This window comes from Photinus pyralis, unplaced genomic scaffold (assembly GCF_008802855.1).
Source record: "Photinus pyralis isolate 1611_PpyrPB1 unplaced genomic scaffold, Ppyr1.3 Ppyr1.4_LG7, whole genome shotgun sequence".
NCBI lineage: Eukaryota > Metazoa > Arthropoda > Insecta > Coleoptera > Lampyridae > Photinus > Photinus pyralis.
Window position 1 is genome coordinate 18722090 of NW_022170738.1, and position 70995 is coordinate 18793084.

Sequence of the window (70995 nt, forward strand, 5' to 3'; positions counted from 1 at the left end):
TTGCGGAACAACACCGCACTAATGGTGACCGACTATTAGTCGAATACAATCCGATCAGTTACCTTTTGGTTTTTGGTGATATTTTAAAAGTGAAATTTGAAGACTACGGTGATATTAACATTCCAGAACAAAATGTGCATTTTTGGGGAACAATTTAAATACTGGTAAAGATTGTAGTGCCTTACTCCACCAACCAAGTACACCTAACTACTAATGAAATAATTTTATGCCATTTCCGAGCATATTCTGCCAAAAAATTGTGCAAATCATGAGGCGTTTCCAATTCTCTAAGTAAAGTCATATGAAGAGTACTTTTTCGATTCAAGAACCACTGTTTTGACCACAGTCTCTTCTGTTTCCTATCTTCAAATAAAACCATATATCCTGCAATTATTGTCAGTTTCTTCTTATGATCCATAGCAATTACCACAGCACTCAAAACCACACAACCCAGGGGCTAGCACTACAGAACTGAAATAGTGAGAGAACGCCGCCTGCTCGTCTATTAAGATTTGTCCGTGAACTGTGTACAGACATATCCGCCTGTGTGTAGCTCAAGGCGGATCTGTCCGCCGTACAGATCCGCCGTAGATATCCGCATGTGAATGGGGCCCTTTAAGTACTTATTAATATTGACACAACAAATGCGATCGCGTGGCATTTGACGTCACTTTCATTCGTCCAATAGTGAAGCGTTTCGCAAATTTGAATTTCGTTCGCTTATTTTGCACTTTTGAATTAACATTTTTTGATTTTTAGCAATTAAAAACAAACTAAATAAGAAACTAATGGTTTAAGTATAATGTCAGGGCAATAAATATTTGCTGGAGAAAGAATCAAGTAAATTTAAACTACATGCATATTCCCTATTAGAGCGAGTTTGTCTCAGTAACTTAATTTACGATTTACTTGTTAGAATATTTTCTAAAGTAGCCCAAATCGCCTTAGTTTAGTCGTATTATTTGGGCCGCTAATTTCATCTACGGGAAGTAATCTCATTCACTCATTAGCAAGGACCCGGACCCAAATGAAATATCGGTTCCGGTTTTGTTTATATTTAAGCAAGTATTTAAGCGAAAATATTTATAACGGTTTCGGTTCTAAAAAGAAATAACGGTTCGGTTCTGCGCATTTTTTTGGGTCCATAACGGTTATTTGCAGTTCTAGTATAGTCTTTTAGAAAGTATGGCATTCAAAAAATTCATTATAACAACGTGATTTGTTTATTAATGCGAAAAAGAAGTCATGAATACCAAAACGTGACCTATCGTCAGTGTAGCTAATTTATAACGACAAGGAGAATAAAGGAGGAAGAGGGAAATATGTATTTAAACTTAATTTATTACTAAAAAACAGAAACTTCGCCCCTCCTTTTATTATTTACATTTACAATAGTTGCTAAATTAGCGCCACCGCCACCCGCAATACCTTCAATTCCGACACCTTATTAAAAATTTATAATCCACCGATGGCAATCACGTTTCCATTTCTGAAGGAATAACGGCTTCGGTTCGGTTTTCGGTCCAGAAAAATACCGGTTTCGGTCCGGTCCGGGTCCCTGCTCATTAGCAATTGCAAAATATTTGTAAATGCACCTTTTTCGTATAATAAGGCTAACTTAACTATCTTATCGGATATAACAATTTATCTATTACTATCAATACACCCCCGTAAACTTTTTCGCGCAGATTATCTTATGAATATTCGAGAAACAGTTACTGGAAAGTTATGATTTGACAGATTTGACAAAGTTATTATATGTGGTTACCTCAAACCGCGATCAAAATCAATTACATGCACGTTACGAAAGGAAAGTTATTTAAAGTAGGTACAGCAAAGTTGAGTTGTTGAATTTGCGAGTTTACAACACGGCTACCCCACCACGCGGGTACCCCCTAGCAACAAGAAAATTAAACGCAAAAGTTCAAATAGGGATCACAACCCCTTTGCAAAATCATCGAGATCTTCTTCAAAGCATCCACACGCAAGTGCGTGAAATTAATTTATTAATGTAGGAAGTAGACGTCACGTCGTCACGCTTTTATTTAAGTCCTTTGTTATCTGTTAGATGTGGGCTATTTGAAGTTTGCACAATCGATAATCGATTGATAAAAATATAAATAACACATAAGCCCATATTTAAACGAATGGGGGACATCTGGTCTCTGGGGATGGATTCTTCGGTTACCTACCCTGCGGAAATTAAAACTTTTCAGTTTCAGAGTCAACTGAATGCTGATTTTTCACTCTTGTTGTACTGCAGGTTTCTCTTAGTCAACAAGGATTTTTATTTAGTTGTAGTTCTTGAGTAATTGTATTTAACCCTAGAGAACCTCTGCTGGACGATACGACCTTAGAAATGAAAGTAAACAACGCACATATAGCACTATGGGGGGAAAACATGAAAAGCCATATTTATCGTTTCTGGCATACCTACCTACGTCACACACTGTTTCATTGAAAATGAAGTGTGTATCTAAATGTGTTTCAAGAGTACGGACGCGCGGAATAAAGAAAGAGGATCGCCCCCAATACTACATTTTCAGCTTTTTAGTTCGTCAAATGAAATAAGGTTAATTAACTAACAGACCCCTTCTTTGTTTGGAAACAGTTCTTGTTTAGCGTCTTGCAGAAAGAAGTTTCGTTTATAGCCACCGTTCGTACAATACGGTGATGAATTCAGCTTTTAAGGCACGACATCAACGAAAGACGTAACCTGTTGAAGTTCTTGTAATCGATTGCAGCCCTAAAACCTTTGTTTGTCGTAAATGACACTTTCTTAAAGGAATTTTCCGTACGAAGCCCTCACTTATGGTTCGTTTACACCAATGAATTTTATGATATTCAAATTTAGAAGAGATACACTACCTCTTAGCCCCATTTTATAAAGGGATCACATTCAATGAAATATTTACCTGAAGGAAAAAAATAACGAATTTGCCGGAATGCCCTATTTTGGGTAGATATTAATGTAAAACAGCTGGAATTCTTTGAAGATAGTTTCGTCCTTGATTAAAAATAGTGGAGCCCAGATGGACGCGCAAAATGATTGCTTTGTTGAATTTGATAAGACATTCAAATTGAATTAGATTCGCAGGTGCGTTTTTTTTTATTCAAACATTCTTATGTAAAGTTGTTCAAGTGTGATGTTCCGTAATACTACAATTGATAACATGTGTAACGGTTTAAGATTCGGACTCTAACGCGACAGGTGGTGAGTTCAAATCCCACAACTTGCAAATGATACACATAGGAATGTAAATTCTACTTCATTTCTTCGACATTTTGCGTACGGAAACAACATATCTACCATTTCATAGTAATGTAACACATTTTAAATTAGGTTTTGATATTTAGGTAAGTAACGTTTATAAAAGACAGCATCGCCACATTTAAAAAACACACAAACAAATACAGTGCCACTGCCAAATTAGCGGAACATTGGGCCCTGGGTTATGATGATTGACACTTGAGGTTTATTTATAAGACGCAATAGCAATAGGTCATAAATATAGAACCCCAAATTATGGGACCCTATGTGATGCCATATGGTGATGGAACATATGGTAGCTGATACCCATCACACCACAATTAGCAGTAAAATCAACACGGCGGCGCGGCGGCGCAGTGTGAATTTCAATTAAATCAACACGGCGTTTTCCCCTACGCTACTGTGCGAAAAATCGCAATTGAGAGCGGTTTACATAGAAATCTAGCTGGGAGCAGAAGGGAATGTAAGGAAAACTTGATTTGGAATCTGAAAACATTTTTAAAAAACTTAAAGGGAAGTAGTAGAAAACGCGTAGAGAACGCGAGTAACTTGAGATAACACTTGATAAAAAGAATGAATTTTAGAGAAACGCGATAGAAACTCGAGACGAACTAGTTAATGCGTACTTGACGGTTGGGAAGGTGAAAGCAATTTTAAGACGACTTGAAGAACACTTGAAGATAACTTTAGAGGAATTTGAGAAGAATTTTATATGTGAGAGAAATTTGAGGAGCTTAAGGTGACCTTGGGAAGGATTTAATGGAAACCTTAGGAGTGTGTGAGGTGAACCCGCGAGAAGCTTGGAAAGAATTTAATGAAAGCAAGCGACGTTTTTTTCTTAACAATTTTTATATTCCATTTAAGTAACATTCGATTCTAACCCTCATTTCAATATTTTTACTCCATCTATATTTATATTTACATTTATTTTTTTAAGTTATTTTTATATTGTCACATTTAACAAATATATTGGGTATATTCTTTCAAAAAAAATTTGTTTAACTTAACTTGTTATTACCTTAGTTCTTTATTTTACCGCTGGAGGTTACGCTATGTACCATTCTACACATAACTGTATCCCGCTTTGTGTAATTTTGTCTTTCTCACAAGCTGTAGTTGTTCCTTTAGAGAAAATTATGCTTTCATAGTGGTTGCTAGTAGCTTTTTTTAGTACGCCATTATTTGACGTATGTCTACATAAAAAGGGCTCTTTGTAGTTCGTTGGGGTTTTTCTCTCTGTGATGGCTACTCCATTGCATACGCTTAGCGGATTTTTTTGGTATGTCCAGATTTCACTCAGCTTTATCCTTAATACGTAATTGATTTAAGGCTTTGTCTTCTCTGATCGTTGTTTCTTAATTTTCTCTTCTGTTTTACTTTTTCGTTATTATCTACCCGAGTATTTCGACCTGGATGACATCGCCCATGCTATTTTGTTAGATTGATATTGGAGACGTCACGTGATGCAGACATTACCTGGAGACCTAGTTACATCGTAGTTGATCCTTAATTATTGTTTAACTGGTAGTATTAACCCCTGTTGAGGGCCCAGAACAAGAGAGGGATAATAAATAAATAAATAAAGCTTTTGGAGATTATTGCTCTTGTGAATTGCTTCGATATTTGCTTTCGAATGATCCCCGAGAGTACATTTTTTGATGCAAATTTTCTGTGTATTTTCCGTGAGAAAATATTACAGGGGCGAACACTTCGCGGTAAGTATCCTAGAAGCGAATTTACCGGGGACTATTTTTTCTGTCCGAGGAAACAATCGAGTTGAATCAATGGAGTGCGTTGAAACAAAGAAATAAGAAAGTCGCAGAAATTAATGTTCAAAGTAACACGAATAAAGACAAAGATATTCAATAAGAACAAGATTAAGTATAGAGTGGTCCAAATTGAACACTTTCTTACAGAAACGCCCTTTACTTTAAGAAATAGAAAAAGTGAACCTAGGTGCCTCGAGCTCAATTTTAAATAGAGAAAATCACTGGCGCAAACAAATTTCAGCTCTCTAGTCGTATCGCCACTAGGGGGCGTTTCTCGAATTTAGTCGATTTCTTTAATGCCCCATAAAGATATTTGGTTGTGGCAAAAACAATCTCAGAGCACTTTTTCTCATATAGAATCCATCGCGATACACAGCTTTTATACAGGGTGTTTAATTTTTTATGCGACCCTAAACTACATTTTTCATACGGACCACCCTATATATTTTAGAGTTTTTGAAAAGAACGTAAAATTTCTTAACTTTTGGTGTATCAATATGCCAATTTATCAGGCCCAAACACTTTTCAACAGTATTCCGTTCTGTATTAGGCACTTAAGTCTAAAATGGTATAAAAAAAAAGTTAGTTAAAACATTCTTATTGGCAAATGCCTTTTATTGCTACGAGGAGTATTTTAGTGCAGTTGGGAATTGGAATTTGGAAGTTTAAGTGTTGTTTGTTTTATAATTATATCGTTTGTAATTTATATTTTATACTATCTATTATTTATTGTGTTATGTTAGATTTTTTGCTATGGTTTATATATTATTAATAATGACAACTTTAAATGCCTGTTTATGCATACTACAGGAAACTATTAAGCTATTAAATATTATTTGCAGACATTAAGGTTGCCATGGCGAACTAAGGGTGACAGGGTTGTTTAAAACGACCATTCTTGGTTATCTGGAAATTTTGATTAATTTTATTATTTTAAATTTCAAAAAACACACAAAAAAACAAAGAACGTGAAAACAGATGCGAATAAAATAAATAAGTAATATCATATATAAATAGTTAATACGGATAACCAAGAAATTGTCGTTTTAAATAATTCTGCCATCTTTTGTACGCTATGGAAACCTAGATGTCCGCAATAAAAATATTTTAATGTATAAAATTCAATATTACAAATAATATAAAATATACATGTACAAGTGATACATCAAAAGTTAAGAATTTTTGCGCTCTTTTCAAAAACTACAAAATATATGGGTGGTCCGGATGAAAAATGTATAGAAACTGTGTATCGCAATAGAAAGGGTTTGCAAAAATCAATTATAGTTCGTTTCACCAATAATTTAACATTTCTCATTAGGTCGTTAAGTAGCGGGAATTCCCACTGCGACATTTAAAACAATAGGACAATAGCTCCCATTTAACTACAAGTCAGCGGTTCTCAATAAAATGTTAATGTTTCAAACGCTAAATTGTAGTGCTCGTATAAATCGGCCCATTTCCTTAATAATCGATATATTTAAAATATAGGTAGTTCCTTAAGGAATGCGTCGATAGGACATTAACGGCAATAATCGTGTTGATACCATATTAATGTATTAATTAAATAGGTAGACACATTCCAAGTAATTTCCCCAATTACAATTTGGCGTTGTTCGAATAAGCTTCGGCTGATGAAGTAGATATGGTTTTTAGGTTAAAAAATGACCCAGGCGGACAGACCAAAATTTGTTCGGGAATCGGGATCATGGAAAATTACTTTGAATGGGAAAAGTAAAGAAAGGTTTTTAAAGGGAATCGTGACAATGATGTGAAAACCAGGAAGATCTTATAATATAAAAAGTTAAAATTTTAAAAATTTAATATTTGAGGATTGTGCATCGTCTATTATGACTTTTCATTTTCGTATAAGCGATGATTGCCACGCGCCGATTTCGAGGGAAAAATAAAAATTTACCGCTTCACTTCATCTTTCTCTGAAGTAAAAAGGTTAAGTAAGGACTCTTTTAGACTGTTCAACCCCTAATTACCTCCAGCACATGTCTAAATGTTCGCGAACTCTCTGCACGCATCCTACGGGCATGAATTGATTGGCGATATTGGAGTTCATGTCAAACACTAGAACCATCTTCTACATTAACGTTACTTTTACATTTAAAGATTTGTATTTTTTTAAGCATTAAGGGAGTATGGATATTCAATTTTTAATGGAATTTCATTAAATCAACTTTTCAAGAAATTTGATATCTTGATGGTACGTCGTTCATCTCTCACATCTCCAAAGGTATGGAACACTGCCTTTTTATCGAACATACTGTCAATATCAGACAGACAGAATAAGTAGGTAAATAATATACCCTTTTTATCCAACGGCATTGATTGCTCATGTCACCGCGGAGGAATTAAAAAACTCCCAATTTCCTTAAAAGCCTACTAAATTTGAGATATAGAGATTGATTACATTAATTCAAGTTTTGGTAGAAATAATATATTCGCAATAGGTACACGAATCAACATATCAAATTCCCTAATTAGTGTTTACAGAGATTATAACTAATGCAGGCGCGCGAGTATTAAAAAACACCTAAACCAAATTAATTGAATCGGCCATTAAAATTTGCATGTCGAAAAAAAACTTCTAATGGATCCATTTGTGTTTTAATAAAACTTAAATTAAAAACGCGTACACTTTTTTAAATTAGGTAAGGTGGGTATATCAGGCGAAAACAAACAAAATTGTGTTCATGACTAACCTTACTTTGCATTAAAGTTGGAAAAAGTTTGCAAAACGGAAAGTTTAAAATTACCTGTTGTTCCTATATTAAATCACTCGCGATTTTCTTCGGAAACCGAAACTGCCGATGCTCACACAAACGCGCGGAAAACACGACTACCCATTAGTACGGGGGTTGGCCACATCGCCCTCTGAGCGCATTCGTACTGAGGAAAAACTGTTAAAAGTGTAAGAGGCAAAAAATTATGTAGGATTTTAAGATGTACAAAAGGTAATCCGCTTTCGCGAGACTTCCAAATGTTATGATTGTATTACTAGCGGTGTCGGGAAAAGGGTTTTCATTACTTTGTGTTAGGAAAAGTTGCCATTACAAAATCGGCTCCCTCTTTGTAGCTATTTCACCATGAATTGTTTGCGAATAGATGCTTGTACAAGCAATCCAATTCGAACGCTTTTGCGGTTTTGTTTGAAACGTGTATTGTTTTCTACGCTTTTAATCCGGACGTTCATTTTGGATCGTGGAGCTTTCAAACTTAGTTCTTGGGCAAATTCATTAATTATATAGTGTATTATGCGGTTCATCTCTTAATCTGGAACGTGAAGTACATCTGCCACAAGTTTATTAACTGCAATACTCTTATCGTACTTAGCTTTTACATCAAGCTTATTGATTTTCATGCTCTTAACGATAAGTACTTCATCAAAACTTGAAATTCAATATTAATGTAAAAAACCGCATTGCATTTGACGTGTATATACATTTAGGTGGAATAAAACGTTTCCACTTAGGGTATTAGTTATCACTAGCAGTAGTAAGTTTATGATATTTGACGCTATTTAAACAAATACATAGTAGGGAGACCGGCCCTTTCACCGTATCAACTACTAGAATTGATTTCGTGGCTGTTAAGAAGAAGATACCTTTGGTTACGCATGTTATTAGAGCAGATTGTCTACTATCATCTACTACACTCACGTGTACGTACTTACATTAACTAATTAATGTAGGCCTGTCTCTTACTTAATTCATACAAGGTGTCAAAAGTAAACTATTAGTGATGTTCTCTGCTAAATACGTAATTGTAAAGTTTATAGCTATTATATACAGTGATATTTATTTAGAAGCAGACATAGGGATTTACGTGTATTGTTTTTACCTATGTCTACTTATAAATGACAAACACTCTTTTGAAGGGCGCCTAATGCAACCAAAATATTAGTTATATTATAATATTAATTTGAATATTGTTGCTTTGGCTTCTCAGAAAATAAATCTCTTACGTTCCTAAAACTATTACCGGCACTACAGCAATTTACAATATCAACCTTTTCTACAGTTCACATACGAGCGAAAATAAAAATACGGAAGCCAAAGCAACCATATTCAAATTAATTAATGTGACAGCCACATCTTTATTTATTTTTAAAAGTTATTTTGGTTGCATAAAATTAGGCACCGTTCAGAAGAAATTTGGTTATTTAAAAGTAGACATAGGGAAAATAATACAAAATCCCTATGTCTACTTCTTAATAAATAGCACTGTATACCACAGCTGACTCGTCCATAAGCCTAGTCCGTAAGCTCGTCCCCCATTTTGGAGCCCACTGACCATTAACGCTTGCGAAACGTTGCATGTCCTGCATTTATTTTATCTATCATTTAAAGAAGAACTATTGATTTTTTTTAACGTTTATTAATGCATAGGGTAAGATTTTACACATTAAACAGTTTTTTTGTACACAGATTTGGACTGTCAGTGGGCTCCAAAAAAATTAAAATAAAAAATTAGCATGTTGAACCAAAATGAGTCGATGTATCGAGTTCAAGGAATGAGTATGTCTGTGTCGTGTCCGATACAAAATTTATTATTTAATCATTTTGTGTTAATCAAATGGCCACGTTTCGTTTGGTCTATTAGATCATAATAATATCATATACGTGTTAGCATCCCTTTAAAGAAACTAGGATCTAGAATTAGCCATAAACTCTGTTACTTCATAATTATTCAATTAAAAATTCAGATTCACCTCAAGCACGAATACACGCCACCACTTCTCGGTCGTCCATTCTAGAATATTAAGCTTCGAATCCTCGGTGAAAGTTCGCCCTATTAGCACCTCTATGGGTTGCGCATCATCGGGTACTGCAAATACATCCACGTCATGGACTCGTGCGCCATCAATATCTATGGTAGTTTTTGACATTCTCGTACAGCTGAGAATCATTACCAAACCGTATACTTTCTGGTTAATCGACCTCTGTTACTTCAACACCCTGAATATTGGTGTGTTGCTTTTTTAATTGAATTTTCTTTGGGCGGGGTAAAGTACCTACCGTAATGCTCCGGAGTACTACAGCTCTGCACGAGCGGATATCTCCTTCTCTCAGGACCAGTGGGTATTTTGTATTTTGACAGGGTGTACTCGTTACCAATCGGTTCCCTGTCGTGCAATTGTCCTTTGTATGACCCGGTTGTTTACATTTAGAACACGCATTATAATCTTTCGGATGTGGACATTCATTGGCATAGTGTCTCTCGGACGCACAATTAAAACATCACACTGCTTGTTTCAATTTGTCACCTGCGCTTTCTCACATCGTGTCTCGCATTTTCTCTATTGAATAATTTGTCTCGTCACGATTTTTGTGAAGTATCAGACCTGCGGGGCCGTATCTAGGCGGTGGCAAGATGGGCGCCGCTACCGGGAGCCGCAAAATTGGCTATGAAAAATATTTTTTTAGGGTAGTGTATTTTTTAAGAAGAAAAATTTCACGTTATAGAATTAAATGTTATTCCATATTGTGAAAGGTTACTGCACCGGATGGTGAAAATTCGAGGTTCACCATTTTTTTTACTCACATTCGAACTGACTTTCTCTGAATATAGAGAGGCCGTTTTAAAAACTTAAGACAAGCTTTTACTACTTCACTTGACGATAATTTAAGTTTATTAAGATTGCTTAACTTCTTCTGTATACTTCAATTGGAAACTGGTAAACTGTGTCATCAACAATACAACTAGGGTTGAACACCCGAGACTTAGCGTAAACAAATTTACACGCTCTTTTTACCTTCGCGAAAAACTAAAAGGTAGCAGTCACCTCGTTTCTTGTTGATTCCGGTATTTAAAAAAACACTACTTCTGCCATAAGATAATCACTTTCTTGGAGATCTGTCACATCAACCGTCAATCACAATTCGACTTGATAACGCCAGCGTCGAAGGAACTTCCCCTTAGACCATATAGTACATGGACTGCTATTATCCCTATGCTTTCAATACAAAATGGGTGGTCACGGATAGAGGGCACTGTAGTCGTGGGTATGTGAATCTCAGGGTAAACTAAAGTCGTATGAACACCACTCGGATCGCGTAAAGAGTAGCTTTTAGGGAACCTCGTAGTACGGGAAGCTTTAAATACTCTTGATTGTGTTCTATACGTCCACAAATACGGATAGGTTTGCTTTTTTGGCATATCTAGGCGATTAATTAATTGACGTTTGTTAATTTATAGGTTGACAGTCTCAAATCGTGTCTAATCGCACAACTTCGGACAGACTCGTTTACCCTGAAACTCACATACCCAGGCGATGTCCTTGACCATATTTTAGTTACAATTAGCAGTCCATGTACTATATGGTCTAAGAACTTCCCACCTACGTCGAACTAAAGGGGTATTTACATGAGTCAATTTTTGCCGTGCGACTAATCGGTTCACAAATTTCCTCACAAAGCCACATCGCCACCCCATTTACACAGTTCACTAAAATCGCAAGCGACTAGGCCAAAGCGGCGGGCGATCGTCTGCAACTGACCATTTTCACTGTCGATTTTATATAACGCATAACGTAACTACTGGATCTCCTTTATCTCCTCTAACAGCGATAAGAACACGTGCGTTCATTAAATTCTGTTCGATAACAAAACGTGTTATGACAAACGACCCTACTCCCTAGCCTCAACACGAAATTTTACGTTTTACAATTAAATACACAAAGCTAAATAAACAATCTATAAAAGCGATAAACTTGAAACAAGAAAATAATGCACAATTACATGCAATTCTAAAAGGAAGAAACACTGAGATAACAAATTCAAGTACAACAAACCAACTTTGGCCTTAGTCATAAATTATCCCCCAGATTTGCACTTAATAAATTAAAATGTTCTTATGTACAGGGTGTCCCGTCATTATTTTTGGTGTTTAGACCAAAATAGCGTTTACATGACATTGTTTACACAACAATAGATGTATGTATTTCTATTGAGCAGAGTTAGATGAACAGAAATTAGCTTTTAATTTACATTTTGTTCTAAAAAAATGTTAAACGTGGCCCAGTTATGTTTTAGTAACGAAGATTACATCATTTCAATAGCAATCTGTCAATTGCACTTTTGAGGGTTTTCTTTTTATACCATAGTTAAACAGTTGGACATCAAATTGAATTGTGTTTTGTTTGCTATAACATCACTTGTTTCGTGGCGGTTCTCCTTCTCTTAGATCATTATAAATATTACAATAGCTGCGCAAATTTTCATTTTGTTTCTCTTTATTTTGGATAAACTCTTATTTTTCAGTGTAGAATGTATTAGTGAACTTGTTCCGTAATTACATTAATATGCCTCGGCTGCTCGTCAGTTAATAACCCTCTTTTGATCTTAAGGGTAAGAGTTAAAGGATATGTAATAAGTCAATACTCTTTATTAATGTTTGAATTGGTTCTTATTTTTTTCTTAAAATATTCGCCTTTGCTGTAAGGGAACACATTTTACTAAATGGGGTTGAGGCGAAACGATCGTGTAGGTAAGGTAAATGGTTAAACCACAATAATTCGCAAAATCATTGGTAGGAAATATTCAAACTTTATTTATAATCGTAAATGAAACTAACTCAATGACACATGAATCACCGCCAGGTGCTAAAAGAAAATTACTTATATTATTCCAATCACCATGTACAATGAAAATAAAGCGAACTGCGTTGTGTAAATAATTTAAGAATGTCCAGACAGGAGCCGAAAATCTCACGAACAATTGGTGTCCGCAAAACACCGTCTTGATGCAACTCGCAAGTAGAGAGTAAAAATTGCCTTTACATAATATACAGTGAGTTTTTTTTTAATGCGAACATAGGAGTTTGCATGCAATGTAATTTCCCTATGTTCGATTTAAAAAAAACACATCAATCTATGAGGTGTGCGCGGTTCACATTCCCAAAACGCGCAACTTGTGTGACTATGAACAGCAACTCATAGTCTTTATGATGAAGAGCACTCGGTAAGATTTTTTTAAATAAGCCATGTGAGGCCATAGCAACTTTAGGATACATTTTTCTTAAACTTACGATAACTTGACTTCACATGGCACGCGCTGACATCACAATTCATTGTGAACCAACCTTCAATTATTTGTAGGTCATGTGCACCTGGTATTCTACTAATTTGATCTATTCAATACATAAATGAAGAAAATAAGAAAATAAATACCGAAAACAATTACAATAAATGTTCGAAGTGTCCTCCTTGACATTCTAAGCAATAACCTAACCGATTTCGTAATTAAATTGGACGGCGGTATTTTTAAAAATGTGACAGCTGTCAATTGTATCTACTACTCATTTGAACTACTCAATAGATTGATGTGTTTTTTTTTAAATCGAACATAGGGAAATTACATTGCATACAAACTCCTATGTTCGTATTTTAAAAAATTCACTGTATAAAGTTATACTATTGAGCCACAATGAGTCCGACCTTTGAATATATAATTAGGTTATATTCAAAGGTCCGACGCTATAATAACTACAACGGGGCAAACTACGGTACTAGAATGGGGCGCGCTACGACACAGGTAATTGTACAACGAGGCGAGTAATTTTTTATTACTTTGATTGCTTATGCACTAGGTATTCTCGATACGCTTTCGGGGATGCTTCAATGTAAAGTGGTCTGACTTTGCTCCCCAGAACTTAGACGTAGTTAAAGATACACGGGGTGACTGTAGAATGTCAGATTTCCCTGCCTCTGGTTGGACGGACTGGATGGTTAGCGGTCGTGAGAGTCTTCGTTTTTCTCAAAGATGCGACTGGAGATTTCGACCAAGGGCTGCTACAGCTCTATGGAGATGATACTTGGTTTTTAGTATAATTTTCGTTCTTTTAGGTATCGCTGCGAAGACCATTTGCTTGACAACGCACGGTTTGACTCCGCAGGACAAGTGGTATAGATTTAACGTTTGAGTTGCTCGTGGAATCACTTAACTTTCGAACATGAATTCACATATATTTATACCCCTTCTCTCAGTATGTACTGAAATTAAGTTCCGCCTATATTACTACGACGAAGCGTTTATAAGTTCTGCGCGTCTCTTCTACAACAACAGTTATTTATTTACAATTATTCATTTCCAATTACCTCTTTCCGAATATGCATTTATGGTCCTATTCTATTTGCATGTGAAATAAATTTGCATTCTCGACCGCGATTTTTACTTTACATTTCTAATTCTCTTTTAGTCTCCTCACGGTAAAATAACATCCCAATTCGGGTAGCCATAATCTGGAACAAATACACCTTCCTTCCAATGCGAAAAATTTGTCGTAAGTGGTAAGTTTGAATGAAAATGTCGAGGTGGGGCATTACTCGGGTAGAAGGCCAGTAGTTATGCGCTGCAGATAGAACGATATTTCAATAACTAGTTCAACTAATTGATTATTAAAGAGTTTTCGAAATTAAATATTTACTTTCATATCATAATCTTCATTCTACCTACTTGCATTAATCTAAGAACTCATTTTACGTTTTTTATCCAGCAATTAGCATAGATATAAGATAATAAGAAAAAGCAAGGAGTAAACTTAGCTTAGTAGTTTTCCACTTTGGAAATTTAATTAATGTCTGCAACTACTACCACGCTCATTTATAATTCCGTAAATGAAGTTCGTCATAAAATTTTTTTCCGTATAAGCAAAGAATACTTATCAGTTACTCTTTGGTATAAGCTTGCAATAATGCATTGGTGGTTTGTCCATACTTATTGAAATGACTAATGAGTGGAATCAGACACACTTGAAAAGTGTATTAAGAATTTATTCAGTTCTCTGGATGATAAGTGGATGCGAATTACACAGGAGTAGTAAAGCAGTAAATCGACGTGTTGGGGTTTAAAGTTGTCTACCCTTAATTTCTTTTAAATACACTCACATGTGTTATGGAAATGACCTTATTTGCATACTTTAATTTCCTGTTACAAGTCCATTATTAATACACAGTAGGATATTTAAAACTTGACAACAGACTTGATGCATTACACATAGAAACAGAAAATTACATGAATCTGTAACTAGGAATCGTTGAAAATGTCACATTCGTTTTCTTTGCTATACCTACCTATAGAAAAATGATGTTAGTATGCATGAAAATTGTCCACTGGACAATAAATCACTCTCCTCTCTTATCTTAATTACCTGCCTGCTTTTTAACTACTATAAATACGCACGACATTTGTCAAAAAGCACTCAATTTTATTTTTTATTTTATTGCCTTTATTTTATAGTGGGCGGAGTGTTAGCTAATTAGTTATTCTCCCCACTCAACTCACTATACAATCACAAACAGCCATGCCTTACCTGGGATTTGAACCCAGGACCCTTGTAGCCAGAGCTAGAGCTACTAACGTAAACATCTGAGCAACGCAGGTATTTACACCTTTCAGTACCTAATATCAAAGATACAGGTTCTCAACACTTCTGCCGTATTATTTCTGTGATGCAGGTTTTAAAAACTTTCTTAGTTTCTTAGCTCGAGCTATAGGTGGCTATTGCGAGCACCGTGGTTTGGACATGTTGGACATTTTGCGATGTGACGGCTCGACGAATTTCTGGCATTAAAATAAAATTTAAAATCAATAGACAAACATGAGTACAAATTTAAAAAAATTGCTGTGGCTATCACAGATACCATCCAGGAAAAGACCTATGAGTGGGGGAAGGGGGACATCCAGGAAAGGACCTATGAGGGGGGAAGCTGCTCCCCCAATGCTTAAGTAGTTGGCAAATTTAACAAGAATTGGTAAATTTCATTACCAGTTGGCGAATATAGGTAAATGTTATAACCTTATATAATTCAGCTATAGAAAGCAACGGAAAGGTTTTCATGGGAAATGCGCTAAGGAAACTGCCTTTTCAGAAAAAGCGGAGAATTCATTTTTGTGTATACCTATCAGTTTTCTGCACAGTTTGTAATAAAAGTGTTAAATTTACAAATTATTTATTTAATACTATTTATACCACTTACTAGATACTGCCCTTTTGAAATGGAAATTTTTACAGTTGAATTGGCAAAATTTGATGTCAGTCCACCCAATTTTTTTTGGATAGACCCATTTCTGATACCATCCGCAAACCTGCGCAGCGCCTGCGCGTTTTATTCAGACTTTTACGCCCTTTCTTGTATATTTAAGAATATGTGTACCACATTTGGTTCCAATCGGTTCAGCCGTTTAGCCGGAAATGAGAGTACAGACGAACAGACAGACAGACCGACATCGGCGAGAATTTGTTTGTTTCGTATTCCTGGTGCTTCAAAACGTGTATTTCAGTCCAAACAGTGGGGGGTCATTTTTTATCTCAATGCGATACCTTCATTACTAATGTGCCGGTGGTAAAAACAAGTTAAAAAGTAATCGTAAACGATTTACATAAAGCGCATTTCCACTTGCATTCATTTCCCATTTGTAAGATGCAACTTCTGTTAAAATCGTAAAATCCGGCCACAAATATGAAAGATAGCGTTGCACATGGGCAATCCATTGTTGACGTGCTACTTCAATTTCAGTTTATGAGAAGAATTTCATTTCAATGCTTTTCTAAATAAGAAAGTTGGAACTGCGCATGCGCAAACCTAAATTTTAAAACTAATGTTAGATTTTCCTTTGTTCCAAGCGCCTAAGTATCACATTTCACTTAAATAGTTCCATAAATAAAAAAGTTGGCACTGCGCATGCGCAAAATAAAATTTTGAAACTGGCGTTTGATTTTCCTTTATCCCAAGTGCCTATGTATCAAATTTCGTTTAAATTCTTCCATAAATAAAAAACTTGGCACTGCGCATGCGCAAAACCAAATTTTGAAATTGGCGTTTGATTTTCCTTTATCCCAAGTGCCTATGTATCAAATTTCGTTTAAATTCTTCCATAAATAAAAAAGTTGGCACTGCGCATGCGCAAAACCAAATTTTGAAATTGGCGTTTGATTTTCCTTTATCCCAAGTGCCTATGTATCAAATTTCGTTTAAATTCTTCCATAAATAAAAAAGTTGGCACTGCGCATGCGCAAAACCAAATTTTGAAATTGGCGTTTGATTTTCCTTTATCCAAGTGCCTATGTATCAAATTTCATTCAAATACTTTTATAAGTAAAAAAGTTTGCAATTCGGTTTACAAATGGTCGAGATGCGAAAAGGGCACTGTGAATTTTGGCTAAATCTATGCCCATATTGAATTTCATGCAATTCAGTTCATAACTAACGGAGATGTAAAAGCGATCGAACATTTCTAAACAAAGTTATCGTTCACACGGACAGATAGATGGACAGACAGACAAAGGAACAGACGGAAAGACCAACCGGCAGGCGACAGATAGCAATGCAAAATTATAAACGATCTCTAGGATCGTTAATAAACGGCAAAAGTGTAAAATTATGGAACATGAAAAAACGGTTTTTTGTTTTTTTTACAATAACTTTTTTTGTAAGCGGTACAGAAAAAATTCCTTCCTTGGTACAAGACTCGACACCATAACGAAATAACAAATAGCGAAAAAAGTAGAACAATAGCTCTTAAGATAAAAAACTAGTAGCGTCGCAAAGTTAGCGGACGGACGGACGGACGGACGGTCGGACAAAGTGGCCACAATAGCGCATTTTTTTTTTATTTTTTGGAAATGCGCTAAAAAGAGGTACAACGGCACGCGGTGTTCCTAAGTAGTCATAGTACTGACCGCGCCCGGCGCCGATACTTTAACTTCGGTGATCGAACGAGAACGGGCGTTTTCAAAGTGGTATGGCCGTTGTCGAAAAATGCGGTTTCTAAGGGAAACAATTGCAAATTCTTTTCATTTAAAAAACCCACGAAAAGCATGAAAACTAGCGATTTGGGGCTCTGGGCACTTTTTGAAAGATTGCCATTCTCGCAGGCTTGACAGAAAGTGCGTCAAGATCGCAAAGGCAAAATGTCTTAGTCCCGTGTTAAGAGAAAGGGTTCTAGGCGATAATTTTCCGAAAGCAAATTGTCCCGGGTAGCGAATTATCCGGCGCAATTGTTCTGGGAGCAAATTGTCCTGGGGGCGAATTTATTGACCTGAGAATGAATGTCCGGGTGCGAATTGTTCAGGAAAGAATTTTTCGGGGGAGCGAATTGTCCCGAGACACTTTTCTGGCGCGAATTGTCCTAGGAGCGAATTACCCACGGGTGCAAATTGACCGAGAGCGAATGATCCGGGCGCGAATTGTCCTGGAGGCGAATTCTCCTGTGGGAGCGAATTGTCCGGGAGTGAATTTTCAGGGCGCGAATTGTCCTGGGAGCGAATTGGCCCGGGAGCAAATTTTCCGGGCGAGAATTGTCTTGGAAGAATTGTCCCAACAGCGAATTGTCCAGGGAGCGAATTGCCCGGCGGCGAATTATCCGCGCACCAAGAAAACAAGTATAAATTGTGCACAACTCTTGTGCAGATAAAGCGCATTTTAACCGAAATGTATAGCTTTTGTTTTGACATCGCCAATTGATATATTTCTTGCAGACGTCTCAATCGCCCTCTGTGAGTCGCGCACTATCTCGAAAACGAGTCGCACGGGAAAGTTATAGTTTGCACAAACCAATTTATTTCGATGAGACCTTTCATTAGAATCCATGAAGAGTAGACATGTGTTTTCCCCCCCCCCCCCACTTTTACTAAAGTTTAACTTGGCACCACTAAAAGCATGCGTATGCAAAATCTGAGACCAATTGGTTGTCGTATGTAAAAGTTATACACGTTTTACTTTCAAAAACAGTATCTCAGGAAATAATTCGGGGGGGGGGGGGGGGGGCTTTAAGACAGCGAAATTTAATGACCGTCTGGCACACCTTCAAGGTATAGGCTACCTACTGCAAAAAAATCCAGGACTCTAGAACCATTCCCCTAGAAGTAGTTCGAAACGGCGGAAGTGGTTCCGGACGGACGGGCGGACAAAACGCAAACAATAGCACAAATTTTAATTCTTAAAAAATACGTCATGTTTCATACACTCCGCTTTAAATTACTTCAACTACTATCAGTGTAATTACGCTACAATTAATAGCGTTCGCTTAAAGCGTTTGCTATTAACACACACGGCGTTTCAAAAATTTAATTTGTAATCAATGTAATTACGCTACTCACGATAAGCATAACTTAAAGCGGTATATCTTAAAACGGGCCACATTCGAAAAATGCATATTGTTCAATTTGTGGTCAGTGTGATTTTGCCACAAATAGTAAGGCTGTTGTAATGCATAATCGACGTAACTTATATTACAGATTTATTTCGATAACGTCGATCGGTCTGTCGGTATATCTGTCTGTACTCTCATTTCCGGCTAAGCGGCTGAACCGATTGGAACCAAGTTTGGTATACATGTTCTTAGACATAAAAGCAAAAGCTGAAAAATGTTGACCAGACGCATACGTAGGCGTACGGGTGGTATATGTGCTAGCTGCAGCATTTTTTCGTTATGTTGTGCAGCATTTATAAACGTGTTTTAATGGTGAACTTCAAAAATATTCCTAAAAATTTAGCGCCCCCAAATTTTTTCTAAAAATTTAGCGGCCCCAAATTTTTTGTTGGCGCCCCCTGAACTCTAACCCTGGCTACGGGCCTGATGTTTGAGTAGTCTGTGGTGGAATATAGATCTAGGCAGATGAATGCCAAAGAAAAAATAACAGTACAACAAAACAACACTCCATAGAATTGTTATGGAAACTTTTTGGAATATTATTACAATCCTTTAGAGGTTTTCTTAAAACCTTTTCGGAATTTTAGAATCTCATAATCTGCTTAAGGCCTTTGTATATTCTTTTAAGGATCTTCTTAGAAACGTTCTATAACGCATTTTCTCAAAATCTCTATAAACATTTTTAGAATTTTTTTGGATATTCTACAGAATCTTCTTACAACCTTTCAAACTCTCCTCTTAAAATTTTAAAATCTTTTAAAGTTTTCTTATTATTTTCTCGAACCCTTAGAAACTAATGTAACTAAATTAGAACTAGTTTTATTGGTATATCCAATTAATTATTATTATTAAGTAAAAGTACAGACTCTCTTTTGTACAAATTATTACATGCAAGATAAATATGTTAGTATAGTTTTAAACTACAGATACAACTACCACCTATACAAGTAGTTGCCCGTTCCGTAAGTTAATTTCAGTTCTGGATGGCATTTTTCTAATTTGCATTCCGTCTGTACGGAAACGGATATGGTGTAATTAGTAAAAGAATGCCTTTTTTACATATAAGTGTTTCGTAGTTGCAAGAAGAATCTACCATTAAACTAAAAAACTTTAATTTCCCAAGAGACCGTTGCATATTACCTATATGCAAGACAGATCGTGAGCTGAAATTCTTTTGTACTTCACGTAAGCACAACACTTGTTTTATTTGTAGTGAGGGGTGAAGATTGAGGATACCTACCTATACTACCCATATTTATGTCATTATCATCACAAGCAATGAAACGTTAAAAATGTATGAGAAAGAGAATGGGTTTCAGGGGGTTTGTAATATACCTACTTAGTTAGCATTTTGTTACGGATGAATCAATGACACTAAATATTTAATTATCTCTATTTAGCCGATCACTCCATCCACAGTTAAATTTCTTTTGTTTGCTGACCTCTTCTTCGGCACTATCTGCAATCAGGGCATAGAGGCTACGATGGCATAGGTCCTTATGGAAGTACGCAGTTTGGGCTTTGAATATAAAATTTTATATTCAAAGGTTTGGGGACTACTTATTAAGGAACCGGTTGCCAAACTGTGACAGTTGAGTGGATAACTAGAGACCATAGAGACTATTTAAACCCCAAACATATCACAAAAAAACTAATTTTGGCAGTTTAAGATGCACAATCATCAAACTATCACTGACATCTATTGCTGTGTTGTGTAACTAACCATTTTTCCCAGTATACCTACCTACACAAAAGACCAAAATTTTGAGATGTCACGCAGAATTTTAGGTCTATTACATTGTCACTCCAGTATTCGTTACTGAAAATGAATTCAAAATGCGAAAAGATTTTGCAAAATTTTTTCTTCTCTTGTTCTCTTACAGTTTCCGAGATCCCCACGGTGGCCCTCGAATTTGAATGAGCCTGTTAAAGATGTTAAAGATTTTGGAAATCTTATGCGTTAGAGGATGATTCTTTAACTTATCATTATTGTTGGTTGTGTAATTGCAATGTCCGCAATTAAAGACTTTGGAAGTATGATAAAATGTGACGTTTTAAACTATCCTTGCTTTCAACTTGCCAATTAAATTTTTGCAAGTGTATTTACTTTTGCAGGCGTCAAAACTACAATATTGATTACATACTTTTGGGCATTGTAAATAAACAAAATGACGGTCTTATAACACCAATAGTAATTACAATGTGCTGCCACCAGAGGTCTCACTGTTAATCTAAATCGCGAATAGGTAGATATTTTGCGTTTCTTATGTCATGGACTAGACTATGTTTACGCCACATGCGTGTATAGTGGATAGGTTCTACCCCAGAACAAAAAACTTAGAAGGGAAACGTAAACGGGAACAACTGAGTACAAATATAATTAGTTTGGAGAACATTCAATAGATGGCGCATAGTTAGCGTGCGTGTTAAAGTTACTAAAACTAGTGACTTTAGTACTTGTCGCCATTATGACAGTTGAATTTTGAATTTTGATTGACGACTTATTGTACTTTAAGTATAATTACTATTCATTACTACAATGAATTATGCGTATACAAATCGAAAACGTAAATGTTGTGTGACAAATTGTGAAGACGTTTCCCAAAAATGGAGCCCGAAGTTTTTAAGAATTGGTTTATTGGAAGAAATTTACACAAAAGTTTTTGGTTTGTGAACGCCATTTTTCTGGTTGCGCTTTAGAACGTGGAACACGAAGAGGTTTAAAGCGTGTGGCAGTACGCACATTATCTTTAACAGGTAACACTAATTGAATTGTAATAAATTGCTACATATTTTGTTTTTAGAACGATCTTGAGAGCATCATAAAGTAGAGTTCCATGAAGTTGATCTTGTATCTTGTATATCCATATTAAATTAAATATAACTCCTTGATTGGATTAATTGGAGTTGTTACTTATAAAACAAGTGGTCTGTACTCTTTGAAGTCCCTGACTGCTGAGGTGCATCGGCATTAAACTGAATTTATCTGGATCTCTAACAAACAAAATTGGACTTCACTGGCTGGATTCATTTACCTTTTAGGTTTCAGCTAGTCAAATCCAATGTTATTGTTACAGATCCGGAGAAATTAGTATAATGCGGACGTAGCTTACATTTTAATATTTAAATTTGGCGCCATTCACGCAAAAGCTGCTGAGAACATACACGAGGTGGCGCGTCATTTTTACATTACATTAGAGTTTCCATTCTAAGTTTGTTGTTCTTTTTGCAAATCCGGTATAAAAGTTGTAGGGTTGAAAATTGATCGGATACAAAACCAAAATCCAACAAATTCAGTAGATTGAGTTCAACGCATCTACTTCGAAATTAATAGTGCATCAGAGGGCATAAAACGGAATTGAATTTGATGTCAACTTTGTAGACGTCACTTTAAGCTAAATTTGCAATTATTCATCATTGTGTAAATAAACGTCTTATAATATTTAAATGCCGGTCAAGAGAAACTTCAGATATATCCTACTTTTGACATTTTAGGAAATGAAATGTCATTTCAACGTATCCACTCGAGAATACTATGGCATATACACCCGCAAAAGTAGATTTTAACGTAGCGGATTTCCTGCATCCAATCGAAAGTTGCGGCGTACATTTTTGGTATAACAATGTTGCCAAACATCACAGGATCACAATCTGTTTAAGGAATCATATCCTTACCGACAATCGTAATGGTAAACACTTCCATTTGAACAGGAAAAAAATACTGTCAAATAAAAATCAAGAGGTTAGAAAATTGTTTGTTGAATATGAATTCATAATTATTATTGTTATTCAAAATGTTAGTCATTTTAATACGGTTTTAAATTTATTGCATGTAGTGGCGCACGAATTTTAGATTTACCTCATTATGGCTACACAAGATAAATTATTGAAGTCTTTAGAATCTTTGAGATCTTTAATGAATACAAATTCTACAGCTGACCTCTCCCAAAGGTACATATTTCATAGTAAATAGTATAGGTAGGCTTATAAAATTCCCCTACAGGAAAAAGGAAAAAATTCACCATTGCAATATCATTACGGATACAATTGGAAACGCAACTATTAGAGTTGCACCGAACTTTGACTGCTTACTTGGTCTATGCATTGAAGCACTTCTACAATTGTGTGATGATCAAGAATCAGATGTGCGAATGATAGCCGACGAATGCTTGAACAGACTAATTAGGGTAAAATGTGTGTTAGTTTGTTCGTAGTTTTAACTGATGCTTATAGGCAGTAAGTGATGGAAACATGAGCAAAATACAAATTGAGCTGCACAAGGAAATCAAAAATAATGGAACGCCTAGAAGTTTGCGCGCAGCACTTTGGAGATTCGCAGAGTTAGCGCATTATATTCGACCACAGAAGGGTAAACCGTATGTTGCTAACCTTATGCCTTGCATTATAAAGATTAGTGCGAGAACTGAGGAGATGGTGCATGAAACACTTGCCGGTAGTTTTCCTAAGATAATGGTGACGTTAGGCTGTTTTACCACCGATAATGATATTAAGGTAAAGTTTGTGTGTGGCGGAATCATTCTGTAGAAGGTTTGTTTTTAGGCGTTAATGAAGGCATTTTTAAACAACATCTCGAATAGTTCTGCGGTCATTCGAAGAACTGCTATCACTTGCATTTTGGCTCTGTGTCTAAACTGTAGAAAGCCATATGTTTTTGTGACATATACTTTAAACAATTTGTTAGGTAGGTACCAAGTTCAATAATTATGGATTGGGCATTCTGTTTTTATTAAATAAAATTAGTTTCATGTTCAACCGTATTATTTTAGATCTGCTCATTCCTGTTCAAGATGATCACTCATCGTCTTTAATACTAGGGGTCTTGGGTTGTTTGAAGGTAGTCCTACCACACATCAAAAATTGTAGCGGCGACCAGGAAATTAAAGACAGTTTCGGTCTGCGCAAGGAAGTGAACGAAACACCTGTAGCAGTAGATAGACTTCTTCAGGTACCTACAACAACTGCAATGTCTCTAAATCGCATTTTGACATTTTCAGGTGTACGAACTCTGCCTTTATTACTTGCCACACGAGGACCACAATATCACCAATGCAGCATTAGAATCGTTAAACGTGCTGTTGCAAAATTGTTCGTCTAATCTAAAAAGCGTTTTGACATCTCCAACTGGTATTAATAAAAGTAGAATAGTTCTCGATTCTAACATCAGATCGAAGCCGCGATCACCAAGTATGACCCCAAAATTCGGTCCCGCATGTTTGCTAAGGTTCCATTTCAGGTCAGATGAGCGTTGCAACTCCTTTGTCGGGCGATGAAAATTCCGAATCAGATTTGCTGGATTCGTTACGGCCGGATATTGAAAAATGGATTGACGAATCTAAATTGTCCGTTATGAATATAACGTACGCGAAAACAAGTGAGATGATGGATAAGACCTTGCATTATAATAGTACTGAGTTGGCCGGAGAGGAGGGGTTAGGAACATCGAACTACAGCAACATTGATATCGGGATTATAACTGACGATAGTTATGATTCTATTAAAAGGGATAAAAGTATTGTGGAAACTTTTGATAAGATGGATTTAAGTGATACGTCAACCGATGATCATAGTTTTGTGCAACCTACTGATGATAAAAGTGTTGCCACTACTAGCGACGATTTGTATCAGGTAAGATATATCTGCGCCAAATGTGGAGTAGTTTTTTCTTGTCTCAGTTAAACATTCACAACCATCAGTTCAACTGAGACAATAACAAAGGCTCTTAGGCTTTTAAAATGGTCTGTTTAATAATAAAAATATAACCGCAAGGGTAGATGAAGGAGAAACAGATGATTGTGCATTCTAATGACATCTGTCGTTCTTATTTCAAATAGGACGCTAAGCACGATATAAAATACGCGACAGCGGAACCTAAGCTTGCTATTCTTGACGTCTAAATTAAATTAAGAATCGTCAGCTTTACAATGACTTATATATGACTTCTGTTATAAAATAAAGTTTTGTATTATACATACAGGGTGTCTTAAATTGAGTAGCATAACATGGCTATCTTTGTTATTATACTTACAGATTAAATTGGCAAAGTTGTGTAGTGTGGCGGTTTTCGAGATATTGACATTAATGGCCGTATGCACCGACAAATTTAAGCAGAGCTTAACCAAACCCTTATACCGGAAACTCGCTACTATTTGCATTTGCGTAACGCGAGACACGGAAAAGAGAGCCCTCTACACGGCCCGGTGTGGAATGACGGGAAATTAAAGAGCAAATTAATTATTTAAGCGAGGTTATTTAAATGTAAGATATGTGATTTTACTAAATACCTGAATATTATCAATTTATCCATAACAATAACTATCACAAAGCACGTAACACCATCAATAAAATTTAAACCAAGTATGACAGCTTACTGTTGACACTTCCTACCGCAACGTTGTGGCCCTTATGGTACAGTAGCGTTGTAATTTGGGACCGGTTAAAGTCCCTAGATTACTAGGACCGGTTTTCAATGTCAGTTTCCTTTATTAAGGCAAGCGCAAACCTACGCGGTCGCGGTGGCGGTAGCGGTGGCGAACGTGGACTCACACCAGGGCGTTCAATCCGCGAGATCAGAGGTTTTTTTAACACAGACTAGCAGTTGATTGTTGAGCATGTACTTTACTATAATGGACAACATTGACGAGGAAGAAGTGCTCCAGCTAGCTCTTTTAGTGGAAGAGGAACAAGAAGTACAGGATAGATTTGTTTCTTTTTTTAATGACTAAAAAATAATAATGTACAGGGTGTCCCTTTAATAATGGTCACAGGCCATATCTATGGAATCGTTAATTTCATAGCCTTGGCAAAAAAATTTTGTTAACAAAGGGGGCCAAGACAAATCGCTGGAAATTATTTTCCAAGTTTCTAACTTCGCCGCTAGAGGGCGTACGATTCATGGTTAAGTAGAAAAATGACCTTTTTCCTAAAATACACCCAACAAACATGCATCAAAAATACATGCATAGCAATCTTGTATCAATTTTGCATCATTTTGATGCAGCAAAAATTGCTCTAGCTCATAAAATATGAGGGGTGGGAGAAGGGGATCATCTATAAGGAATTGAAGGTAACTTCAGTTTAGGTTAACAGATTTTCACATAATAGGTCTTGTTGGAAAGAGTTATCGTGGAATCAGATTTTATATGAATAGAATCTTTTTAGTAAATGTGATGAGTGGTAGAGGGCGCGATGTGGCATTAACATAAACTTTGCAGTTTTTTTGGAAAATATCAAATGGAACGATATAATTATTATATGATATTATCAAATAAGATGAAAAAGTGAGAATATCAGTGAAAACCGCATTTTGATATCTGTTTTCTAAGCAGAGATATGGCGAAAATATCTACCTAGAAAACAGATATCAAAATGCGATTTTCACTGATATTCTCACTTTTTCATCTTATTTGATAAAATCATATAATAATTATATCGTTCCATTTGAAATTTTAAAAAAAAATGCAAAGTTTTTGTTACCGTCACATCGCGCCCTCTACCATTCAGCACATTTACTAAAAAGACTCTATTCATGTAAAATCTGATTCCGCGAAGAGACATCTTTCCAACAAGACCTATTATGTAAAAATCTGTTAACCTAATCCGAAGTTACATTTAATTCCTTAAAGAGATGTTACCCTTTCCACACCCCTCATACTTTATGAACTAGAGCAAATGTGCTGCATCAAAATGATGCAAAATTGATACAAGATTGCTGTGCATGATTTTTTTAGGCATGTTTGTTGGGTATATTTTAGAAAAAAAGTCATTTATCTACTTAACCATGAACCGTGCGCGCCCTAGCGGCGAAGCTAAAAACTTGAAAATAATTTCCAGAGATTTCTTTTGGCCATTTTTGTTAAAAAAATTTTTTCCCGAAGCTGTGCAATTAACGGTTCCATAAATACAGCCTGTAACCATTATTAATGGGACACCCTGTACTAAAACTATAAACAAATACACTTACCTTCATCAGGTTTGTCCAGTATCATGGCCAATTCATCCCATACTTTATCTTTCTTTTTTATATTTTTATACTCCTTACATGTAAGGTCGTATAAAATTGGATTTCCTCTCACTAACCCAATTAGTTGTTCTGTCATAGCGTGTTTTCTTCCGAGACATGGAGCGCGAACTGGCGGGCAAATTGTGCGTGCAGCGGTCGCCTGCCCGCTACACTGATCTTCACCGCCACCGCTTAAATTTGTCGGTGCATACGACCATTACCTACTTCCTATTTTGAATGGACTCCATATTGGATTTTACGTCACTCGATAGAGAAAAAATTTACAAAACCAGTAATACTGGGTTGGTAGAGCAGTCTTGGCTGAAACCCCGCCCACTCAAAAATAAAGGCAAAATAATAAAAAATAAACACTTAGTATTTCATTTGGGAATCAACCATGCATTTTTGCCTTGCAGTTTACTTCTTTACTACTTGGGTATACTTCTTATGGTAATAATTCCATGGCCATATTGATGGTGACGTTGCGAGCCAATAAACGAATGAATTTGTTTTCAATCATAATTAGCCATGGAATTTGTCATAAGAAAATCCGTATTTGGTAACTCCTTTTGATAACAAAACAATTATGCCAAACCTGATCACCATAGGTTTTATAGTCATTGTATAATTAAATAAACAAATTAAAAAAGCAGTGCTTGGTCCTTCACATTAGTGAACATAGTGGAACCCGAAAACAACTTTTTTCAGAAATCGTCCTGATGATTTTTACAAATCTTCGAACTGTAGAATTTTTTTTCAAAATCCTAAAATTTTCTTAACAAATGTAATAACTTCTGAGATATAACAAGAAATATAACTCTGTAATAGGCCAATGGAAAGCCCTTGAAAAGACGCACATACCTATAGAAGTGGGTTAGGCTGACGCTGTATTAGCTCAAAGCCCCCGCATTAACGGCCAGCAAGCTCAGGGTGGTAAATTCAAAAGGCTTGAGAACTTTCGCGGCGGTTGATTCGTTCTGTAATGTGATGTCTTGTAAACTTCGGTACTGCTTCGCAACTTACCATTAGTTGAGCGCCACTCAGCTACAAAAAAACTAGGGAAATGCAAGAAGAGCAACATTGAACTTAACCAAAGCAATACGAGTATCTTTAGTCTTTAATGACTAGTAAAAGCACGTCAAAATTGAACAACGTTTCCCCACTAATACAAAGATATTACACTTAATCCCCCCAGATATAAGTTACACTTAATCTAAGTCGAGATACAGGGTGATTCCTATAGTACCTGCCACCGTTTGGGAGCGTGTAGGTGGTGCGTAGGGGAGTATTTTGATATAGGACACTTGGGGTCGGAAATCTAAAATAAGGGTGCCAGAGCCAAATTTACCTTCTGGAATTTCGCGCCTGTAGGTAGGCAACCCAACCGGCCGGCGGTGCACACGGAGCGATCTCAGGCGGCGATGTGTGGCTGACACTTGATCAGAATTTTGTTTAAACCCACGAAATCCCGTCTGCAACGACGCGTATCAAGTGAATAAACACTATGGCACGTTTTACTAACACGGAATACGCGGACATGCACTTCATGTACGGATTGGCAAATGGTAACGCACGAGCTGCACGACGAGCGTACGCTGAGCGGTATCCAAACCGTCAGTTACCCTGCAGACAGGTCTTTCAAGAAGTTCACTTCCGACTGTGCGAGACAGGGCAATTGCAGGTAAGCTGACGGAGGCTTAACTTTACACACAGATTCGTGATGCACATCGATACTTGGGTCATTTAAGCACCCATTTCGAAAAGTTTGTTTGTTTACACCGACCTCCTCCTATTTCGCAGCCCACTAGCGCCCGTGATCGCGATCGCCCGTTGGTAAATGCCTTAGAGGAGGATGTGTTGGAACGTTTCGAGGCAAACCCGCGTACTAGCACTCGACTTGTAGCAGATCAGGTGGGTTGTAGTCAACACACAGTGTGGAACATCGCCAACAACAACAACTTACACCCTATAAGTTTAAGAAAGTGCAAGAGTTACGGCCGGGTGACCATGAAAGGAGGCTGGAATTCTGCAACTTAGTCGTCCAGGAGGAAGAAGCTAATCCGAACTTTCTGAGGAGCGTGCTAGTTACTGACGAGAAAGGATTCTCAAGAGAGGGGACCTTCAATCCTCGTAACAGCCACTACTGGGCGGAGCACAATCCTCATGAAACGTTTACGCGAGGATACCAGGACAAGTTTTCTTTAAACGTTTGGGCTGGCATCCTGGGGGACAACCTACTGGGGCCTTACATCCTCCCTCCGCGTCTAAATGCCCATAATTACCTGATTTTCCTGCGCGAGGTGCTACCAGAACTTTTAATGGATGTTCCAGTGAACTTGTACTGGGACCACTGGTTCCAGCACGATGGGTGCCCTGCTCACTACGGGCGGCAGGTGAGGGAACACTTGGACCAAACCTATCCGGACAGATGGATCGGCCGTGGATGTGCGGTGGAGTGGCCTGCCCGCTCGCCCGACATCACCCCATTAGATTTTTACTTGTGGGGTGTGATGGAAGCGCACGTCTACGAGACTCCCGTCGAATCCGAAGAGGACTTAATTGCGCGCGTCGTCATGGCCGGAGAGGCTGTTCGCCAGGACATAGGAGTCTTCACGCGAGTTCGAGGGGAGTGGTTGGCTAGATGTAGGAAGTGCATTGAGAACAACGGTGGCCACGTTGAACACTTGTAAACGTTATTGCTTTTGACTGTCGTTTTCCCTCCTTCCCTCCCATGTCGCTTCCTCGCGCTAACTCGCTCTGCATCGCTCCGCGCGAAACGTCGGTCGGTTGGGTTGCCTACATACAGGCGTGAAATTCCAGAAGATAAATTTGGTTCTGGCGCCCTTATTTTGGATTTCCGACCCCAAGTGTCCTATATGAAAAGACTTCCCCTAGGCACCCCCTATACGCTCCCAAACGGTGGTAGGTACTATAGGAATCACCCTGTATAAGTCCTAACTACACATAATACCAATATGTAAGTTGGGATTATACGAGTACTTAATCCCAAGATGTAAGTGACTATTATACTTAATCCCAAGATATAATTCGGGATTACACTTAATCCCGACATATTTATATTTTGTTCTTTTGTAATTTTTATGTATATGTGTGTTTTTTATATCAAACTTTCATTGTGACCATGTCTATGTCAATAACGTTGATCAGAGACAATAAATTATTATTATTATTATTATTATTAAGTCCCGAGTCATTGCAACATTTTGGTGTATTGTGCTCCCCAGCATTGTTTACCCTTCAAAATACTTGTATCTTTAACAAAGTCTAGGATTTGGTAGGGCGAACCGTCGTTACTTCCTCTTGTGTAGGTAATTCTTTCATTTCCAAGTAGGCGTTCCCTTTCCTTTGTGTGTGCTTCACATTGGCAAATGTTTTTTCTTCCTCCCCACAATTCTTGCATCACGAGTCCCATTTTGTGCAGGTGTTTGTTCAAACGACAGTGGCCTGTGATCATCTCGGTCGCAAATTTTTCTTCATCCTACTTAGCTTTAAGATGGACGATGTTAATTCTCCACTTGGGGTTTCCAGAAAGATCTTAAAATGTTTCTGTTCGGGAATTTTCGACCAATGTCTGCAGTGCTCTTTCTAAATGAGGATTAGACTTAATACCTAGATATGTCAGTATTTACATCATGGACGCTGATGTCCGGCTGTCACATCGTGACCAAGGGCTTGCACAGGTTAGACGGTGCTGCCATGTGTTTGATGTGCCTAAAGGTGCCTTAGGATCAGAGGTCCGGACCGAGGAGATGCGTGAGTGAATAGAGAATCAGCAACTACCGGCCCCAACCTTGGAGCACCGGGCGCAATACGTGTGCAGGGGGCACCGCGCGTGTGGACATTTCTTTGCCCCATACTTGTGGGACTTACATCTTGACCATGAAAAACACAACCAACTACACCTGGAGCACCTGGTACTGGAGAGCCTAAAAAACTCCGTCCTAATCTCGACTTACATCTCAGAATTAAGTATGACTTGACATATTTCGGGATTATGTATAATCCTGACTTAAACAGGAACAGGAATAATCACTAAAATAAATGAAAACAAACCATTATGCACAACACCTGGGTATTTGTGATTGCGACGAACTCTCCAGTGAAGCCTGTGCTCAAACGGATTTGAATTTCAGAAAAAAAATAGAATTACTTAATTTCTACAACTTATAACAACAAAAAATAATATAGTTAACTTTGGTAACATGAATTGTATTAGATTTTACGTTACAAATCAACTGCAGTAATCGATGGATCTGTGTGGTAGTTTTGGCGGAACGGTACGAAGTTCGAGCGTCACCAGGAGTTTGTCGATCCTTGCTCCTAGTCAAGGACGGTCGGTTATGGTTTCGGAAATTCACTGGCGAAGAAGCTAAAACAAAATTACGCCACACGAAAACGGCAGTAATTTACCTAAGCGGGAACCGAGGCACAAATTATTAACGGTATCTACTGGGAAACAAGATGCAGGAACGCAGCCCAAGAGCCTATTTATAATTAACGAAAAGAAACATATCACAGGCTGACCTTGAAATTCAACAGTACGGTAAAAAGAAAAATTCGTACAAATTTAGACGCTGACGCCAAAAGATGCAAAAAAGATCCCTTAAATAACGGCCTCATCTTTTATAGAATTTGGAAATTTGTGGAAGTGCCAGGTGGTTTTCCCAGCCAGCACGACGTACTCGGGTGATAACGTTCACAAATTAAAACTTCATTAATTAATTACTCGCCATTTAACCGCTTCCAACAATACTAAACACAACCCATATAAACACAATGAATTGACTACGGTTTATTATAGTCACTTCATTGGCCAGGTTGAAATTCAAAAATTCGGAAGTATAGTTAATACCAATTGTAACTTGGAATTTTCGGGTCAGGCATTGGCTTGCTTTAATACTCGTTTTTACTTAACATTGGGAAACTAAAATTGGCTAACAATTAATTAACGAAGCTGAAATCATACGATATTAATTTTTCTTTCTTTTCCAACGAAGAGAGCTTTTGAATGCTGCCCAGATAATTGAAATATCTCTACGTGAACGGCTACAAACGGCAGCAAATTAGTAACTGTATCTTGATTTCTTTATCGGCGACTAAAACGATGCTACAAATTAAAGCTCTTAGCTTAACCCCCTAATCCCAAGTCCTAGAAGAAGAAATATGTAGGTGTGGAAGCTACAGTTTTTCGTAATGAAGCGCCCGATCGGGTTCGTCCATATACCGGGTGTTCATTAAAGCTGGTAGAAATCATGTACAAAAACCAGCGTAAGAAAGTTGAATTTTTTGTATGTAGCGATTTAGGATTAATGTGTATATTATATTTGAAGAACTGTCCTTAGTGAAATTTCTGAACCTCAATATGTACTTTTATACAAATTTTAATAATACGCTTGATTTTTGATTTCCATTTTGTAATTCATCATCTGGCGAAAATCACCCGTTTATCATTTATTAACGGGGACCTTAAACAATTTTGATGTGGTCACAAAACCAAATGGAATCCATTTTTTTTTTGCTTATGAAATGAATATTTTCCTTGACTTAAATGTAGGTACAGGGTGAGTCAACGATTGCGTGGAGTAACTTAATGCCTTGAAGATCAGATTTTTCGATAGAATGCTTTTGTATTATGATATGGTTGAATATTCTCCACATTTTAAAAATATTTGGAATTATACAGCGTGCGCTCACTACGTGGGGCGCCAAAATGGTACATTTTTTTAAATAGAACTCTATATTTGAATGCATTTTTGAATTGTACGTGTTTTTTATTATTTGGTTAATATCCGACAAACTAATAGTTTTAAAGATAATTCGATTTGTAAGAAAAATTGGGCATTTGCAACAGGGACCCGGACCCAAATGAAATATCGGTTCCGGTTCTGTTTATATTTAAGCGAAAATATTTATAACGGTTCCGGTCTGGTTTCGGTTTTAAAAAGAAATACCGGTTCGGTTCTGCGCGTTTTTTTCGGTCCATAACGGTTATTTTCGGTTCTAATTTTTCAGAAAGTATGGCATTCCAAAAATTCATTATAACAACGTGATTTGTTAATTAATAGGCGTGAAAATGAAATCATCAATACCAAAACGTGACGTATCGTCAGTGTAGCTAATGTATAACGACAAGGGGAATAAAGAAGGAAGAGGGAAATATGTATTTAAACTTAATTTATTACTAAAAACAGAAAAAAAATATTCAAAAAGTAAAAAAATACGTATTGTTTTTTTATTTTCTAAAACCCCCTCCTTTTAATATTTACATTTACAGTAGGGGCTAAATTAGCGCCACGGCCCGCCCCCGTAATGCCTTCAATTTCGACACCTTATTAAAAATTTATAATCCACCGGTGGCAATCATAGAATAATATTTTTATCAATTGGTTCAACGTGGTTGCCGGCGCGTCCTTCAACTTCCAATAACGGGTTAAGAACCGTAAAAAACTAAAAAAAGTAATATGTGTTCCGGTTCTCAATACGTTTCCATTTCTGAAGGAATAACGGTTTCGGTTCGGTTTTCGGTCCAGAAAAAAATACCGGTTTCGGTCGGGTTTTCGGTTCTTTTTCGGTCCGGTCCGGGTCCCTGATTTGCAAGCGTCAGTATATATTGTCAAAATTATTACTTAAATTCTACTATACTATGAAACATTGCAAATATAGCCTACAGGGTATTTTTTTGGTAGGTCTAAAGTTGCAAAACTTCATATTAAAAATATCACTTTTTTAATGGAACACTCTGTATATTTTTCTGTCATCTTTTAGCTCTTCCAAAAACCTTCAACTTTTGATAATAATGTCCTATACGTATCTCTGATATTTTTCGAAATATCTTGGTTTTCCTGGTTTTTATCTAATCTTAAATAAGTTATATGTAATTTACATAATAGTGAGGTGGCCATGCAAAACGGCAATTTTTTTTATTATGTAAATTAGAACTTATTTCAGCATAAAATATAAAAACTAGGATAACCAAGATATTTGTTTATGTTTTTACTATCAAATTTATTCTCCAGTTTTTAGACTTAAATAAATTATTTGAAAAATGAATTAATAAATATGATTTTAGCTTTGGACGAGGCAGATAAAAATTGCTTTTTTTGCATGGCCACCTCGTTATTATGTAAAATACATATAACTTATTTAAGATTATAATATAAAAACCAGGAAAACCAAGATATTTTGAAAAATATCAGAGATGGTATAGGACATTGTTATCAAAAGTTGAAGGTTTTTGAAGGAGCTAAAAGGTGACAGAAAAATATACAGGGTGTTCCATTTAAAAAAGTGAGATTATTAATACTTTGGATCTAAAAAAAACACCCAGTAAGCTATTTTTTTAATGTTTCATAGCAGATGTATTTATTTGACTTTTACTTAACCCATGATAAAAGATATAAAACCTGGAATCAAAATTTAAGTATTAATTTTCACAATATAGTGACGCTTGCAAATGCCCAATTTTTCTTACAAATCGAATTATCTTTAAAACTACTAATTTTTCGAATATTAACCATATAATAAAAAAGACGTACAATTACACGTAGAATTCAAAAATGCATTCAAATACAGGGGGTTCTATTTAAAAATGTACCATTTTGGCGCCCTGCTTTGTGGGCGCACCCTGTATAATTCCAAATATTTTTAAAATGTTGAGAATATTCAACCATATCATAATACAAAAGCATTCGATCGAAAAATCTTATCTTCAAGGCATTAAGTTACTCCGCGCAATCGTTGACTCACCCTGTACTTACGTTGTATTCAGACTAATAATTTTGATTTCTCTTTGCAGGAAATCGACATCGGAAGTTTTCAAGATGCAGACGTTCCTTTATACCACTGTGTGAGATTAATCGCAAAGTCGTTTTTATTGACTGGAGCTCCACATACAACAATATCTGACAAAAAAGTGCGCGTTTCTGTGAAATCTTTATCCTTATCATGTATATCGACTATAGTTGAAATTTATCCTTCGGTATTATTAACATATTTGGATAAGAATTATATCAAAATCCTGTCTCAAAAACAAGCTCTATCGGACGTACTGCTGTATAAAGATCACACTGATCCTCAACTACGAGGTGTTGTGCGAATTATAATTGGAAAATTTTTAAGATCGGTGATCCTCGGCAGCGGTGACCAATACCAGCTTTGGATAAATCAGAATAGTGCCCTTGAAAGTAACGAGGATTTTGAAATAAGTAACCTAGTCAGTATTCTATTGAAAGGATTGGAAGACGAATCTTCAAACTGTTTACGTCAAACATTGCAAAGCTTGAACGTTTGCCTGAAATATTTGTTAGAATCAGAAACTAACGCTGTAATTAAGCCCATTTTAGATGCCCTACCGCGTGTTGCGCAGAATCCGTATTGGTTAGTAAAAGTAAGTTATACTCGCAACACTGCCTGATTTTCATTGGCAATTTCAAGGTTAGTCTACTCGACATTGTTACCAACATTTACTACGTTACCGTGCACCACGTAATCGGCTCTTCCGAATTTCAAGACAAGATCCTGCACAATGTACTGTTTGAGTTGCTTAAGTACGACAATCAAAAAGTTCGTTCTGCTTGTTCTTCGGCTATAGTGCAGTAAGTATTGTGTTACTAACAAGCTCAAATTTAACCAACTATTTTTAGAATTATTCCATTGTTATACTTCAAACAAAATCTTCCAAATGAAAGCACCACTACCAATAAAGCAAAATTCTTCAAGAATGTATATTTCTCCAATTTGTTTAGTTACGGAATTGAGATGAACTACAATCAAAAACGTCTATTACTAAACATGCCCTCTCCCTTCAGTTCTCTTTGTGAGAGTGCCGTAGATTCAATTAGCGACTCGCTTTCCAGGATAGTATTAAGTTTAATGAATTTTTTGCTGTGTCCGGTGTCAAAATTCTTTATGGTTAGTATTTTTAAGATTCTCTAAAGTTTTATAATCAACAGAGTTTTAGTTTGGATGTGTTGAAACGTTGTGCATGTTGGCCCACTCCTATCCACCAACACTCTACCCAAGCGCTTGGGGCTGTTTTCCTATAATCTCCACTACAAAACAAGATCAAAACGTGTGGCCCATTACGAATAGCTCCGGAAAAGAGCTATGTCTTAGTAGCTCAATGGATGTCTTTCGTGGGTGTGTAAGTTTTTTGTGTAACAGCACAATGGCTTACGATTTAAAATGTCATTTGAATCTGCTGAAATTATCCGGAAACCTAATTTGCGGTCTGTACTTCTCTGTGCATTGTAACCGCAATTTCTCTGTGTGCATTTGTAGGTTTATGTTTGCCCAATTTGAAACCGAAGACCGAAATAAACGAGGAGGATACACAGTCATTATGGGATATGTTTACAGACGAACATCTGTCAAACTTAACCGAACAGTTCTTTGTTCACATACTGAAATTACTAAACATTTTTTATCACGTCATCGAGGAAATTTCTCCTCATCACGTGCAAAGTAAGCCGGTACTTGGAAATCTACCAACGTCTACTTTGTCTCCTATCAAAAGGCGTAAGAGTGATTTGGGTGAGAAATACAAAAGCATCACTCAAGGCCGAAATGCCGATAAAGAAGACAAGTTAGATAAAAAATTGGAAAACGTTAAGCTGAATTTAATGGGTCAGTTCGCTAATCTACCGCATTACTTAAAGCTGTACGATCTATTAAAAACTTCGTATTCCAATTATAAGGTAAGTTGTCCCACTTAAAATTCTTGTTCTATTATTTTATTAATAAAGAGTCTCTCTATGAAGCGCAATTCCAACTTCTTTATTATCTTCTAGTGCAAACGTTCACATATTTTGTGTTATTTATTGCCCCATAAAATGTATGTACGGAAATAATTGTGTCAATCAGACCTTTGGTAAGTACAACATACATGAAGAATTTAGTTTAGATTTTGCGATTAGGGGAGTCGATTATTATTATTTGATCAAACAAACTGACTTATTCAATAAGTTTTCGCACATACGTGCAATAATAATAATAATAATTGTTTTTTTTTTAAATTTAGGACTACAAAACTTGAGCAGACGAACGACGTACAGACAAACACTAATCGTTATTTGATTTTAATTCGTGCGATTAGTTAACCAGGCTAGACCTGAGTTCTCATAAGAAACACCGACTATAATAATAATAATACTTTATAAGTGTATAATGTAAAACGCTATGATTTAGATTTAGTCTGGAAATGCACTCGAAGGAGTTTACGGTACTGTCTACTGATGGCAACACCTATGAAACCCACGAGTTGCACACGGATGCTTTAGATGAAATTTATTATGTTCTGTTTGTGGTTCCTTTACTTGTAAAGAAAGACAGAAATTGCTTAATTTCATCTTTATTTTTCTATAGAGCATAATACTCCAATAAATAGTTTCTAGTTACGCATCCTGATTTGCAGAACTGCAAAAAGTGACATCTGTGGTATGATCATTGAACTACCTGTATTATTCTGTAACAAGTAACTGGTCTAGACCACTCGTTGCGTGAAAGTCATGCGCAGTTGCAGCTACAGGACGGATCTTGCAGCTGTTTTGCTATAGAGGTTATTCAGTGCCCTAACCTATAAATTCACATATTTTCTGTGAAATAAAACATGGAATTGTTTGAGGATTTTCTGGTTATTAATAACAGTATCCATAATGCAAAAACAAATCAAAATACAAAACTGACAAATGACAGTTCAATTCTTGTCTGTGATTGGTTAGCGCATAAAGTTTGTCCACGATTCGGGAATGCAGCTAAACTTGAACTTATCCCTATCGTATACGATCATGACGACATGGCAGCCGGTCACATCACATGCACATCATGGAGCATATCGACTAACTTCGGGAATCGATGCCCTGGTGTATGTGGTGCCTAAAACACAAAACGTATGCGAGCGCTCGTAGTGGTCAACTCCATAACAGACATTGAAACCACACCCTTAAGTAAACATTTGCACTTTATCCTTGTTTAATCGATTCAATGGGAAGAAAATACATTTTATTAACTGATGTAATAGCAATACCCACTTCAGAAAAGTGCCAGACATCAAGTGAAATAATTAAAAAGTACAACACTCAACAGGGTGACAATCTGGCGCCAGATGTTTTTAGAACGCATAGTACGAGCCTAAGACGATTGGAGTGGGGCAAATGCAACGTTACTACCTTTGCAGTTGTATGCCATTTCAGTAGTTAATTCTAATCGCTGCGTTCAGATGATCCAAAATGGTTTGGTGCCAGAACTACGCAGAAAACGGATAAATCCAAGGAATGTGTGGTTCCAGGAAGATGGTGCCATGGCACATACTGTCAACACATCAATGAATGTTGTCCGCATTTCCTGTTTTGGGAACGCAAGCAACAAGGCACATATTAATTAGCAGTAGCTACAGGAAATCAAATAGAAAAGAAAAACAAACCTGAACCCCTTATAACTAACACCATGAAAATTGTGAAAGTTTATCTTTTAATTTAACGGAACGTTCATAAAGGATAACAAGGGAACATGACCTACAAACTGGCAAAAAGGCAAAAGATCCCATCCAAACAACCGCTTTGCCTTATAAAATTCTGGCATTCCATGGAAGAACGACACTTTTCCAAGCCGACACACCGTATTCAATTATCTACATCGAAAAATTACAACATCTTTAATTAATTGAACGGCCTGTCTACGTTCTAAAAATCAGTAATTGGCCTTAACGTTTAAATTAATTAAGAGCGCTTCTTTTGAGAACCCCCACGAGTTAATCGGATGGTGTTTACTGCATCTCATTTAATCAGGTACCGCTAATTACACTTACTTAATTTGCCAGATAATGTTCCTAAATTCATAACTCTAATTAACACCTATTGTCTCTTGAATTTCTCAGGTCGACAAAAGGTCTCTTATCCAACTGATACAGGTGTAAATTTGCATTAGTCCAGTCAAAATAGATGTAAAAATGCTAACTTGTTTTATCCTTCATGGTACTCTAAAGAATGGACTCAATGAAAGGAATTACCTTTTACCAATCAATAGTTTTCCTCCTTGACCGATTATCGTGATCGCTTATAATTACTTATATCTCAAGAGCGGATTGTCGGAAAGGGTACTCACAACAGACGATTGCGACGCCTGGAAGAAATGAATCTTCTGGTGATGGCATAATTTATGAGCGGAACGGTTTGTCGAAGGAGAGTACACACAAAGGCAAAATGAATCCTCTGAACGAGACATACCTATCTATTGGTGAATATATTGAAAACGAAGGGTCATAAGAGGGCACTATTCTTTTTATTCACGCATTTAGTGGGTGTAGCATCACTTCCTCCGTCTTTGGACACGGGAAGATAAAATATTGTGATGTATTACACAACAATTTTGCGATGAAGGAAGTGATCACAGTTTTCAATAAACCAGGCGCCAGCGCTGATGAAATAGCTGAGGCAGGAGTGTACCTAATCTATATATGTATGAGTAAATCCAGAGATCACAAAAGCATTCCCTTATCGGTCAGCGTAGTGATTAGGTATTGCCGTTGGCAGGTTATTTGAGAAAAATCGAAAAAAAGCAGACATTTTTGACCACAGAAATTTCTCCCGACGTCACTCGAATTGGCAAACTTGGATTTTTCTCTCTTTACTATTTAAACAAGTTTGAAAAATAAAATCTTTTACCGGACCTTTTGTAATCAGAAAGTACAAATTGACTGGACTACATGGCTCTGTAGTTTCAATGCTCGTTTGAAATCACCATAGGAAACTAAAACCTGCTAATAATGACTTAACAGAGCTGACATTCTATAATATTAATTCGCGCCTTCGTCTTCTAAATCAGTGTTTCTCAACGGGGGCCACGAACGAATGACAGAATATTGGTAGGCCCAGAAACTTTTCAGTGGGCCACGAAAATTCACTTCTACAATATCTTACTGAAATATTAATATTAAATAAATTTACCACAAATGGTCAGTACAAAACTTATACCACAATAATCCCTTATCCTTGTTTGTGTCAGTCCTAGAAAGCAATAAATCCTAATCACAACCAAAGAATTATTAGTTACTCTTTGTCACAACTGTAAATTTAAATGTTTATTAATGGCAAACGCACAATGCAATTGATAGACGCGATACCGGAAAATGTTTGTTATTTTTTTCTAACATGACTTAACACCCCTGTACCGCCAACCAGGATTATTTTTCTATAGAGATTAGTTTTTTCTGCAACTTTGAATTTAAAAAAAGCGTCAAAACAAAATGAGCTTGAAAATGGTGTCTTGATAACTAAAAAATAACTCAAACGCTTGCAAACGACAAATTAATTACAGCTTTTGTTTACGATGATGGCGGCTGAAACAAAACTCTGGAAATTAAATCAACTACCTTTTTCTTGTATCGTCAACTCCTAGAACCAACACAAATACTTTTGGCACAACACTTCGTAAAGAAGCGCTTCCAGATACCAGGTGTTCACGTACCAGGTGGTCATGAAAGTATGTAAACTTCAAGGCGGAAAATAGGTGGTTTGTTGCAATAGATACATGCATATTTCGCCATCACCAGCCAGCGACTGAAGTGCTGCTTCATGTTGCAGCTCATTTTCACGTTACGAGGAAGACCTTTGAATGTCCCCAATTTACTTTGTGTGTGAATTCATTTGAACTGTGTCCAAGATAAGGATGTCTATCATGGGGATCTAGAAAATCATAGAAGATACAAAGATGATCAAATTAGGGAAAAATTGCGCAATTAATTTATTATTGTTATTCTATCAAGAAAGCCAGACAATTCAGATTGCTTGCAAAGATATTCCAGAAAAACCGAAATTTTCCGATTGTGTTTTTATTTTTTCTGATCTTATTGGGAGCAAATACAAAAAAATAAAAAAACTATTTAAGGCCTGCAAGGCAGCGTTGAGCGATTTTCCATATAACGTTCCATTTCAAAGAAATCATCATCAACTTTCTGTTTTAATATGGCCCGTAAAAAAATACATACTGTATTGAGTAGCATTTTTTATTACGGATAAACCTATGGTCGGCACACGAAAAAAGCAAAAGTTGGAAACTGTTTCAATATGAAGGAGCACCCGCGTATAACGCTCTAATCGTTCGAGAATACGTATCAGGCAAATTTACTGGAAAATGAGAAATATAATTTCTCCGCAACGATACGTTGTATTGAAAATTTTTCTTATGTGTTCAAATACAATTTAAAAAAATAAGAACAAAATGGGCATTTTTCTGTCCTCTGAAATAATCAGAATTTTCGCTGGGTCTACTAGTAATGAAATAAAAATCGATTAGTGACATAATTGAGTATTGTAAAAAAATCATTTTTTCACAACTATTAATTAATAACATGCTTTGGTATTTTTCATTATAGTAGCAAAACCGACCGGGTTGATCTCTAGTGAGCAAATTTGTTGAATGGTTACAATGCCTTCGGTTACCATGAAAATCATTGTAAGAAGATCATAGTATGTATTAGAAATTTAATTTCGCAAACATGAGTTAAATAACGAATCTGATTGTGGAAAATATTATGTTTAGCACTCTTGCGCTACAGCGTTCTGACTCTTTCATTCTAGATGAAACACTCGCTTGGTCATGTGCTCAAACATAGAACTGAAGCGTATACTGCCTTTGCTGGCTTGAACTAAAAATAACTGTTCTGTAGTTTCAGAATTCAACAATACAAAAAAATACGTTCTTCGTTTGAGCAAGGGAGTTTAAAATTCGGCTTCGGATTTTTAGGTAATAGGAATTATCCTTACAGCAAGGTAGTAACCTCCTGAACACGGAAACGGTAATTCATTATCCCACTTCTGATCATTTTGTTTGCACCCAACTCTTAAGCTATTTAGAAGGTTTCGCTTTCTTCGAAAATTAGATACAGTATTGCGGTATTTGTACTGTTCGTTTCAGAATTATTTCTTTGTTTATTTGAATTCAAGTCGTTTGTACCTGTACTTATTGCTGTTAGTCTGTTGGTGATAATCACAGAAAGCTTTAGCGCGTTTGAGAGCCTAAGAATGTATAAGAACGAACGTGAACACTAATATTTACTTATTATAAAGCTCTTCTGCATGTTGCAGACAACTTTGGACACGGAGGCCTCCGAACAATTTCTTGAACTATTACGAACTACCTTACTGGCATTATCTCAACTTCTGGAAATAGCGGGGCTCTTCGAATCAGGTCGAGTATCCGAGGAAATTCTCAATTATTGCTGCTGTACATTCAATCTAGAGCCGTCGTATACCGTGGAATGCGTCCAGCAGCTGCTGAAAAGCTTATTTCATACAAACTTAACCGGAAATATTACGAACATTGCACTTCCACAACAAAACGTAGAGGTGAGTAGCGGGTTACCAAACCAGGCAGTTTCTTTATATTATTTCAAGGATGGGAATTACTCATTTTACCATACCATCTTTCGTAAACCATACACTGATATTTCAGTTTGTATCAACGGTTTTAATAACTCGAGTAAATTAAACTGCGACGGCGATAGCGTAGTTATGGGCTATTTACATCGGAGGAATAGCAAAAAATCCTTAGGTTTGCCTAGGGGAGCAGATTCAATTTTAGCTAGTTATATTAGACTTTTCGAGCCAATGGTGATCAAGTCATTAAAGGTGAGTACCTACTAGCATTATTGGTCGATCGGTCACAACGTGCTTTTAGCAATATACCATTACAAGTAATGTCAGAGATCAGTGCTGCGTTTTACAACTGCTGTGCCAATTGGTGCAGTTACGCGTCAATTATTGCCTCCTAGATTCCGAACAGATATTCATCGGGTTTGTCTTGAAGCAGTTTGAGTACCTTGAAGAGGGCCAGATACCGTAAGTATAAATGTGTAAAGAATAGAATACTGAGACGATCTTACAGTAAATAACAGAAACTGATTTGGACAAAATTTTGTATTTTAATTAGAGTTGTGGACACCTCCTAAAAAGAGTTCCGATTTTTTTTTAAATAAAACTGATTCAAATAGTTTCATGAGACATTCATGCGTATATGGCAGTCAATTTCCATGTAAACAAATGTATTCGAACAAGAGGTTAATCATCAAATGGGGTTAACTCAAACATAAAAGACCCGCTCTAAATATACATTCGTATTCGTAATTCGTAAATACGAAAAAATTACAAGAGACCAAAAAGTTTCCAAACAAATCAGAAAACCAGTGGCGCATCGAAAAATGTTCTGGGATAGAAAGTGGAACATGAAGGAGAAGATAAAACATCTTGAAATTTAACACCCTGTAGATCGGAAACGAAGCGTTTGCAGGCCTATGAATATTATGAACTTTTGAACACAAAATAAGCCAAAGAATTAGGTCCTTCCATATTTATATTTAGGAACACCCTGTATAGTGTGAAATTTTGTAACATTAGACCTATAAAGAAAACACTCTGTAAATAAACTCTTAATTATTGGATTGAAAACATGCTCATTTGACTTTTACTAAATTCAATTTAATATGTAATTTTAACAATTAGACCAAGGCTTGCAAATGCTATCTTTAGCGCATTTTCCAACGAAGCACGTTATCAACTTTATTATTATTTGTTAATATATTTTGTTGAAATTTAACCACAGATACCTAGTAAAGACAAACATGAGATGTGCGCATGCGCAGATTTCTGATGGAAATATTTCTTTGAAATTTTAACCAAAGATTGAGATAGTAAAAGCAAACATATCGCATATTGTAAACATCAGAATAATGTGCGCGTGCGCAGGATGCGCAATGTCAACTGCGTTATTTATCCAGATATCTTTTAGAATTGTAATCACAAATGCTTCTGTTAAAGGCAAACATATCTCTTATTGTAAACATTAGGGTACATTTATGTTGGAGCTGCGATAAACGATAAGAGCGACGATACTATAGCGCGTTCGCACCTCCATATTCAGTATGGTGCTTATGGACATACAGTACATGCTTGCCAAACGTGACAATGACAGCACAAGGAGATTATGTTTTGTTTTAATCATATGTCAATTTGACATCAATGCGGTTAGAAACAAGGATAGTATTATAGAAGAATGGCGCAAACTAGTAAGAGAGGCAATTAGTCCATAAGACCCCATACTGAATCTGCAGGTGCGAACGCGTTACAGCGAAGGTGTGCGCGTGCGCATTCTACGCAGTGCCAATTACTTTATGTATGAAGATATTTTTTTGAAATTTTACCCATAAATGCCTCTAGTAAGGAAAATTGTATCACCTGTAGTAAAAATCGGAAACTACAACTTTCATTGGCAAAGGCAAACACATCGCACACAGTAAAAATCAAATGAGCAAATTGCAAAATGCCTTTTTTTACTTATGAAGATCTCTGTAAAATTTTAACGATATATGGAGATATTTCTTTGAAATTTGACCCATAGATACCTGTAATTAAAAACAACAAAGCGCACATAGGTATGGCCTTTTGGGAAGTACTGATCAATGCATGGAAAATGCGCTTAAGTTACTCGCCTTAGGGCGAAAACCTTTTTACTTGTTTTTATTATGATTCGAATTGTCTTTGAAACTATAACTGTTTCGTTAGTTTTACATACAGGGTGAACACTTTGCCTATAACACTGAATATATCTTCAAAACTACAATTTTTTGTAAAAAAGTTTTTATTTTATCGTCAGTTATAGTAAGTTAAAAATAATCTATGTACTTAAAATTTGTGGTCAGTGGCGTATTTCTGCACGGTCAAGGGGGGGGGGGCATATGATTAGCGCATTTTCCAACGAAGTTGCGCAAACTGCGAATGGTCAACTGTTTAACCATAGAAGTGCTTGTGTCTTGCTTATATCCATATATCCTTTTGGGAAGGATTGATCTGTGCATTGAAAATGCGCTAAACTTACTCGCCTTGGGGCGAAAATCTTTTTTCTTGTTTTTTTAAGGCAACTACTAGTTTTCATTGCCTATATATTATTAAATAGTACCTTTAAGAATATGTAATAATTTTAGATTCCATAAAAATCTTAAAAAATGTTGTTTTTAAGATAAGTATATTCAAAGCTCTAGCCCACATTTCCACCCTGTGTTTTAAAAAATGCCTAAGATTTCATCTAGAACTAGAATTCGTCACCAAACACATGGCGTCCGCTTGAAAGACTGTTTTTTTGGCTCCCTACTTTGTGATCGCACTTTGTATAAGTCGAAAAATTTTTAAATATGCAGAATATTCTACCATATTATCATAAAAAAGTACAATCTCTACAAATCCTTTGTTAGGGCCATAATAGCACCTTGTGCAATTGTTGAATCACCTTGAATACTATAATCAAATCGAAACAAGGAACCTGTATTTTTTACCGACAAACCTTAATGAATGGTAATATTGGCGATGGCGCAACATCTATACTTTCAAGTTTGCTGTATCTAAAAAGTACTAGGGGTTGTCTCGCTATTTTATTGTGCGCACTATAGTATAAGATTAAAGGTCCATTCACTTGCAGGTTCGCAAACGAGCTCATACCGCAAATATTTAATTTTCTCGTGCACTTGTCGTACGGTAAACAGCATTCGAAGAGCATAATCAGCGTACCAAAGATCATTCAATTATGCGACGGGTTAATGGCGAGTGGACAGCCACTGTTGACTCATTGTATTCCAGCGTTAGAACCAATAATTGAAGACATCTTTTTGTGTCGAAATAAATCGAATACGTCCGACTTTAACGAGTTGGAAACGACACGAGAGGTGTTGCTCTCCATGCTTCTGCGCCTACTGGAGTATCCTGACGTCATCCGTTTGCTAACTTTAATTTTGAATGAAAGCAAGTACTGCGATAACAGCACAGATAGGTGGTTGAAATGGTCTCGACAGGTGTCTGATGTCTTTTTACCGATGCTGAGACAAAATAAAATAACGATCGCTAACAAAAGTGACATAATCAGCGTTAGGAAATTTGTGTACGTTTTGAATCCCAGTGTGTTTAAACCGTTAAATGAAGTCCTCTTTACATTATTTGATGAGCCACCATTAAATGTAAGTGACCGTGTTACTCTGCAGTAGTAGCCGACTGATATTTTAGGACAGCTCATTGCGGCAAGTGATTCGTTGGCTTGGAAAAACTCTTACTTTGTTTTTAGTCATTTTGCAAGTTAAGGAGGAACTTTTGTTATTAAAAATCGTGGAGACTCAAACAGACTACGCGCCGTTAAGTGTGTTTTCTAATGTGACCACAACTTCAGATCCTCTGAATGTTAGCAACACGATCAGTTTGTTTAGTGACATGAGTCCAGAGGCGGTTTTCGTTCGTTATATTTTCCGCATAATCGACCTTGCAATTGACAGATGCACTGAAGTAATAAACTCTGAGTGCACACAAGTTGAACTATTCTTATTGGAAGAGATTTCGAGCTTTCTTTTAGTCTGCACCCACATCTTTCAATCAGGTAACTAACTACAGTTTTGTAAATAAATTCCTAAATGTATCAATGTGAAGGTAGCCATTGCAAAATTGCAAACACCGCCATTCACTTGGTGAACGAAGAGCATAGTAGCAGCGAAGAACTTCCGATTAATCGTGTTAATGCAAATATTATTAGGCTCTCTCCATTTTTTCCAACACTAACGATCGAGTGGTGCTACCTGCTAACATTGCTGAATTATAATGATCGAAAGTTTTGGTGTACCATTATGCAACTTCCGGAGAGTTACGGTATTGTTAATAAATTGTAGGTAGTCGAGAAAGTTGTTGTCCGACTAACTTTGCTTTCATTTTTAGTCAAGATCAGTTGGTGGAACAGAAGTTAAAGTGTATTAATCTGGAAATAGCTCGAATTGGTGGCATGATAGCATTCTGTGATGGTTACGTGGTAAGTTTGTGCGCTTCATGATTTTGATGTTATGTATTATTATTTAGGATGAGAACATCGGGGATGCCGAACAACTGACCTGGTTTTTGGTGCACAATATTCAAACTCTTGTTAGATTATGTGATGAAGATCCTATATACGAATTTTTTTCTTCCCTCCATAGAAATCCATCCGCCAGTGGTCTCGTTTTACAAGCAATAAATGCAAAATGTCTTCCAATATCAGATGTAAGTCTAGATTAATTTTCCCATAGCTGAAAAAATACCTTACGCCTTTAGAAAGTTCTTATCTGGGTTCGATTAATCACAAATCTGATCCTTTACACACGCAGATGTATTCAACAAAAATCAATCAATAATGCTGTAAAAAAACAGGCACTCAGGGCCTACAAACAAAGTACCACGCACATGCGATCGATTGAAAGACATTATATTTAAAAGAAAGGTTTAATTACCTTAAAGAGTTTAATAATCCCAACATCCGGTCATAACTGCGATTTTCTTTAACAGCAGACGCGCAAAAACACAAACACCAATTGACAACACTCGAACTACTTCCATACATGACACAGCGCTTGAGTTTAACTCGAACTAGAACATTCACTTTATAACGATGAATTAAAATCTCTTAGAACACCATCTAAACTTTGTTCTACAAGAACTTTGCAACCCACAAAACTGACTGATGACCAGGAAAATAAATCATCAATCAAATTCGCTTTAGCCATTAGCAAAATTTCAAAAGCAAGATCGCCGGCGCCCCCACTTGTATCCAACAAATATGTGTCTTCAATAAGCTAACACACTTTGGCGAACTCCTTATCACATGACCGGATTTGAATGAGATAAATTTTTTAAAAAACCGTTTAACGCAATATTATTTCCAGATGTCTTTAATCTTGTAAACGTAATCGAATTGAACAATAAAAATCAAAATACGAGGGGATTCAAAAACAACTAGGGTTATCCCTTGAATTGCGCGGTTCATGCAAGAAAAATGGCCCAAATCCTATAAAAATTGCATGCAAGTCTCTGGCAACTTACATGCTATTGCAATTTTTATTGCTCCACGTCAAGCGAGCTTAAGGTACAGAGTTGTTCTGTCGCTCTGTGTTGACTAGTATGCACGTTTGTTAACGCAACGTCCTGGTGTTTGTCTAATTGCTTTTGGTTGTTTGTTAAGTAATATGGAAAAATCCCATGAAAGGATATGTATATCTCTAACTTCGAATAAATTAAATACGATCTCACGAAGCATCTGAAAAGAAAATATCGTTATGTTTCAAGTGATTCAGATTCAAGCGACAGTAAGTGCGTTATACTTCCTTTGGTACTTAAATCTGTAAATCTGATGTAACATTTAACTCATCTGGATCATATTTGAGCTCGATTAATCACAAAACAATCAAATAAGCTGAAAGAAAAACAGGCACTCAGGGCCAGAATAACACATACCACGCAACAAGCGATCGATAGACTAACTAATTAAAAAAAAAACATTTAAACACAAATTTCTGATTTTAACTTGTCATATTTTTATTAAGCGGCGGCGCAAAGCGATGCAATCTTTATAGGGGAATCAATGGTGTCCGTCTGTCTGTGAACACGATAACTTCCAAACGCTTGGGCCGATTCCGACTTTGCACAGTTTCAGACTGTTTTCACTTTATTTTCAAGAATTTATAAAAGACATTTGCTATTTGTAAATACAAAACCATCAAAATCTATTACTCAACAGAACAATTAATGAAACCGTGTAATCTTGCAGATAACATTTAGAACCAAAACCTTAAAATCAATTGAAAACATCCACCCCACGCAGGTCGGGGCATTACTGTGCTCGTTGGTGCCCAATTTCCTCGACTGCAGAGAATTGACTTTATCAAGGCTAACGGCGAACCTTGCGAGCAGAAAAATTGAACTTCTGCTCACGATGTCAATGGAGGAAGTGTGCAATCAACTGGCAAAAGAAGATTTAATGCGAATTATGGATCTCTTGGTCGAAAGAAAATTAGTGAAAAAGTGAGTACATTGCTTGTTGTTGAGAAATACAAAACGGTGACTAATTCTAGGCACGAAACACTAGTCAGCTTATTGAATAGGTTAGCGACGCAGTATTACGATATTAGCCCGTTAGAGTTCGACCAATCTCGTGCCGTCAATCCGGAGTACATTAAAAACCTGCAAGTAAATAAGGCGTGGTACATCTCGCAGGTGAAATCTAGGTGTAGGAGTAATAAAATTGAACCTGAGATGGGAGAAGTATTGAGTCATTTAGATTACGGCGATTTACTGAACATCATGTCCAATAAGGATTTTAATGTGATCGTTTTAAAAGATTGTATTACATGGAGTGTGAATTTTGCGAAGGAAAATCACATAAATGAGGAACCGGATTTGTTGCGTGCGTCTATTAATGTATTGATAAAAAATGTTGGAAATATCAGAAGCTTGTTACCGAAATCTCATCAGGTTCGTATTAATACAGAGCCATTGATATAGTTTTTGGAACACCCTGTATATCTACTATTAGGTTGTTGTAAAGACGTGCTGGTTTTTAGATATATCGACCGTTTGGAAGAAAAGAGCAACCGCAAGAATCAAAATATAGTCATAGAGTTACAGAACTGTATTCAGACAATTTATTTTGGAATTTCCTATACGACATCATTCCCGCTGTTACTCGTTACATCGATTCCTTGACCGATGTAGTTCCATCGATTCCTTCTGCTAATTTAGACGACTTCGTAAAATTTGCCGTAGTTTGTTTAGAATCTATCAATTTCATGGTTGACTTGGATAAGAATATAAATATTCATTATGTGGATATGGCTGTTACGTGTTCAAAAGTGATTTTAACAAATAGTTGCTTTCGTGATATTTTAGTGGACGATAACGTTACATCATGGCTGTGTTCTGCTGTTAATAGTTTATATAAATTAGTATTTAACTTATTATTAGGTGGTCAGCCGTTACCTGACATTCCTAAATATGGATTATCGACTGCTTTAGAAAATCTCGAGAAGGTTTCTAGAGCACATGCTGTACATCAATTGTCTGTACTAATTTGCTGGGTAGAAAAACACGAACTTTCATCAATTCCCTTCCCTAAGACATTATATTGTACTATTAAAGATATAATTGTAGCATTAGGTAGGAAACCTTTTGCATACTCCTATTTGTTAATTCCACTGGGGGCGTGGAAGAATGGTTTACAAGCACCAAATAATGATACAGAGGTCCCTCCGTTACCAATCGAATTTCTGCAAGAAGTTGATGTTTTGGAAGAGTTCATATTCAGGTAAGTGCGCATGGCTAATTCAATTGACTAGTGCCTGTTCTTGCAGGACAACGCTTTTGGGTTGGACCAGTAGGCAACAATTTGAAGAGACGTGGATGTGCTTGTTAAGTGTGTTGAATACAAACGCTATGGTTGATACCGTGTTGGAAGATGCAAATACTATTATTCATGTGACAAGCTTATCAATTACAGCGATTACGACTCTGTTACTCCAAGCTGTGTCGACACCTGTCATTGGCGATATAAATATTTCCGAGTTTGTACATATATCACGTGATGTGCCAATTGATATTAATAACACCTGGTAAGTAGATACAGTTCATGTAATTTTTGTAAGTCACTTTGATTATTTTGTGGAACAGTGAAATTCTAACTTCAACCATCACCTAATCTTATTTTGTCAATCGATATTCCTTAAAGATAAACATATCAACAGAAGCTGCTCTAAGGCCTTCTTTAACCCATCTGTTTAATGCCTGGTTTAATGAGTGTTTAGAGGAGGGTCTAACCTTAAATCTTTGGTCGGCTTTAAATATTAAGCAATAAAATCCCTTGGCCAATCACATTCATAGGAATAAGCAATTATAGTTACATTAATCAAGTTTTTTTTTCGTAATTTCTTCATCCATTTTATCTTTTTGTTCTGCGATAACACTACGATTAGAGCGGCGGTTTTGGAAGCCTCAGGGAATCAGATGGAGGTGACGGCGATTCCGAGGAACGGGCGGTCGGTCAATAGCGAATAATCTAAAACGGAATTACAGCACACGGAAACGGTAGTGTTTGCCTAAAGCGAGAACGGAAGCTCAACTTCACTAACAGTATCTAAGGGGAAACAAATTACAATTAACGGAATGAAAATTAAACGGTACCTACGGTGTAATGAAAAATTAAACACTTTAAAAATGCTACAATATTCCTCGCCTTCTGGTTATCATAAATATCCGCGACCAGTCCCAAAATTCATACTAATTAAGCGCGCTTCATTTGACACTGGGCACAATCTAATCAGACCAGATTTGCTGCAACACATCTGATTAGCTACTGATATTGATGCTCACTCAAATGGCCGGGCTGAAATTTCCAAATTCGGTAGTAAGGCCTATTTTCAAAAATCGCTATTGGCTGCACTTTGTGATCCGCCAATCCATCCGTCCGTCACACGTACTACTTGTACACGACTGAACGTATTTGGGTGATATGGAGCTGATTTGATTTGGCTTCGTGCAAGGATCCTGCGCGTAGCGATATGCTAACTTTTTTATTTGTCAAATATTTAAATGAAACTTTATATGAAAACACTACAAATATCAGTAAAACTAACGTCCTCAAAATAGTTTGCGCATATACAATGCTGACTTTCTTTGCATATGTATATTATATGAACTTGACATAAGAAGCAAATCTAAACAAGTATAAATTATGCACAACTCTTGTGCAGATAAAGCGCATTTTTTTAACCGAAATAGCTTTTGTTTTGACATCACCAATGAATATATTTCTTGCAGACGTATCAATCGCCTTTGTGAGTACCCTCTTCTGAAAATCCGTTGTTGAAGTATAAAGGAATATACCCGACCACGATAAGAGGTCGAGGAGAAGGGCTATGGTTGGTAGAAATTAATTCTTTCGTTGAGACCTTTCATTAGAGTACCATGAAGGATAAAACTAGTTCCACTCCCCCCCACCCCCACCCCGTACTTTGAGGAACGGGAAGAAGGGCAATAGTTGGTAGAAAACGGTTCCTTTCGGTGAGACCTTTAAGTAGAATACAATGAGAGATAAAATTAATTTGTAACCCCCCCCCCTCCGACCCCGTCGCTCACTGATCTCGAAAAAGAGAAAGTTATAGTTTGTACAAACCAATTTATTTCGATGAGACGTTTCGTTAGACTACCATGAAGGGTAGAACATGTTTACCCCTCCCCCCCCCTCCCCATCCATTTTCTATAGTTTGGCACCACTAAAAGCATACGTATGCAAAATCTGAGACCAATTGGCTGTCGTATGTAAAAGCTATGCACGTTTTACTTTCAAAAACAGCATCTCAGGAAATAATTCGTGCGGGGGGGGGCTTTTTAGACAGCGAAATTTGATGGCCGTCTGGCACATCTTCAAGGTATAGGCTACCTACTTCAAAAAATTCCAGGACTCTAGGACCATTCCCCTACAAGTAGTTCAAAACGGTAGAGGTGGTTCCGGACGGACGGACAAAACGCAAACAATAGCAAATTTTTTTTAATTCTTAAAAAATGTGCTAAAAAGAGAATGGGGCAAGGATCTCGTACCTACCGGTATTTTTTCCCGGCCCTAGCCTTGATAGTATTGGGTAGAAAATACGCTCTCGTCATGTATGTTTGCATAACTATTTTTAACTTGTTTTGTTTATGAACATTTTCTACATAAACGACTAGGAGGGGTCCCATTTGGACAGGATGTGTTTTTGAAAAGAGGCGAAAAGTACGAAGTACCTACGTCCCTGACGCGTTAAACGAGTTGGCACCAGTCAAGCGAGCGCTATAGCCTAGTACATTTTGGTTCCCATTGATTCAGCAGTTTTGATATGCGATGAAAAAATTGCATAGGTACAGTAGAAAAGTACGAAATTGTCGCGATTCTGTACCTAGGGGTTAGCCAATGAAAAGTTCATTTTTCTAAAGGTTAGTTGTTTTAACGATCTTGCAGATCTACTTATCAAGTAAAAGTTGAGATTCGGCGTTAGCTGCCTGCTTGCCCGAAAAGTGCGCGTAAGAAATGTAAAAGTTGAAGTTCATGGAGTTTTCGACCGATACAGGAAGGGATCAAGCAATGTTTTAAAACAAAAAACCCCTCAAAGTTTGAAAAAGTAAATTTGTGCACTAGGAGTTCAAGAGGCGTTCTGGTTACGACTTTAAAAATAATCTTGCGTCCAACTATACTCTGCACGGACCGGGTACAGAATCCTAGTCTTGTTACCGATATGCAAGAAGGGGTTGCGACCCCGCCATTGGCTGCACCTTGAAACTAGCATCAAACCACTTGATTTAGGCAAACATTTTTCCCTACGCAAGCCCTGAGGCTGGGCGTGTGGACTGCGGCCGCAGCTCTCATTTCCGTAGCCCTTAGGCGAAGTACGCGCCATTCCACAGGAATCAAAAAGCAAAAAGAATCTTGCAAAGAAAAGGTTAACTACCCACTCGCCTTTGACGAGACATAAATAAAGAGCTGGAGCTACTGGTCCACCCCTGGGTAAGACCACTGACTCGGCTAAGGGCACCAACCACCATCCTGGAACTGCTACAATTCTTGCAGTTGATCGAAGAGGACACCAAAGTGACACAGCAGGCGCCAGACTTCCCTTCTCCAGTGCCGCTACTGCCTGTAGCGACATTTCTACCACGACTTCCCTCGCGCCCAGGGAAACGCCTAAGCAACCCAACTAGGAACTCTCCAGTCGCCGAAATCCATAATTATTTGAATCAATGATTTGCTTTCATTTACCCCCGAACAGCAGAGAACGGCTGTCTTGGCGGATCTCCCTCTGGTGGTCGCTTTTGAAAGGAAGCTTTTTCTCAAATCTTACCTCCTTCCCCCGGCGTATCTGGTCGTGGTAGTTTCAAGGTTTTGATCTAGTAAGTGAAGTTTGCTCATGTATGGACTTTGTTTAACAATCAAAATAAATTCTTAAGTAGCATTCACACCCTTAAAATTAATACGCACAATTAACAATTCAAAATTAGCGTAAACGTTTAAGCTATGTATTTTAAAGGGCAATCACAATATTGAAAATTAATCGTTAGATAATAAAGGTAGCGAAATCGATAACCTAAAGAAAAAAACTTTAATTACTTATTTCATACCTATCAATCCAATTAAGAAAAGTAATTACCTACTATGGAGACATACATCAATAAAATTAATCGTTAGAATTAATACTTAACGCAGAAGTTTGCAAACTTTACCGCTTAATTTTACTGAAATTAACAGAGGTACGCATGCATGCTTTTATATGACAGTCAACATAACCATGCCTTTTTTTGTTTTGATTTTTTGGCGTCTACAATGAATGTGGAGAACAGAAAAGCACCTTGCCGCATTACGATTAGGGCCGATTTTTTTGCTTGCGCTACAAGATATGGTGAAAGTTCCCGTATTAACCTCTCTGTTACATAGATGGCGACACTGCTTACATATTAATTTCACATATTAATTTCATGCATTGCGAATGATTCCTTTACATAAAGTTGACGTAATAATTTTACTAATTAATTATAAACATTAATTGGACGTTGTGAATGCAGCTTTAAAACAAATAAAGATCTGGTTGTCATGTTAATTAATTTGATTATTGTTGCATTTGCTTCCGTATTTTGTATAAAAATTGATCTATAGACACAGTAGACTATTATGGCCAAAGCAAACAGAACAATTAACAGTAGTCCAGGCTAAATAATATTTATCTGGCGAAACCGGGTTTTTCAGGCATAGAATTTGGGAAATAGTTATTTGTACAACTAGTTTTGAAAGTGATACTTTTTTTCATGAATTTGCAGTTCGATTAATGAGGGCCCGTTATATTATATAGCATCCTTGCACTTTCCATACGATTTTTCTTTTAAAAAAAAAGTCCGATAATTTCATTACTATGTAAATGGTAATTAAAACAGCTGAATTTTTCTAAACTACTACTAACTAATTTTTTTTGAAAATAAATTATTTTAGAGCTATTTAGCCTGGACTACAGGGGCAGTTTCATTGGGGAAGCAACAATGACCCAAGTACCTCCCCAAGCACTCAGTGAATTTTGTTTGGGGAAACGGTTAAACGTACTTATTTTGAGGAGTTTTGTTCATCATTTTGCTTGAGTGACTGCCCAAAAGTTTCATATTACCATTACCTTGGTTTTTTGCAAAAGTAGTGCGCCTTTTATAAACTCTAATCCTTCTATCTCCTTGCACTTTAGGAGTTCTTATGGCTGTGCTCATCATTGTTGTAAAATACAATTTTTATTTTAGCCTAACGAAACTGAAGCACGTACATGATATACTACAAAACAAATTTAATGAACATGCAAGATTATTTAATAGTAAATTTTCGATAATCAACGTTTTTAACAAAAGTAACTTGGAGAAGCTGCACCCTACATATTCCTTTGGGCAACTTTCCGTCGAATATTTGTTAATATCATCTAGAATCGTGGAAAATGACAATGAAAGTAGGCACGCCGCCCAGGTGTATCAAAAGCAACAAAATATTTTACGCGAGAGTGGTCTCGATTTAAATTCGTGTCTACAGTTTTTAATAGACCTATACTCGCAGTGGATTAAAGGACAGGTATTTCAGTACTTGGTAAGTTCGTAATTAATGCAGTCTGTCGCAGAGCACACCATTACGCATCCTATACGAAGTGGTGAAATCAATTTTGGTTCTTTCCGACTTATTTACGGATCGATTTCAATTCGCTTGGATGTTAGATGTGTGTTTAGATTTGTTAAAGGTTCACACCATCGAAGATGAAATTGTACAACAATATTTAGTTATTATCGTTTGTAAAGCTGCCGCCGTTTTAACTCCTGTAAGTATGACATAGTGCATAATGCATAAGCTAAATTGTATCACGAAGGATATGGACACTTACGAAATAGTCAAGAAATTAATCGCACAAAATCTCAAAAGTGGATTTCTTCCGTCGAAAATAGCAAGTCTGCACGGCTTGTTGTATGTGGTACAGGGTTGTGTTCTCGGTAACACTCGAATAGGAGGCCTTTCTGAAGAAATGCAGCTGATTCTTCCCATTGCAGTTGAATATATAGAAAACTACATTCATCTTCTTAATGGGTAATAAAAGATAGGCTGTGTATTCACTTTTTATTACCTGCAATTTTAGAGTCTCAACGCAATCGTTAGAACACACTTTGCTAGTGTGGGCATTAGCGTTTTACTTAATTGAAAATATTGAGCAATCATACTTTAATCCAGAGTTTATTATGACAGTTATTCAAGCAGCGATTTCATACATATCACATCAAAAAGTGAACGCTGGGCATGTTGCAATTTTAAAAGTTTGTATAGCCAATCAGACATGAACACAAAGTAACTGACGAGTTTCAGGGATTGGAAAGGTTGGTGTTGAAAAGAAGCATATCAGAGCGACTGTGTAGTCAACTGGTAAAACTCTCTTTAGACGTTATGAAGAACGGTCGACTGTCTTTGACAATACCTGCATTTCAGTTACTGCTCACTTGTATGTATATGAGTAAGTTAGCCTATTTCCTTTAATCTGTGATCTGCAACTTACGAAAAAGACTTATTAGGTGCCGCGGAGGAAATGGAAAGTACGCAATCTGATGGAATAATACAAAGCAATCCTGATAACTTGGTACAAGCGATAGAACAAATCTCCGCAATTTTTGATTATATTAAAAAGGGATATTCGTTTGAAGTGGAAGTGTTATGTGGGATGTTACCAAACATATTAAATGATTTCTTCCCTCCGTCGGATATATTAACGAAGGTCTTAGGTGAATTTTTGTCACCACAGCAGCCTCATCCTAAATTATTAAGCAGAGTAGTTTTTAAGGTATGGTACTGCATTCATAACAGAGATTGAGGATGTTTTACCATTGATTCATTCACAATGTTATTACTTTCACAGGATATTTTCTAACATGCCATAATTTTAGGTGATGCAACTTGTAAAGAACAATTTTTGCCAAAATCAATAATAGCCCAGTCAAAATACTGATCAAATAACTCCGACACAGCTGAATTTTGGTTGAGATCTTGGATACACCCGTAGAAATAAAGTATCAAAAGTCCCCATAGATACCATGTGTGCTAAAAAAGATATTCAAAGTCAAAGGTCAACATTTTCCGTTTTTTGGATTTTTCTTGACAACTGTAACTGCTATCAAACATATAGCTTAGACAAAAAGTAAGAAGAAGGGGAAAAAGAAATCTAAGAAGACATGACTGTTGGAAGTCGAATTTGAAGAGTACGAATCAGATTAAAATATTAACAGAAATCAGAACTACAGTTTAAATCACCTATATAGCAATTTCGAAATCAATAATCATCATGTACAGTATTTTCCCATAATAATCCGTCATTCTTAACCGAACTTCGCCTTTGGGTCAGGCTCATTTGAGATTAATTAATTAATAAAACTTTAGCACACTTGCACTAGAATAAAATCTTTTTTTTTTCTTTTCTCTAATATATTTTACATTTTTTTTTTAATTTAAGATAGTATTATTGTGTATGCATGTGTGTGTGTGTGTACTTAACAATGTCCTGACGATTCCAATAAAGCAATTTAATAATAATAATAACAGATCGTGGAGTAGGCCTACTGGGGAAACCACGTTAAAAAACGCGCCAAATATACGACCTCACCAGCGGTGTGGGAATGTGTAGAATGTAACTCCTTCAAAGGGCAATATCTTAGGAATGATAGTTCTTAAAGAAAAAAATATTAGGATCATTTTTGTAGATCATTTTATGATCTACAATTTTTGTCTGAGCTACATGTTTAATAAAACCTACCGTTTTCGAGAAAAATCCAAAAAACCGAAAATTTTGACATTTAACCTTGAATAACTTCTTTAGCACAGATGGGATCTATGGGGACTTTTGGTACTTTACCTGTTTCTACTGGTGTACACAAGGTCTCTACCAAAATTCAGCTCTGTCGGAGTTTTTGTTATTTGGAATGTCTTTTTTGACCAGACTATAATACCTGTATGTACTGGGTGATCCAATAAGACTGTTCCTCGGCCATATCTCGGGAAACGTGCGTCATATGACTTAGGGGTAAAAAAAATTATTGGGTAAATCGGTTATGAGGAATCACTGGAAAATATTTTGTTAAAATCGGTCAAACGGTTAAGAAGTTAAAGCAGGTTATTGCAAAAACAATTGAACGCCCCCCCACACCATCTTTGTTTTTGAAATAACTGAGTTTTTGTTTTTACGAAAATGAGAGATAACGCGGTTCTCTTTAAAAATGTGAAAAAAGAATGTTTAGTTTATTATTCGAAATTTAAAGAAAATACAATTTTAAATTTTAAGATGGCAGTTACGCTCGCCCTCTGTTGGTCATTTTTAGAACTTGAAAATATTTTCCAGCGATTCTTCATAACCGATTTACCCAATAATTTTTTTTACCCCTAAGTCATATGATGAACGGTTCTCGAGATATGGCCGAGGAACAGTCTTTTTGGGTCACCCGGTACTCTACATATAAAGAATGAATCTTTGGCAATTCATCCTGTATACGTAACTCAATAAAGTATTAAAAAAATTGCAAAAACAAACAGGGTTAGTGAAAATCAATTTTTTTTTCCACCAAGCTCAATTGTATCTTAAAATCATATACACATAAAATACAGATCTATATTTTGTAAATTGTCGTGCGTACTCGTGTTTGAAGCTAAATAAAAAAGTAACCTGTTATCAGATCTGAACAGGCTTGCTATCAATAGTAGAGTTCCCACAGCCATAAATTGTAATTTTCGTTTACACTTCGGGGTTAAAAGCTGAAACCAATTTTAAATGATGCATGATCATTAGAAATATCGAAATCCAGAAGGCGTCAAAAATCGTCCTGTACGGGGTGGCTCTAGAGGGTAAATTGTAAAAAACACCCCAAATTTTTTTTTGCATATTTTGAATTTATTTAATATATACTTTGAACTGCCCATAGCTCAAGTATGTGAAACCGATACAACTATTATTTAGTGTTTTTTACGACCGAAAAGCACGGGATTAAATGAGGAATCTTAACTTTCGCCGGCGTCTAACGAACTCGACCGTAATATTTGGACAAATTAGCGCTTCAACTCGTCGTATCTAATTTATTTGCATCCTGATCAATAATATCCACTAATAACGTTGTAGAGCGTATTCTGGACATTCTGAACCACTATTTGTAATTCACTTCACATTACCGAAAAGTCTCTACTACAAATGAGTATGCTGTTTGTTATTTGAACACCAATTTCTGAACTTTGACGAGTAGTTTTTTTTTGTTTTTCTGGGCTAAACTTACTTTTGAACTTCATAAAAAATAGGACCGCCTGATTCAATCGCATAAACTTAGTGTGTTGTAAATTGAACCGTTTTTAACACTCGCACACTTTGTCAAAATTTAATTTTCGTTGATGCTAGCGCTGATGTATCACGATTTCTGAATGACACAATCATTTTACTTGCACAACTGTCTTCACTGTACGTAATATCACAGTGAGAATCCCTTTTAATTTATTGCTCTTCTAGTATAAAAACAGACATCAATCGCAGGTAGACGTAGGTGTACACAAATTATGCTATAATATTTTCATCTCTCTAACCCTGGGAAAAAAAACATAAATTTTGCAATGGACGAGTAGTTGCGACTGTTTATATACTAGACGACGTATAGGTCAAAACACTGTTCGACAATTGTTTACCTTTCGCGTTCGTGGGTGTTGAAGATTTTTATTACACATAAGCAACAGGAGTACATTTAAAATTCTGATTTGATTAATTGTACTTTTAGGTTTTCCAATCTGCCATTGATCGATCTCAATTATTTCTATTACAAGATTGGGTCGTCTTCAGCCTGTCCAATTTTACCCAATCCTTCTCGATTGGAATGGCAACGTGGTGCCTAACTTGTTTCTTTATTAGCGCCAGTATTAACAAATGGCTGAGAGCGTTCTTTCCGTACGTGCAATCTAGAATCGGTCGGTACGAGTACGAGGATAGAAAAATGCTGTGCATTGCCGGAGCGGATTTTTACAGAAATTTATCAAACGATAAACAAAAGGAGGCTTTTGTCAGTACGTTTAATAAAGTGAAAGATAAAGCTGATATGCCATTTCATGACTTATTAGGATGTTTGTGATAATTTTAAAATTTCATTGTATGTAGATGTATTTTGTTACTTCAGAGTTGTATAATATGAATATTTTTATTATTATGATGTGTAAATATTGATAAATTGAACGTAAATGTTGCATTAATATTTTTGACAGTTTACGAACGTGTTTCATTATGCTTACTACCTTCTTTTTTTACATTGAACGTGAATGATTTATTTTTGTATAAAAATTAGACCCAATCTATTCGAAGATTAATTTTATTTTATTGCTTTACTACTACAAAATATAATAACATTTTGAGTTTTGATTGTACAAATATTACTTTTATAGTTTTTCTTATGTTAATAAAATACAAGGAATTATATTTTTTTTAGTTTAGTAAACAAGTCGGTAAGGATTGATAAGAACTTACACATGACGATTAGCCAAGTAAAACATTCCAAATGAAAAAAGACAATGGCGCAGACTAAGATTGCACACACCTCATGTAATTAACATGCTGGAAAATCTGTAGAGATATGCATTTTTCTGTAATTCAAGCAATACCATCACATTACTAGATTCTCTAGTCAGATCCCATGCGATTATGTTTTTGTATATTTTTTGTTTGGCGTAAGGAAGCGTCTAAATCAATTGTAAGCAATTCACATGAAAGTGGTTGGTGAAATACTAGAGATTGTGTTAGAGTTCCAGGGGGCTATGGAGGAACATAATATAACTTGGAATTTAAGAAAAGTGTCCATTGCAGGTCTGAAAGGAAACAAGACTGTGTTTTTGTATTACACGCCACTTAAGATTTTATCTTTTACATTTTTCTTCATTGTCAAAATGTGCCCTAAAACAAATTTTAATTGCACTGAAAGGACCTGTTTGACACCAAAGCGTTTATTTATAATTTTCATTGTGCGATTGGTGAAGATATAGTGATGGTGGAACGGACGGAGTCAAGCGCCACCAAAGGATGCGCCCCTGCTACTGGTCAAGGTCGGCAATAGGAGCGATTGTCACGGATACACTCACTTGGAGACAACGGAAACTCCAGAATTCGGCGGGCAATTACATCCAGGGAAGCAACTAAAACAGAATTACGACACACGGTCACAGTAATGCAAGCAACAAAGCATAAATTAATTCGCGGTTGATACGGGAAAGCAAATACAGGAAAAAAATATCCCCTTATAATTAGCGGAATGGAAAGATCAAAAACGGAGCGGAAAAAAAGAAATAGATTCGAAGTGCAGGCGACCGTCAAGGTGCAAAACGGCAAAAGATCGATGATTTAAACACGGTGCGGTTGCCAAAGTATTTACGGAAAACTCACAAATTTCGTTACCTACGAACGTAACTTTCAAAGATGCAGCAAAAAGATCTCCTCTAAACAACGGCGTTAACTTTTATAATATTCGGCCAATTCATGGAAGGATCGGCGGTTTTCCAGTCCACAAGCTTATTCGATTGTTTACATCCAAAAACTAAACTTCTTTAATTGTGCGGCCTGCGATAAACATAAAAATCCGTAATTGGTCGTAAAGTTTAAATTAATTAAGAGCGCTTCTTTTGAGACCACTCAGGTCCTAATCGGATGATGAGTATTTCAACTCGTTTAATTAGCAACTGTTAATAAATTATACTTAAGTATCTAAATGGTCGAATTAAAATTTCCAAATTCCTACTTCTAATAAACCCCCATCTGGTCTTTTACAAGTTCTCAGATCCGGCAAAAGGTCTCTTTTATCAAACTGATACGGTGTAAACCTGTTTGGTATAGTTTTAATGCTCGTTTTAAAATTGACAGTAGGACACTAAAATCATCTAATAATTACTTGATGGAACTGAAATTCTAAAATATTAATTCGCCCGCTTGTCTTCTATGTGACAAAGATAGTTTCTAATTATTCCCATGGGAACAGCTACAAACGGAACAATTAAATACGGCTTCTTGTTTTCCTTATTGGGTTGCTCTACAAATTAAACCACTACTTTCTATACAGCGTGTCAACGAATCTATTAGACAAGCCATAATTTCTAGAGTATTAGATGTATCAAAATGAGATTTGGTACAGGTAAATGGTACGTGAAGAGGAGAGTTTTCGCATATTTTTCTCTTTCCGGTTTCACCGGAAATAGTCCAGGTTTTGAATTTGAAATGGAGCAGCTTGTATATTTTTACATTTTTGGATTTTTGAGACGACATTTTCAAAAATTTTTACGGCTACTTGATTTTTTTGGAGCCACTTAATATTGCATCTAGGTGGCCATGATCAGACCCATACTTATATCTAAGGACCTAAACTTCAGCAGAATTACCTTGAATCGATGACAGAGTGGTAGACTGCCTATTAGCTTTTACTGTTGCGAATGATGTGGCTGTTGGTAATAGTGCCATATCAATTAAATCAACATAACTTTGTCATATTGTGTCCGAATATCACTACTAATATCACTATAAATGCATCCATTACTACAGAACTTGCAAAATAGAAAGGTTGGGCCCCACGCTATAGCAGATGATTAGGCAACTGAAGATGCAGAGGACGTCATCGTAACGTTTATTTATATCCCCTAGGAAAGATAGGATCACCGACTAAAGTAACGATAAATAATCATATGCTTACTCTTCCACATTTAGGCAACCAACCATACACTATCTAAAATGGCAACGTTGAAGTGTAAGTTTTCCGGCGGGAATTTGTGTGGGATGGTCCGGGCCGCACGGCGTCGCGCATTGTCGTCTTTGCTTCGGGGTTTCTTCGTCACTGCCTTGATATAAACGCTACAGCAGGTATAATTACAAGAACTGATGGTAATCTTTTCTTTTAATTTTGCGTCATGATTTTCCCAATTGTTGCAATATACCTTGTACTCCCTTTATATCAAGACAGTGACGAAGAAACTGCTAAGAAGGAATAATGCGCGATGCGTGCGGCCCATAACAATATAACATGGGAAGGAAATTACACAAAATTAAGTACCTATAGTCCAGTCAAATTACGGTTTGGGCTGTATGTTGTCACTTCACTCAACGACACCAAGCGTATCCTATGTAAAAAAATTCGCTGCTTCCGAAAATCATAGTCTCCCCGGCCGGAAACGCCCGGAACATATTGTTATAAACAAAAAACGAAGAAAAAATGAGAAAATGTCGGTTTTTTTCACATTTGACTGCCAATATCTCGTTAACTATTGCTCTGAGGGAAAAAGTGAATAGAAATGAACTTGTTTAGAATATAATTTTCTATAAGATACATTTTCAACTGTTATTTTTATTTATGGAAAAATGTAAAAAAGTAATCTCGAAAATTAACACTTTGTTATTACTAAGTAAAATTCATCCGATCTTTTTGAAAATCCGTATTTAGTAACTTCTTTTGATAACAAAACAATATGACAAACCAGATCACCGTAGGTTTCATACTCGATTAATTAGATAAACAAGTAGAAGGGATGCTTTGTCTTTCAAACTGGGGGACTATACAAGAGCGTTCCCAATTTTTTTATATATAGTATGGAACCGTAAAACAATCTTTTCCAATAATTGTCCCGACCATTTTTTCAAATCAACGGACTGTGGAATTTTTTAGTTAACTAACAAATCGAATAGCTTCCGAGATTTAACAAGAAAGTAACTCTATAATAGGCCCTTGGCACTCGCATTAATAAAAATCATTCTTTTTGGTGAAATAGAAGCATAAAAAAAGTTCACGCTGTAAAGAATCGATCGTTGCGACCCGATTTGCAAAATCATTTTTGGTTGTTTCGAAAACTGGCTTCAAAGTCAAAAGCTGATTTCTCGTGAACTATTAATCGGATTTGGACGTATTTTTTTTTAATGTACGGCTTTCCGAGAGCTTTACATTCGCCTATTATAGAGTTATATTTTTTTTGTTATATTTCGGGAGTTATTCCATTTGTTAACTAAGAAAATTCTTCGATTTTGAAAAAAAAATTGCACAGTCCGTCGATTTGCAGGAATTATCGGGACAAATATTGGAAATGATTGTTTTAGGGTTATAATATGTATAAAAAAATTGAGAACACTCTTGTACTCCCCCAGTTTGAAAGACAAAGCATCTCTTTTTCTACTTGTTTATCTAATTATTCAATGAGTATGAAACCTACGGTGATCTGGTTTGTCATATTGTTTTGTTATCAAAAGTAGTTACTAAATACGGATTTTCAAAATTTCGAATGAATTTTACTTAACAATAACAAAGTGTTAATTTTAGAGATTACTGTTTTTACATTTTTCCCTAAAAAACAATAACAGTTGAAAATGAGTTCCGGACCAACTGTATCTTATAGAAAATTTTATTCTAAACAAGTTCATTTCTATTCATTTTTTCCCTCAGAGCAATAGTTAACGAGATATTGGCAGTCAAATGTGAAAAAACACATTTTCTCATTTTTTCTTCGTTTTTTGTTTATAACAATATGTTCCGGGCGTTTCCGGCCGGGGGGACTATGATTTTCCGATTCAGCGGATTTTTTTACATAGAATACGCTTGGTTTCGTTCAGTGAAATGACAACATCCAGTTTATACTACTTTTAGAGCTAATTTGACTGGACTACTATACCCATTTATTAATTAAGGGCAGCAACGTCTTTCGGGCTTATGGGCATACAAGCATGGTGAGAGTCGATTAATCTTCGCCTATCTGTTTATTGAATTAAATACATCTTTTTAGCAATCTTGATATGTAAACAAACACATTGCAAATGGGTTGCCCAAAAAATTAAGTCAAGACTACCCTTAATTAAAATTCATGTACATGATTAACAAATTTCTGTCACAGAGAGCGGGCATTCTCACTCTTATATTGATGCGTACACCATGCTTGTACGCTGCGTCTTTCTCTTTCACACAGAACAGTACGGTTGTTGTATTTTTAATTAGCGCGATTTTGTTCCAGAAAAACATACTTTTATTAAATTTGATTGATATTAGGTTTTTATTTTTTGTGTTTTTTTATTAAAATATTACACCTAATTAATTTTTGAATATGGCAGTATATTTTTACATGGTCACAATTTTGGTTCGTGGAGGGATGTTGTCCTGCCTTGTAACAATTAAATGAATACCCTAAGAGACATGTACCGCGTGAATAAACGAGATTGTAACAATGAATGTAAAGACAGAAATATTACTATAACGCATCCTGCTCTGACAGTCTGCTGAAAGTAAGTACATGTACATGTACATAGGTACCTACCATATAATTAAAACACCAGTTATGCATGTCTATTCATTATGGTCAAATGTTAACACAAAAGAGCCTGACAGTTTCAGAAACATAACAACAAATTCTACAAATCAAACTAAAGTAAAAAATAAAAAACCTATATACACATTGTTCATTTTGTGAAAAAATTGTCAGTAAAACTATCAAAACGAATACATCCCTTGAATATGTACATTCTTTCTCTTCCTTTTATTTTTTGTATTACGGGCCGCTTTAAAATTGTTTCGATTATTCGAAATATTTCGAAAGGGCTGTGGTTTCTTCTGTGATTGCGGATTGATAAATTGGGATTTTAAGAAAAACTTAGAATCCAACGAAATGACGCCAGGTAGAGTTTGATTCCATGATAAACAAATGTGTGTAAGAAGTAAATTTGTCATGTAACGAACTGCGGGTGGCTCCCAATGTATACCGTCACGAGTGTGATAGTTCAATAAAAATTTGCAGTAGTAATGCATATCTAAATAATCGATGGAGAAAGATTTGGCTATGTTGGCAACATATTGATTTGCATATGCTATGTGCCACGGTAGCATATTTCTCATAAACTCGATGTCTTTGGTCAAAAAACCTCCTTTACTTTTAAATGCGGGTGGCAACGTTGCAATCCAAATGATTCGTGTTGAAGGTAGGAGCGTATTGAATAGTTTGAAAGTGTCGTGCACATTGCTCTTAAATTGCTCTACACTGTCTGTGCTTCCCCAACGGGTCAGGTCCCATACACAGCTATTTATAACTATTACATCGGGCTGTATAGATAAATTATTAATTTTAGCCACAAGAGCTGGATGGTATAGCTTTGTTATAAATTGAAACTTTATAATACAGCTTTCGAGATATTCTCTTCTCTCGTCGTAATCACATCCGTTGTGAAGCTTTCCGTTCGAAGTTCGTATATCGTTGGCGTGCGATTCTTCATTTTTCCGTTTTAATCTATCATCAGGTATAAGCCTTCCATCTTCTAGTAGCCACAAAAGATCTTTATAGATTGCACGGGTATTTGAGTCGCCAAAGAAGTATATAAACTTTCCTTGCAACAGCTTCTTTGCCTTTTCGGAGGAGAATATATCAGAGGCCATTTCTGCAATTTTAATGGTATTATGAAAATTGAAAGCATGAAAGATTACATGACCACTACCTACAACACTTTAATCATAGCAGTACAGCTGAGCTGTTCAAAATTTGAAAACAGGCAAAAAATTATAAATAATATGTAACCACATTATTATAAAAGTCTAGTGTAGGTAGATGTTCTCAACGCATTGTGATAAACCCTCACCTGTGACAGTTGTATCTTACTGCTTTAGTGCTTTTAAAATACACTCAAAGTCCATGTGGTTTATGTGACACAACAATTCGCGAAATATGCAATTTTTAAAACAACGGTTTCGCGCCAGATTAATCTACACAAGAATCAGTGGCGTTTCATACATAATTTCATAGGGTCATTATCATTTCGCTTACATATGTGATGTGATAGAATCAACATATACAATGGAATCACCTATCACCGGCCGATAATTTTAAATATGGTACAGGGCGGCATGACTGCATTACCAATAAACTGTAACGTATTTATAATAAAATATTGACACACTTGACACTATTTGATCCGCAACACCGGCATGGTAATAATTATTCTTTGATTGGCTACAATAAATGACCAATGATAATTTATACTTACTTGTGAACATTTACTACGATGTTTAGCTATTTATCAAAATAATGTATGGTGTAGTTCCTCTAAACCCTTCACAAAACTAGTTTTTGCCAAATATTTGTAGGTAGATAATAATACAATAACGATGATTCACCGGATTCACGTAGGTACCTACCTACAGCCTTTATTTAGGTCTGAAGTCTGCACAAAGACGGTTTTCTTAGAAAGGGAGTAAACAATTACCGAGCCCGACATCCTAATAATCTCTGTATTACGTCCTTAATTTATTTTAGGCATAAACAACTTTAATCTTCTGCACATTTTTACTAGAAACCATTGTAAAAATTAGTTTTCCTGAAATCATCATGAAACCTTCATTTTCGCGCCTAGGTACTTAAAATGTTAGGTACCTAATTGAGTAATTCTCGTTTCCATGACAGTAGCATAACCTTTGATTATATTATAATAATCAAAAGGCATAACACACGTTTTACCTGACTACTTTTCCTTCCTCCTGTCACTTTACCAGACGGCTTCGGTAAAACAATGGTACAATGTGTACTTTTTCTTAAACTACTTTAGAAACAATTACTTTCGTCTTTAAAAAGAGTAAAGAAAATATGATTTTCCTCTCTATTGAGGAAAGTAAAAAACAATTGAATTGCTGCGTTAATCTCAATAATGACATTTAAAATTGAAACATATCCGTGTATCTAGATTGCTACATATCGCGTCAAACTTCATTATTGCCACAGATCTTTGTAGTTAACCTGTGTTATTGCATACGATCATTTTTCAATTTTGATTGCATGTTCAGAGAAAATTTTACCTATGTGTAAAACTTGAGAAAAAAGTGTTTTCCAACTCTCGTTCAATTGACACACTCGCTACGCTATATGTCAAACTTTGAACTCGAGTTGTCCTGAGCGTTCCTGGTCAATTGTTTTCTATAGAATCGCTCGCGGATGGAAGCACTCGCTCACTAGGATCTTAATTTTCCCGAACAAAATTCAAGGACAGAATATCTCCCCCAGAAAACTTGTACCTAAACTTACTTAAAAAAACTGGAAAATGTGCCCCCGCCGGAGAACTCGCTCACCAGAATCTACTGTCTTGAAGTTCATGTTCCCTAATTTTAGTCAAATGGAACCTTTTTAGCGCATTTTTGCAAATTTATTTGTAAAAAGTAGCTTTTAATCTCACTTTGGCTGGCTGGCTGGCTGGCTGGTCGGCTGGCTGGCAGCAAATGTGGGCGCGTAGAAGAACTCTTGTAGAAAGGCAACGGGTGTACGTGTATCTACAAGGCCGTGTAATTTCTAAACCTTGGGGACAGGGCTACATGATGTGGGGTTGGCGACATCTGGGCGTCGTCCTCGAGCGTAGTATACTAACGTGAAGGTTTTTCAGTTTTTTCCTATCTTCTACTACAGTTTTGGTCCGATTCTTTTCAAATTGGTGTCGTCAGAAAGATGTTGTAAACGCGCACAACTCCTGCGTGGCGGAATTTTGTTTTTTGGCCTAGGGGCGAAATTAACGATCTTTTGCAAGGCGCGCGCGCGTCTTCGCGAGAGGTAGTCAACTTCGGACACCTTTTACCTTCCGTTGCGAATTCTGTCACGCGTTTTAACGTTTCGTAAATCTCGAATGGCTGTCTCTCTTTCTCGTGTCGCCAATAGAAGCTCGAGCAATGAGAAGTGCCCCCCAAAAATTAAGTACTATCTTGTGGAAGGTTTTTAGCGAGATCCACCAAAATGTGGTGTAATATAAGTATGCACCGAAAAAGGAAATGTGGTAGCCTCCGACAAGATCTAACTGATGGTGGAGAAAAATCTTCAAACGCGAATTGCGGGTGAACGGGACGTCGGAAGTGGGTACCGTCAAAGGGAATGTGGTAGCTCCCGACATGATCTTACTGATGGTGGAGTTAAATCTTCAAACGCGAATTGCGGGTGAACGGGACATCGGAAGTGGGTACCGTCAAAGGGAATGTGGTATCCTTCGACAAGATCTTTTATTCGTGGTTGAGTCAAAAGTGGCTAATAGAATACTGATCTGCCACACAAAAATGCGCTGAAGTCCCTTCGATCTCACACGAGGACTTTGATAATTTTTTAATGAATTATTGCCTTTTGTAGCTTCCTAGCTTGAGCTAAGTGGCTATTGCGATTACCGTTCTTTGGACATGTTAAAATTTCATCAAATGTCGACGTTTTAGATCATTTTAAGCAACTTTTAAAGAATAACCATTTTTTCCGTCTGTACATGTATGTGCGTACGTGCGTACGTTCGCGCGTGCGCACGTTCGTACGCATATAACGTACGCATATCCCGCTGATCAATAAAATGGGAATAAGTCAGAAACTGTTAAAATAGGAGCATGTATATTGTATTGTCAAAATATGCCCATTTCGATTCTTTATCTCATGCGATAGTAAGAAAATGGTCATTCTATTAACAAAAACTGAGTTTTTAGTCTTTGAAGTTTCATAAATTTGGATCTCCATAGGGGCGGTCGTACGCAACTTAACTTTTTTTTAAGTGCACTAAAAGAAAACCCTATTCATTCTCTATGCACTGATACAAATAGGTTGCCATGACTACAACCATTTTCAAGTAATCAATTATCAAGGTACCATCTGCATCCGCCATTTTTTTCCTTAAAGACAAAATAACTTAAAAACCATAAATGGCAGATATCGACATATGGTATCAAAAGAATTGAAATTTCATGCAGAATCCAAAAATCCAATAAAAAATAGGGGTTGCTATTTAAAATAACGAAGTTACTATCTACCTCCGGTGTTTCCGGAAATGCGGCCATTTTGAAAATATTTTACATAGATTCGGCCTTCAGCGTAACTCCTAAGTACACATTTTCAAAAAGCTACCTATTTTATTTTCCCAGAAACGTTTAACTAAAGCTCCCAAGAAACACCCTGTATATTCCGCATCCGTCCCGCTCTCGCATGTCCGCGTCAGTTTGAATGGAGCTTTATTTATTTCTTCTAGGAGTGAGAAATAAAAGGTAAAAGTAATATTTTAATTTGTAGAGCCGTGTAAGAATTAAATTAATTAAATTTTTAAACAAATTGTAGTGTACTTAACCCCCAGGTTCTACGCTAATTTCACACTACAATAACATGGAAATAAAATCAACCATCCGAAGGGCTGTTCCCTCTAAAAGTTGAACAGATTCCGCTTACAACTGAAATAGAAAGTGGCATATGTGACAAACATCTAAGGCAGGGCTTCTAACGTTAATTGTGAACAACAGGATAATCTGAAGTACGGTAGGGAAGGAACGCAAAATATATTATTGAAATGCCAAACGTCTTTAATTAATTATTGTGAAGATTGTGAAAAAAATCGGAAATTTAATCGAAATAAATTACATAATGCAAGAATAAACTTTGAAAATAGTAGTTCACCGAGTCAAAACAGAAATAAGCTGGAACAAAGAACTTACCAAGAAAAAAACCAACCGACAAATTAATATTAAACTGTATAGCAAAATTAACTGTTTGTAATGATATGAATGCATCCCATAAAAATCTCACAACAATATAAACAAAATATACAGCATGTAGGATTCGAGAGGTGATATATTTTCACCGACTTAGGAAAGTTGACACAAAACGAATCTTCAGTCATTACATGTCAAGGGTCAACTAAAAGAATCGAATAGCAATAATAGAGGGTATCGGCGAGGCCGCTCTTTTCTAAAAACAAATACATCACACATAAAGGTATAGTAAACATTCTAAGAAAGGGTGAAATATCTTTGGTGCAATAAAAATAATAAAATCCTTTCTGTTAAGAGCAAGATGGAAAATTACATGGCCTTTTAGGGCAAATTAAATGATACAACAAAATATGTTGAA

The 70995-nt window shown here is 36.4% G+C and overlaps 2 protein-coding genes across 5 annotated transcripts; one reads left to right on the forward strand and one right to left on the reverse strand.

Annotated features, from left to right (window-relative positions):
* Window positions 1-22938: 22938 nt before the first annotated feature.
* LOC116175412 (huntingtin) lies at window positions 22939-60370 on the forward strand. Of its 2 annotated transcripts, none has more exons than XM_031493520.1 (31): window positions 22939-23153; window positions 23206-23389; window positions 23436-23714; window positions 23763-23904; window positions 23990-24168; window positions 24218-24407; window positions 24457-24848; window positions 35039-35629; window positions 35677-35837; window positions 35886-36153; window positions 36203-36470; window positions 36523-36938; window positions 42324-42584; window positions 42633-42866; window positions 42916-43076; window positions 45706-46237; window positions 46284-46647; window positions 46698-46929; window positions 46980-47070; window positions 47118-47297; window positions 48838-49091; window positions 49142-49541; window positions 49631-50370; window positions 50417-50674; window positions 55365-55683; window positions 55730-55924; window positions 55973-56187; window positions 56237-56411; window positions 56461-56605; window positions 56655-56929; window positions 59889-60370. In XM_031493520.1, the coding sequence occupies exons 1-31, from the start codon at window positions 23068-23070 to the stop codon at window positions 60234-60236; spliced, it is 8535 nt and encodes a 2844-aa protein (XP_031349380.1). In that variant the 5' UTR covers window positions 22939-23067; the 3' UTR covers window positions 60237-60370. The 2 variants fall into 2 exon arrangements, with proteins under 2 accessions (XP_031349380.1, XP_031349381.1); XM_031493521.1 differs by having other exon boundaries at window positions 56664-56929.
* Window positions 60371-65431: 5061 nt separating this feature from the next.
* Window positions 65432-66881, reverse strand: LOC116177068 (PC-esterase domain-containing protein 1A-like). Of its 3 annotated transcripts, none has more exons than XM_031495930.1 (2): window positions 66734-66881; window positions 65432-66535 (listed from the first exon to the last, which is right to left on the reverse strand). In XM_031495930.1, exon 2 carries the CDS (start codon window positions 66531-66533, stop codon window positions 65598-65600), a length of 936 nt encoding a protein of 311 aa, XP_031351790.1. In that variant the 5' UTR covers window positions 66534-66535; window positions 66734-66881; the 3' UTR covers window positions 65432-65597. The 3 variants fall into 3 exon arrangements, with proteins under 3 accessions (XP_031351790.1, XP_031351789.1, XP_031351791.1); XM_031495929.1 differs by lacking the exon at window positions 66734-66881 and adding an exon at window positions 66593-66731; XM_031495931.1 differs by lacking the exon at window positions 66734-66881 and adding an exon at window positions 66597-66708.
* Window positions 66882-70995: the final 4114 nt, after the last annotated feature.

Excerpts from the sequence above, each read along its gene's own strand:
- LOC116175412 (XM_031493520.1), top strand. The coding sequence starts at position 23,068 with ATGGCTACACAAGATAAATTATTGAAGTCTTTAGAATCTTTGAGATCT. Across the intron at positions 49,092-49,141 it reads GAAAGAAAATTAGTGAAAAA|GCACGAAACACTAGTCAGCT; the intron begins GTGAGTACATTG and ends GACTAATTCTAG. Across the intron at positions 49,542-49,630 it reads TGTTACCGAAATCTCATCAG|ATATATCGACCGTTTGGAAG; the intron begins GTTCGTATTAAT and ends GCTGGTTTTTAG.
- LOC116177068 (XM_031495930.1), bottom strand. The coding sequence starts at position 66,533 with ATGGCCTCTGATATATTCTCCTCCGAAAAGGCAAAGAAGCTGTTGCAA.